Genomic DNA, 72089 nt, shown 5'->3' with positions numbered 1-72089 from the left:
AGAACTTTTGCCAGGACATGGATCTGTGTGTCCAATATCCAGATGGAAGAAATGCATGCATTTAATATGAGTACAAAACAGATGCACAGGATATGGGGAAATATTCATCTCCAACGATGAAAAAATAATTCAAAATACAATATTTGGCTTCAGTCAGTCAAGTATCACTTCAGTAATAGTGCATAACCCAGTAGAGAGTTATGGTATCATTTTTAAAATTTTTTTTTGCAATACCTTATCCAACAGAACTTAAAAAGAAAGAAATAAACAGACATTGGAATATCAATCAACTCACAACAATCTTTGGGTTTAATTTAGGAATAATTTAGGAATTGGTTTCAATTCCTTCCATGACCTTCCTCACTGTCTCTTTGGTGGGTTAGAAGGAAAGATTCCCTCCACCAACAGGATCAAAAAGAACTTGAAAAAGAGCAGATTGGGCCAAGAGCCAGATCAATCAAGATGAGAGATAGATAGCTAGGTATCAGCACATCTGAAACTTTTTAAAATAAAAACTTTCAACAGAAAACAAATGAAACATAAGCCAGCAATGTGTCACTGCAGCCCCAAAGGTAAATGTAATTTTAAGTTCATACAAAACCACATTGTACTAATTTATGTCATGAACTTCTCTGCCTGCTACTGTAGCCCAGTAGTGTGAAGTCCAGGGTTCTTCAACCTTGGGTTCCCCAATGTCATTGGATTACAACTCCCACCACCATCAGCCAATGGGGACCCAAGGCTGAAGAACTGTGGTCTAGTCTGAGTGGAAGTGGCTCTCCAAGGGCTTAAGTGGAGGCATCATTTCTTGAGATGCCAGAGATTGTGCCCTCACTCCAAACTATTGTTCCTCTTCATTGTATGAAAAGAGGGTTGTTAAGAGCCTATGTTGTGTACATTTATCCTAAGACACAGTAATCCCTCTCAAGTCACTTCTGTCGTTTACAGTAGCCATCAGTAGGACAGTAGTGCTTACCTAACTTTCTATCACCGGCCAGAGTGTTGGACCACACTGGGTCAATCTTGCTGTTATCTCACCCTTCACCTTCTAGGTAAGCCACAGAGATGCCAGGGACACGTCAGGTAAGTGCCACTGTCTTGCCCTGCTGGTGGTTTCTGATTTATCTACAAGACTGAAAAACTTAATTGAAGTTTGGACTAGGTTTCACAATGTCAACATTCTGAAAATGATTATTTTGTGTGGAGTGGGATACCTGGCAGTCTCACACTCACAGTCATAGGCCTCGATCTTGCTAAAGTTAGTTTAGAGAAAGGCTGCAATCCTATGTACACTTACTTAGGAGTAAGCCATGTCAAATTCAGCAGGACTCACTTCCGAGTAAGCATGCAGAAGATTGCTCTGCAAACTCTGTTGAAACTGGAGCTGATGTAAAATTCATCTGAAGTCACTTTTTTTTGCTGAGAAAAGTTGTGAGATTTTTCTTTTTCTCATTCCTCGCCACATACCCCCAAATAGCTATTAGCCAGGCTAGTGAAAATGATTATTGAAACTTTTAAGCTGCTTGTTACCTAAAAGGTCTCAAGCAACTTACATTTAAAAACATAAACACAAAGGCATTATAACATTGGGAAAAAGAGAAAATTAATATAAAACATACAACATACACAAAACAGGGGTCCCCCCATAACAGCCATAGGAAGATTGGTCAGCACATGAACCATAAAGTAGAATCGGCTCAGTCCATCAAAGGCATGGAGGGAAAGGGAGGAATTTGATGTTGCTCTAAGGTGATACCGTAGTTCTCGGTGCAAACATTTCAGCTTGACAGGTGGCATGATGCCCACCCCATACTGCTTCCCCACAGCCATTTTCAGTGGCAAAGGAGACACACAGATGGGGGAAAGGGTGGAAATCCCCACTGCACAAGTGGAAGTCCTTCCGCATGGCTTCCACTTACGAAACTTATTAGTTGAATTCCCACCCTAAGTCTTTATCTGGTGCTGAAAATATGTCAATAAAGGTGCCAGGGAGATTTGACTGGAGAGAGCATTCCATGGAGGGGGAGCTGCAGCTGAAAAGTCCCTCTCCCTTGTTGTCTCCCACTGAGCCTGCCTCAGAGGAGGGCTGCAGATGAAGATCTAAGCATCTAGGTAGGTTCAAATCAGGACAAAAATGCATTACAAGTGGAGCTAATAGAAGATTTGGGTGGGGGTGGTTAGATAATGGAAAAAAGGGGGCACTGGGAGAAAAGGTTAAAATCTCTCCTCCTCTAGTCAGTGGCTTGGCATGGGTTGCCAGTGCCCGGGGCTGCGCAGATTCAATTGCCTAACAAGTGACTGCAGCCACAGAGATAAGAAAAGAAGAATCATTCCTTTGTCTGGAGAGGTTACTTCCTGGTTCGCATGGAGAAGCCATTTTCAACAGAGCCCAGCGACGGAAGCGCACAGCAGTAGTGACGCAGCACCAGGTGTTGAAATTTTCTGCTCCCTAACAATTTTGCGCATGGGACAACTGCCCCTGTGCCCCCCCACGCTACACCACTACCTCTAGCATTGCTGCTCCCATCAGAACTGGAGCCTTCTGTAGCTGCTTTTAAATAAAAGTTGAAACATGGAGAGATCTGATCACAGATCTCATGCATAGTGTGTATTTTAGCCCATTGAGATAGGGTACAAGTTATGCTACCCTCATGGCATCCTGCCCAGCTCTGACTGTACAGAATGTTAAATGCTTCCACATGCTGTCTGTTCAGTCAAGGTTGACTGGAGAGGCATGAGGCACTGGGTTGCCCTTTGCTGTTCCTCCACAATACCCTCAGCAGATCAGCACGTTGCTAGAGGGAAGGACTTGTTGGCTGGCTTCTCCTTGCATTGTTACGTTGTGAAATTAATCTTTCCTGTTCCCTCCCCTCCCACAATCTGGGATTGTGTCTTTGGGATCAGTCTCCCTGGCATCCCAGTTCTTTCCAGCTTTCTGCTTCTAAATAAAGAGCGATTTGACCTGTCTATGAATCTGTACTTATTACTTCAAGGGTTTACTGAAGACAAAGCTACACATACCCACTTCCTCGGGGAACACCCTGCAGTCATATATCACCATAAGCTATCTATAGAAAGCTTGCAAGTCCTAGATAGGATTTGGGCTGATATACTTAACTGATGCTCTCCGAGACACTTAAAACTTCAGAAATGCATTTTATCCCAAATCCACATCTTTCCAATTTGACATAGCAAAGCCACAGAGTAGGGGGAGAGGGAGAGAGGGAGTAGAGGGGAGGATTAATTTGGCCAAGAAGGGTATATTTGGTACAATGCCTGGATCATTTAATTTTCTCTCTCCAAGCACCACTTCAATGAGGTTCATTTTACTCCCACAAGTTATTCAATCCCTGCGGTGGAGAAAGTCACCCTTCTCTGATGTGGAGTACAGGGGAAGCCAGCTGCCAACTTGGGTTTGTTTAAATGGAATATATGCTACAGCAGTGATCCCTCTGTAAACATCTGGGCCCATGAGTCTCCTGCAGCTTTTGGGTAATCCCAAAATGAGTCCAATCCCATAAAAGTAAGAAAACCCAAACCTCTATGACACATGGAGCCCTAAACCCATATGTGCTCCTAAGAAGGGGGAGTTGCTATTACCATTTGATTGGCAATGCAACCTAAAATGACGCATGTCGCTGAACAACATTGAGATCAGAACATCAGTAGCATAAGTGAAAAAGTGAGAGCAAAATTATATTTAAAGCTTCCTTGGATTATTGGACCATCGACTAGCCAGAACCTTGACAGATTTCATTTTTGTTCAAGATCCTTGAGAATCTTCCCCCAAATTACCCCAATTTACCTTGAAATTTGGGGTACAATGCACACCACTAGTAACCAGAATATTTGTACAGAGGTTTGCTATTTACTTCGTGACAGCTATTTAAATCTGTGGGAAGACATGAATGTCAAAATCTTCTCAGCACCGAATGAGAAATTTCTCCCTTGAACTTCAGGAAGAACAACTTCAGAGCTGAAAATGTTTCCATATTAAAAAAGCAAAGAATGTGTCAGGACATTAAAAGGTCAGTTGTGACAAGCGTAGAAAAGGAAAACATGGCTATTCTCTTCATCTACTCTTTCACTCGCATGGCCTTCCGGAATTCAACCCAAAAGTCATGTGAATTTTAATTCTATCCAGAATTTTTCCATTGGCAAACCCACCCCTCTCCCCCAGTTATGAACATTATATCCTAGAAACTTGGGAGAGGGGAGCCCAATCCATTTACAGGCTCAAATCCTGGTATTTGAAGTTGACATACAACAGCAGCTTTGTAAGTGCACGCGCACACACATCACTTTGTGAATCCCTCTGATATGGCCAATAGCTCAAAAATTCATAAAGGCAAATTCCAGAAGAGAAGCTGTGTGAATTAGTTTATAGCAAAACCAGGAACCTTGTGGTGTCTTAAGGACTATCATATTTATTGAGACATGGTTTTGTAGGCTAAATCCCAGTTTGATGCATGAAGTGGTCACTTACGTAGGCAGAAGTATTAAGTAGGGCTATGCACAAGATTCAGTTCAGACCCTAATTTGGTGCTTCCTGAAACAGCCAACCTCAGTCCTAGGTGCTTTGCAAGTCTGCCTGAGTCAACTTTGTTTTTCTACTTATTCACTATTAAGAGAGAAAAGAACAGCTATAACCATCTTTTGACAAAGGCGAGTGGAATTTGCTTACTAGGCAAGCCTACTAGTCCCTCTAGTGTGGATAAAGCCAACCAAATCACAGCAAAAAATAGATCCAGGGGCTATATTGCTGGACACCTTTGAAGTCTCATTAAAAAAAACAACACCAATAAACCCACATCTATAATTTTATTATTTTTGAGCCGAAGTGGATGAAATGTGCAGGCAAAGTCATCCCTTTTGAGGGCATGAATTCCACCAAATTTCAGGAGGATTGCTGCACCAGTTTTCCTGCAAGGGCAGCCATTACAATTCTGGGTTGTGTAACAAAGGGCTAACTCAATTACGAGTAAGGCTGTCAGTCACGAAGGAGCTGTTCCCTGCTTGTCTTGTCAGCCCAGGAAGCAGCACTGTTTGTTACCTTCCTCCACCTCTTTAGCTCAGTCTTGTCTTTGTAGAACTGAACAGAGAATTGAGCCCATCACTGGTTCTAGCTTCACCTACTGTTGGCCTTCCCATTTTCTCCTCATCAACGCCACTGCATCAAAAAGATATTGGTACATCAACCTCTTCTTCTGTCCCCAGTATCATAACTTTTAAAGTGATTTACCACTTAGATAATGGGATGCTGGTAGTGCTGTGGGTTAAACCACAGAGCCTAGGGTTTGCCGATCAGAAGGTCAGCAGTTCGAATCCCCACGATGGGGTAAGCTCCCGTTGCTCAGTCCCTGCTCCTGCTAACCTAGCAGTTCGAAAGCACGTCAAAGTGCAAGTAGATAAATAGGTACCGCTCCTGGCGGGAAGGTAAACAGCACTTCCGTGCGTTGCTCTGGTTCACCAGAAGCAGCTTAGTCATGCTGGCCCCATGACCTGGAAGCTGTACGCCGGCTCCCTTGGCCAGTAAAACGAGATGAGCGCAGAAACCCTAGAGTCGTCCGCGACTGGACCTAACAGTCAGGGGTCCCTTTACCTTTACCTTTTTACCACTTAGATAACTGCCATTATATCAAGAGTAAGTGGCTAGGGACAAAGAACAAGGCTGCAGAAATCCATTTTACAGCTGCTACTACTGGCAGGGCCAGTCCACCCACGAGACAAAATGTGGCGGTTGCCTCAGGCGGCAGGATCCACAGGGGCATCAGATCAAAGGAATGCACTGCCCACTGCTGCTGCTGCCACCACAATGACAGCAACAGTTGTGGAATGGTCCTTGGAGGCTGGATCTGACGTCTCCTTGGTTGTCCCCCACCAATGCTCCTTTATAGTGGACTCTTGGCAAATAGGAGGTGCCGCTGGTTTCTTCCCACCCTTGTCGTTCCCAGTGTATATCTTCATTCCTCGCTTATTCCTAATGTAGATCTTCACTTGCCTCTTCTTCCCTGAGCATTTTCTGGTTTGCCTCAGGTGCCAAAATGTCTTGGGCTGGCCCTGAGAGAGAGCTTGGTCACTGCCTTCAGCGGCAGGAGGCCACATGTCAGAATTAGCAGAGGAAAAACTGAAGGCCACGACTGTTTTGATCTCCTCCCGGTTCTTGCCTCAGTAAAAACATTCCCTCTAAGCAGAGCTGAGCAGCCTTGCAGCAGTGACTGTTATTCTAAATACTTTTGGTATTTATGAAAAATTGCCAAGATTCCATTGTAATTTATTTAAGTAAATCTTGGTAAGTGCTTTTCCCGCCCTGCCCTGAAAATGATTTACAAAGTGTTTGTAACCCCAAGGGTTCCCAAAAGCCTCTTGGATGTCAAAGCAGAACTATTAATCTTGTGATTAGCTTTCTCAAAAACCGTATTTGTGGCCTGATTAGCAAATATTTGTTAGCATTCCCTTTTTCTACAGAGAATTGTCATGCTGACACCCCACCCCCTCTCGTTTTAGGAGCATTATGCAGTTCTGGACTCAGAAAGATGATAAATTTGTCACATATCTGTAAAGTGGAGGGCTGGAAAAACAACAACAACAACAACAACAACAACAACAACAACAACAACAATGCACAACTTGCCACAGTGGGGTTCTGATCCAGATTGAGACCCTAGTGGGGGGGTAGGGGGATTTAACCCTTTGTACTTCACTATGGTCCCGATCCAAATAATTCCTGAAATTTCCCTAGGAAATAACCTTCCATGGAACTGCATAAGAATTCCCTCCCTCCACTATTGTAAGTAGTGATGCACTGATTTGGACCCCCCACTCTTAAGGGCACAACAATGCCATTTGTATAGCTAACCTATTATGTTGCTTGGCCCTGTGTTCCTCTTACATATCCAACCCAGAAGGGCCAGTCACATTGCACAAATACATTAGAAGTTAAGAAGAACCCTGCAGGAGCAGAATAGAGGCCTGTCTAGCCTAGCCTTCTGTTTCCTGTAGCGGCCAACCAGATGTATCTGGAAAGCCCACAAACAGGACATGAGGGAACTAGCCACAGCTCTGTGGCAGACCACCTGCATTCTGTGCTGGTTGCAGGTTCAATCCCTGGCATCTTAACCTGATGAGAAGCCTGCCTGAAATCCTGGAGAGCTGCTGCCAGCCTGTGTAGACAATACTGATGGACCAATGGTGTGGCTTGGTGTAAGGTAGCTCCCTATGCTCTCCTTATGCTCTCGCTATCACTGTTGTTTCCCTGGAGCCTTTTTCAATGTGCTGCTGAAGGGAACGACATGTTACACTATGAGAAAGGGCCTTCTCTGTGGTGGCACCCCAGTTATGGAATGCCATTCCCTCTGAGGTGCAGTTGGCGTCTACTGCATTTTACTGTATGGAGCTGCCTTGTACTGAGTCAGACCATTCGTTCATCTAGCTCTCCAGGGTTTTACATGGGGTCTTTCACCTGCCCTATCTGGAGATGCTGAGGATTGAACCTGTCATAGGCGCCTGTTCCCTGGGGCCCTGAGTGCTGAGCACCCACAAAATTCCCCAGGAAGGGGCCAGGCACCCACAAATTTAGGTGCACACTGCGTGGCACTCACGGCCTCAGACACCCATGACCATGGAGCCAAGTTGGCCCTCCTGGAACCTATGATGTTCTGCATGCAAAGCTTGTGCTCTGTTATTGAGCCTAAAATCCCTGGTAGAGGACAAGGATCCCGAGATCACGTTAAGGGTAGCCAAATTCTGTGTGATTGCCATAAAACTTAGGGAAGAAGCTGTGCTATCATAATGATTAAGCTTTTAAATGATAACTTTGGGTTATATGTGAGTGACTAAGTTTTAATTTATATATATATTTAACTGTTGCTATATGTATCAGTATTGTCCCCATTATACCTAATTGCAAATTCAAATGGATCCCTATTGTGTTTTATGACTTCCTTGATACCGTATGTAGGCTGGAACTGGTCTATGACCGAAATAATAAAATTCAATTCAATGCTCTGTTATTGAACCTTTGCCCTTCTCTCAAAGCGATCTTCTTGTGCAAGCCAAAGCATATGAATATTTGCAGATTCTACTTAATATCGCACACATGCAGCTGCATTTACTGAACAGCACTAAGGGGCTACTTCCATCTCCTCATAGTTCTTTGGATCCAACCAACTGGGGCGGAGGAAGGGGGGTGCGGTCTGCCCCAGGTGTCACCACTGAGGGGGGTGACAAAATGGTGGGCAGCATTCACCGCGGGGCCTGCAGTGCGCCCGAGCCACGCGTCTCTCTGGGAGTGACACAGTGGCTTGGGCGCCTGCAGGCTCCATGTGCCCCAAACGGTCTGCCTGCCACCTCACCCTTAGTTGTAGGGCAGCTGAGTGGGAGGAGGCAGGCAGGCTCCTCAGAGGGCCTGTGGAGTGTCCTGCCCTGGCTGGCCCCACCCCTGGGCTCAGGACAAGCGCAATCAGCTTGCTCCGCCACTGGATCCAACCCACTGGGGTTTTTTTAGCAGCTGCAATGTACTCCTCAGGATATCTGCCAATGCAACAACAACACTAAATTTTTATGCTGCCCATCTGACTTGGTTGCCCAATGATGACATGGCTTTAATGGCACTCACCCGAAGAGGCTTACGCAGCATGCTGGAGGGGATCGCAGCCTACTGCTCTCACAACTCACTAAAGATAAACTATGACAAAACAAAAATTGTGGTGTTTACTAGAGCTCGCCACACCTTTAGATGGTCTTTAGATGAACATGTGATTGAACAGTGCCCCTTTTTTAAATATCTGGGTGTTACATTTCAGGCTACATCTAGTTGGCTAGCCCACTTTAAGGCTGTAACCATCCTAACACGAAGAACAATTGGTGTCCTGCTTAGTTTCTTCCATACCCGGGGAGGACAATTGGTGATCCCGGCATTAAGAGCTTTTGTTGGGAAAGCTATTCCCCAGATGTTATATGGGATAGAACTCTGGGGGTGGAACCAGAGGCTGTTGGAACGGCTTGAAATTTTGCAAAATTATTACCTCAAGAGGATTCTAGGCCTTCCTCAAGGAACACCAGCAGCTTTCTTGAGGGTGGAAGTTGGATTACCCTCTGTGTCTGCCAGGGCCCACTTAAGATTCCTACGATTTTACATCAACCTTGCAAACACTTCAAACACCTTATTGGCCAAACAAGCCTTTGTATCTCTTCAAAAGAACACCACTTGGCGTCAAAACCTATCTGAGATCCTGGTTAGATACACCCTACCGGAGTTTAATATTCTCAAACTGTGGAGCCCGGACAAAGTTCGGGAATGGATCCTGGAGAGAGACGCTCTGTTAGATATCACAAAAATACAGAACCCAGGGTCCTCCCACTGGTTTCCCCGACTGAAATCAGTCAAAACCTGCGCCAATTATTTGGCGAATACCACCAACCCCACCCTTCGGAGAGCTTTCACCATGGCCCGTTTTCAAACCATTCCTACGGCCTATTTGTCAGGCAGATATGCAAAAATCCCAGTAGAGCAGCGTATATGTCCTTGTCATATGAGAACCAAAGAGGATCTCACACATTACGTGTTGTATTGTCCCATCTATTCGGCCTTCAGCGATGCGATGTTACAAACTATTCCCAAATCAATAGCCAACCCTGAGGACCAAGTAAAGTTTTTACTGGTGGACGCTGATCCACGGATTTCTCACGTGGTAGCGGTCTTTGTGGTGAAGGCTATGAAAACTAGGGTCTGGTTCCTGGAGGAAATGGTGAGGTTCCTCCCATTGCTCTCCTAACCTGTTGCTGTATCTTCTTTCCTGAATGGCGAGGTTTTTTGGGTAGTTTCCTTGCTGGGACAGCATGGCATGAATTTTAGCTTATTTTTATAATTTTATTGTTTATCTTTTAATAATGTTTTATGGTATTTTGTGTAAAGGCATGGACCTCACAAATCTAATAAACTTTGACTTTGACTTTGACTTGGTTGCCCCAGCCACCCTGGGTAGCTTCCAACAAATTATATAACCACAGTAAAACATCAAACATTAAAAACTTCCCCATACAGGGCCGCCTTCAGATGTCTTCTAGAAGTCAGATAGTTGCTTATTTCCTTTATAAAATAAATTTGTAACAGAGTAATAATATTTTTTAAAAATAATGAATTTATTATTTATACCTCTCCCATCTGGCTGGGTTTCCCCAGCCACTCTGGGTGGCTTACAGCACATATAGAAACATACTAAAACATCAAACATTAAAAACTTCCTGATAAAGGACTGCCTTCAGATGTTTCCCCTCCCCCCCCAAAAATAATTTTATTATTTCTGAAAAGGTAACAGTAACATGCTGATCAGTCAGGGGATTATTTTTTGAACTGAAATAACACCATGAAGATTTGTGATAGAATCTTTTGGTTGATCCCAATAAATATTTATACTTTGTTACAAACCTTTTCCAGGGAACACGGCCTTGCATGAAAAGTCAGAAGCACAAGCTGCAACATTTCTGTGGTCTGTTAGGAGTGAAGCAAAACTGAAGCCCATTCAGAATAAACAAACAGGTCTTATATGATGGGGGTTCAAGAGGTTACGCCATGAAAGGTCACAGAAATTAATCGAAACGTGAGACCGGGAGGTCAAAAATGGGCATATTCTTGGCAGAAACTATTCCTGCATTTTATTTTCCTACAAATTTTGAGCCTAGTGCTGATAGATGTTCAGATCCCTCAATTTGGAAGTGCCTGCTTTAGTTATTTCCATCATTTTTACTTGTAGTTTAAGAATGGGAGAATTTAAGGAGAGTCCTACTGGACCAGAAAAGAAAGTCATTCCTGAGAATGCTGTTGTGTTTCTTGAATGCTTCCCACAGGCGTGTGGTTGGTCACTGTAAGAAGAGGATTCTAGACAAGAAGAGCCATTGGCCTGGAGCAAAAGGTTCTTATGTTCTTAAGCATATATTAGAAATACCTGGAACTGCCATTGATGGACAGTGAAAACTAGGGCTGGTAATCCTTGGATCTCCTTTGGATAGACTGGTAAAATTTTAGCTTTACAGCCAAAATTCTCTAGAAATACAAACAGTGCAGAGAACATACGAACTGCTTCTATGTGGGTGACATGTAATATTCTAGCCATGGGTGGATGGAGCCCACAGAAGAATACGCTGAAAGGACCACTAGGGGGAGCAGGATGGCAACTTCTTCCCAAGTATTATTTGGCAGTCGGTTACAGTGGCCAATATTTCAACGGATGTGGTTGTGGGAGATGAGCCCACAGAGATTTGAGCCTCCCCATTCATGCCCCCAGGATCTGAGCGCTGGAATCATTCCTCTGTGTGCTGCCTTCTCAATCTGATAACTTTGGCCTGGATGCACGTACCTAAAACATGGCCTGTCTGATTCATTAAATGTCAAAGAGCCCTGCCTCACGTGTTTAGGGATTATCTTTCCCTCTGGAAAAGTTGTTTCAACTCATGCAAAGAGAACATTTTAGAAAGAGCTCGATTGTTTGTGAGGCTTTGTGGGAAGAGCCCAGCAACACTTCCCAGAAGTGATGTTTCCAGTATGCTACATCAACCCAGATACAGGTGTGCTGTTTGCCATCTTTCTGGTGCAATGCAAGTTTGTGAGTGTGATACTTGACCACTTTTAATTACCTGCTTTGCTGGAGGGTTTTCTGGAGGGGCCCATCACACCCTCCGATAGTCCCGAAGGGGCCTGTTGAGGCTGTGACAAGCTTCATTGGGCCCTCCCGCTTCAGCGGTGGGCTCTGACGGACCCCACAATGTTGGGCAGAACCCTGTGTGCTTGGGGAGTCACTCCACTCACTTGATCATTTTGGTTGTCCTTTTAGTTCATACCTAATCCCTATGAAAGAGCATTCATGTATGTTCTGGGGTCTGTAGTAGCTACAGTTGACAGCTCTTTGGAACAATGCCCTTATCATTTGTTAGAGTAAGGAAACCTCTGGTTTTGTATTTGATAATCAGGTGGTATATTCTACAGTTGTGCTGTCACCTCAATTCAGCTGCTAACGGAACTATTTTCTGAGGTTAATTTAATTTAATTTTTAATTGGTTGAAAATCTGTACTTAAGGTAGTTTAGGAACTGTCAGATGGGATCCCTTCCAACTTTTCAATTCTATGAAATGCTCCAAGACATTGAAAGAAAATACTAATTTTATTAAAACTGGAAGAAAAAAAATCAAATGGTTGAAGCTGAAAGCAATTGTTCTGGAAAAAAGGAAAAATGTATGTGGCATCCCTTTATCTCCCAGGACAAAGGGGATCCCTATATTCCTAGGGATGTGGGTGGCGCTGTGGTCTAAAGCGCTGAGCCTCTTGGGCTTGCTGATCGGAAGGTTGGCAGTTCGAATCTGCACGACAGGGTGAGCTCCCGTTGCTCTGTCCCAGCTCCTGCCAACCCAGCAGTTCAAAAGCACAGCAGTGCAAGTAGATAAATAGGTACTGCTATGGCGGGAAGGTAAACAGCATTTCTGTGCACTTTGGTTTCTGTCACTGTGTCCCATTGCACCAGAAGCTGTTTAGTCATGCTGGCCACATGACCCGGAAAGCTGTCTGTGGACAAACACCGGCTCCCTCAGCCTAACGTGAGATGAGTGCCGCACTCCATAGTTGCCTTTGGCTGGACTTAACTGTCCAGGGGTCATTTACCTTTTACCTTATATTCCTAGATGGCCACAGTCTGAGGAGCTTCTCTGAACAGGTGCTCTAGACCAATTACAAATTGTTTGGAGCAGTATATCAATGACCTTAAATTTAAAAAAGAAAAGATGAGGCTAGCATACCTGGCAGGGAGAAAGCTGGGGAGTCACAACTGAAGGAACAAATAGAACCACTCTAAAACCAGGAAGACTTTGCTGCAAGGTTCTATTCCAGACACGAAACCTTTTATAGCCCTTCCTGTCTAGGATGGCCCAATGGTCAGTGTAGATGGGCGGGCCCAGTTCAAAACCTCAGAAAACTTCACCACACAGGCAGATGCCTCAAATCTGAAGTTCTGTGGCATACCACACTGGAAGCTAAATACAGACTTGGATGTCCCCACAGCCTGCAGCCACAGATAAACAATCACACCCAGAGGTGGGCACTAGCTGGGCTCTGCCAGGGTTGCAGAGAAATGGCAAATATTGGCTCCAGACTACAAGGCTTTCTCTAGTAGCTTTACAGATCATTCTTCTCATTTAAAGATCTTTCATTCTGAACTGGTTAATAATGAGGAATGTGCCTCTTCCAGAATGGCTGTTATTTCCCCCCCCCTCCTCCCGCACCATAAACTATGTTTCCTGATCTGGAAAAAATGCTTGCTGGCTTCGATTTCGTTTCTTTTTCTCAATTGCGCTGCTCAGCCCAGGCCACACATTTTCTCCCTGTGAGTAAGGCTTCTCAGAAATGTTTGGTCAGTTCTCCAGAGCAAGTAGCATTGGAGCAGTGGACTGCTTTGTGAGATAATTATTCACAAATAATGGTATTTTAAGTGTAGCTGGCACCAGACCCCATGGCCTGCTTTTAATTCACTGAGGACAAAAGAGAGGCAGTACCAAGGGCCAAAAACTTGCCCCAGCTCTGTTAAACAGAGAGTAAATTAAAGTAAGGGTGGAGAACCTGTGGCTCTTCTCCAGATGCTGCTGGAGAAAACAAGGCATTTAAATAACTATTGTACAACTTTAAACAGTTATGGCTTCCCCCAAAGATTCCTGGGAGCTATAGTTTGTTAAGGGTGCTTTTGGGAGCCCCTATTCCCCTCATAGAGCTACAATTCTCAGAGTTCCCTGGGAAGAGAGAATAATTGTTAAACCACTCTGAGAATTAGATTCAGGTAGGTAGCCGTGTTGGTCTGATGCAGTTGAAATAAATTAAAAAAATAAAAAATTGTCCAGTAGCACCTTAGAGACCAGCTAAGTTTGTTCTTGGTATAAGCTTTCGTGTGCATGCATACTTCTTCAGATAACTCTGAGAACTGTAGCTCTGTAAGGGGGACAGGGGCCTCCTAACAATTGTCAGCACCCTCAACAAACTACAGCTCCCAGGAATCTTTGGGCAAACCATGATTGTTTGAAATACAGTGGTACCTCTGGTTAAGAACTTAATTTGTTCTGGAGGTCCATTCTTAACCTGAAACTGTTCTTAACCTGAAGCACCACTTTAGCTAATGGGGTCTCCCGCTGCGCTGCACTGCTGCTGCGTGATTTCTGTTCTCATCCTGAAGCAAAGTTCTTAACCTGAGGTACAGTGGTACCTCGGGTTACAGACACTTCAGGTTACAGACTCTGCTAACCCAGAAATAGTACCTCAAATTAAGAACTTTGCTTCAGGATGAGAACAGAAATCGTGCTCCGGCGGCGCAGCAGCAGCAGCAGCGGGAGGCCCCATTAGCTAAAGTGGTGCTTCAGGTTAAGAACAGTTTCAGGTTAAGAACGGACCTCCAGAACAAATTAAGTTCTTAACCAGAGGTACCACTGTACTATTTCTGGGTTAGTGTGCTCTATAACCTGAAGCGTCTGTAACCTGAAGAGTCTGTAACCCAAGGTACCACTGTAGTATAATAGTGCTATAAATGTATGGTGCCGGTAGTGCCTGGGTCAAAATTTGCTCCAGTGAGCTGGTGATGATAATCAAGAAAGGATCAGAATTGGAACAATAAATATAGAAAGAAAATAGTAAAGTTTATTTAAATTAAAGCAGAGAAATGATTATATATGTGTGTGTATACAAACTCAGCAGTAACTCAAATATAATAAAAAAAGGATGTATGAATCAGTTTATGAAAGGAAAAAAAACTATTATACTGGCAAATAAAAATAATCAACGCAACAGATATCAAATTGCACTCTCCTGAAACATCCTTACAACAATTTAAGCTAAATATTAAAGAGGTGACCATTGTAGCTACCAATCCAAGAAAGATTCCATGAATCTGGCTTCTGTGGCCTCAGGGGCAAAGTTGAAAAAGATGAACTCAAGATCCAGTGTTTGGATCCTGAATGGTCCAAGTGGGAAATAATTTCAGATAAAATGGAGGGGAAATCTTTGGACTATTGAACATTTAGACTCACAAGGGAACAAACTAGGGTTGCCATATTTCAAAAAGCTCTTTTAAAGGAAATTCACCAAAATCTACACTTCCAACATGGGTTGCCATACGTCCGAATTTCCCCAGACATTTAAGTGATTTCCGCCCGGGAGCTGTTACAGATGTCTGAATCCCAGCTATGTCTGGGAATATCCAAACGTATGGCAACCCTAGAATAAACGGAAGGTAAAACCAAAATAAAAAAGATGTCAGGGGTAAAAAAACAAAAAACCTGTGTCTATTCAAAGCAGTTCATGAGCCAAACATCCAGACCCAAAAAGGTTAGTTCAGAGAAAATGGCCACGAGCAAAATAAAAAAACTGAAAGACGGATATGCTCAAAGCAATGAACCCCTTCTCCTCTCAACCAGAAGGCAAGAGGGCAAACTGGGCTCCAAAGATCTCAGAATAAACATTACTTGGAGCCAAGCAAATACAAAACTAAGAATAGTAGAAGAAGACACCTCTAGCTATGAGTGTAATCTCTTTTAGATCCCTCTGCTCCTCCAAATCTCCCTGTTTTCTGAGTCAATCTTTTCTCTCACCCTGCCGTTTCTCACTAAAGTTCAGTTATGTATTAGTAAATGACATCAGGCTTAGACTCCTGTTAAGAAGGGGTTTATTATCTTTAATTAATGATTTGGGGAGGTTGACATATTCTTGAGCCTTATCAGGGCATATTGGGATTCTCAAGTCACTCAGAGCTGTCTTGTGCATGACTCTTGTTCATGATCTCAGTTCAATGAAAGCCTTGCCAAGCCTTCTGTTCTTGTGTTCCAGCACGGAACTGCCCTTAAAACAGGCATCGAGGCCTACCTCAGTTATAAGCCAGAGTTTCTTGACCGAAGTTAGCTTCCATTCCGTTCCACAGCTTTTGGGGTGATCACCCTCAATACGCAGATTCACTCTCTAAATGATCTGATTCAAACTTCTGACCTATGCTGTTGCACATGAGAAGTTTAGCATGGGCTTTAGTTTCACAATAGTAAGAGAAATTAACTCTCCACGGCCTCCAGGAATAAGTCTCTCTTTTTATTAGCTCACAGGAAAGATATTTGAGTCTACCCTGTTTCTCATACCTACAAGATGGGAAAGTATTTCAATAGTTTTGTGGAGAAGCTACATGACTCTTTCTCCTTCACAACAGAGAAACCCTGTGGTGGGAACCCATACGGTCTTATTGACTCAACGCATGCAGATTTGCACCCCCCAAAAATTGAGCTCAGTAACAGACTACAGTTCCCATGAATCCCAGACAACATAGCCATTGGTCAGGGCAGAGGTTGTATGAGTGAGTTGCCACATGGACAACCTAGTCAGCATGTGACCTGGGCCATGAAACCAACAGATCCTGAAGCAAATGATACAGCAGTTTATCTACTTAATCGGTTTGGATTAAGGTTGGAAACCTTCCCAGTCTAAAATAAAACTTGTGGTTTGTAGGCAAACTAACACAACATTGCAGAGTAGTCAGAGGTGACATTATCAGAGATAAATTTTATGGTAACTGGTCTCCCTTCATTTTTTCCATTAATTTCATTTCCATTAATTAATTTCATTAATTTCTCACCAGAAGGATCTAGACCACCTTTTTAAGAGATATGTTATCTTGAAATTTATCTCAATATCCTGCATTTTCTTTATTTAACTATCGTGTCACTGACTCTCTTAAAGAAGGCCTCTGTTAACTCTGCAAGTCTGTTGTTGCAACCAGTCCTATATATGTTTGGCATTTATAGATATATTCTTTCCAAAGTGTGTAATGAGGCTGCATGGTTCACTTATGCACCCCCCCAAAATGATCTTCGAAATGTTTTGATTGCTTTATATAAGTTTGCTTGTTTTAATGTTTGTCTCTATAATATATATATATAGAGAGAGAGAGAGTTTGTTCAAACTTTAAACTCTGTTGTTAGCTGTTCCTGCAGCTATAAACACTTGAGATATATATATTCCTATACACATAAAAATGCAAGACTCTCGTTGTTCAGCCCCGTTTGACTTCATGCAAATCCAGGATTGTGGTTTGGAGCAAGAGAGGGAGCCGATTTTGAAATGGTGGTTTTAAGCAACAGCAGAGGTTTCAATAAAGCAGGGATGGAGAAACACAGGAGCTGTGAGAATATTGGGGGGGGGGGAGGCTGAGCAATGCTAGAAGGGGGCAGCAGCCGTGTGTGTGTGTGTGTGTGTGTGTGTGTGTGTGTGTGTGTGTTTGTCTACACACACACACGTATATCCTCTGCAGGTGGATAGTTTTTTTTAAGGCTAGTTTTATTACCAGTGAGTGTTGCTGAATGGCAATTTATGTGAATGGTAGAATTTAGACTTTCCTGGCTATTGTGAGTTCCTTTTCTTTAACAATAATATAACGGTATGTAGGTGAGTGTTGAGTCGCCTCCCCCCCCCTTGCTTGAAATAGCAAATGTAGAAGCCCTATTATTTAATCCCCCGTCTAAAACGCCAGCGGTCTCTCTTAGATCACAGGTTTCAATTAGAAAATTAACTTGCATGTCGCTTTGCCATATTAAAAAAAGCTGATTTCCTCCCAGTGCCATACAGATGATACATTGTTACAAGGGGCTGAAATTACACTTAATATCCTCTACATAAAAAAGAGGGAAAGGCACACAAGGCTTTTCCGCTTCGTTTGGGTTAAAGCTTTAAAAAATAATACGTTTTTTACAAGCCTAGCTGCAGTTTTTATTCCTCTGAGTCACGTGCGCCCCTTGAAAACCATGCACTCTCCATGGTTCTCAAAGCATAAAATAGGCAATAAAATGTTTTTGAAGGAATTCTTACTATATTTGGCTTTGCAAAATAAAAGGCCCCAGTACGTTAAGCCTAATATCATTAACTTTTTTTTGCGGTTTTCATGCAATTTGTAATCCAGAAATCTTTGGTATTAGAAGCTGAAGTGGAGGGTGGGGTGGGGGGGGGAGGGGAAAGGAAGCTAAAACAACAACTATATATGAATATGAATACATGCAGCCAGCATTCCATTTTTTTCCGGGAAGGAAAACGATCTGGTATTACAATTTTATGAAAGGATGGCTTCCCAGGCAGAAATTTGTTAAGAAGGAGGAGGAGGACGAGGAGGACGAGCAGGAGGCTTGGAAATTCAGTAAAATCATAGAATCTTAGAGCTGGAAGGGACCCAAGGGTCATCTAGTCCAACCCCCTGCAATGCAGGAATCTTGGCTAAAGCATCCATGACAGATAGCCCTCCAATGGACTTGCAGCTTGCCGTCTGCATTGGTCCCCCATTATGAAAGGCTGGTATGCATGACCACTGGAATGGATTTCCTGTTGGGGAGCGGGGAACTCAGGAAAGCCCAATAGTGTTGGAAGCTTCAGGAATATACTGCAGCAGAGGTGGGGAATGTCAGGCCTTGGGGTCAAATTCAGTCTTCCAGCCTTCTCTGTCTGGCCCTTGGAATTTCCCCCTGGCCATAGATCCTCTTTCCAGGTCCTGCTCACTGGCCCTGCTTCAAGCCGTAAATACTTTTGCCTGGCTGGGATGTGATCTCAAACTCAATGCATCTGGTCTGCCTGACTGGGGGACAGGGAGGCATGTATGCATGTAGAAACCTGCCAGCTGTACAAAGGCCACAAAGAAGTGGCGTGCTGAAAGAGGGCGCTGAACCTTTTCACTTATCACTTCTTTTAAACAGCCGCACCATCTTGCCCAGCCTGTTTTATCCCAACTAAGCATCTCACATTCCAAACCAATCCCAGATGTCTTGCAGCATTGCCTGCTGGTGGAAATGCCAACTTGGTCGTGAATGAAGTTTTTCTTTTTTTCTTTTGCTTGCTCATCAGGTTGCAGTTCCAAATCCAGATTAAGAAAGTGGAACGCTCGTGTCATTCAGACTCACTGCCATGCCACGTGAAAACCTCCTCTGTGATGAGCTGGCAGAAGGATGACAAAAGGTTCTAGAAGAATGCCTGCTTTCAGGTTTAATCCATCTTGCCAGCTACCGATGTGTGCAATGAACAGACACAGATTTATCTATTCTAGGCTGCACCAACAGAAGTATAGTGTCCGGATCAAGGGAAGTAATAGTACCACTCTATTCTGCCTTGGTAATACGGTGTCCAGTTCTGGGCACCACAATTTAAGAAGGATATTGAAAAGCTGGAACATGTGCAGATGAGAGCAACCAATTTCTGGAAACCAAGCCTTATGAGGAGTGCTTGAAGGAGCTGGGTATGTTTAGCCTGGAAAAGACAAGACGGAGAAGAGATATGATAGGCATCTTCAAATATCTAAGGATATCTTATGGATGATGGAGCAAGTTTGTTCTCTTCTGCTCAGGAGGATAGGACTCGAACCAATGGAATCAAGTTACAAGAAAGTTGACTAAACATAAGGAAGAACTTTCTGACAGCAAGACAGTGGAACAGTCTCCCTCGGGAGGTTGTGGACTCTCCTTCCTTAGAAGTTTTTAAGCAGAGGTTGGGTGGATATCTGTCCTAGATGCTTTAATTGAGAGTCCTGCATTTGGACTAGATGGCATTCAGGGTCTCTTCCAACTCCACAATTATACGATTATCTATATGAACACAGTTGAACTATGGAACTGAGTCCTGCAGGAGGCAGTTAGGGCCACCAACTTAGATGGCTTTAAAAGAGAATTAGGCAAATTCATGGAGGAAAAGGTTATCAGTGGTTACTAGCCATGATGGCCATGTTCTGCCTCCACATCTGGAGGCCACAATGCTTCTGAATATCAGTTACTGGAAACCGCAGGAGAGGGGAGGACTCTTGTGCTTGAATCCTGCTCTTTGGCTTCGCACAGGCAGCTGTTCAACCACTGGGAGAACAGGATGCTGGACTAGATGGGACACTGGCTTCATCCAGCAGGTCTGTTGTTATGTTCTTGACTGGCCCTGGGCAAAGGCTTCCACTAGTGCAGCAGAGCTACCCCCACTCTCCTCCTTCCATAAGAGCTGACTCCCAGGGGCTGGGATCCCTTCAGCCCCCCAATAAAATATTTGAGGGAGGTGCCCCCCAAGTTGATAGGCATTGTCATTCAAATGGTGCATGTGTGCCGTGTTATGTGTTCAGTTATGTTGGGCAAGGCTTTATTGCCCCAAATATATTTTTTCAGGTTGGCACCCATGCCTCCTTCTGTGCATCACCTAAAAAGGTAAAGGTACCTGAAGTTGAGGCTCCAATACTTTGGCCACCTCATGAGAAGAGAAGACTCCCTGGAAAAGACCCTGATGTTGGGAAAGATTGAGGGCACAAGGAGAAGGGGACGACAGAGGACGAGATGGTTGGACAGTGTTCTCGAAGCTACCAGCATGAGTTTGACCAAGCTGCGGGAGGCAGTGGAAGACAGGAGTGCCTGGCGTGCTCTGGTCCATGGGGTCACGAAGAGTCGGGCACGACTAAACGACTAAACAACAACAACTCCTGACCATTAGGTCCAGTCACAGACGACTCTGGGGTTGCACGCTCATCTCGCTCTATAGGCCGAGGGAGCCAGCGTTTGTCCGCAGACAGCTTCCGGGTCATGTGGCCAGCATGACTAAGCCACTTCTGGTGAACCAGAGCAGCGCACGGAAGTGCTGTTTACCTTCCCGCCCGAGTGGTAACTATTTCTCTACTTGCACTTTGATGTGCTTTCGAACTGCTAGGTGGGCAGGAGCAGGGACCGAGCAACGGGAGCTCACCCCGTCGCGGGGATTTGAACCACTGACCTTCTGATTGGCAAGCCCTAGGCTCTGTGGTTTAGACCACAGCACTACCTGCATCCCTTGTGCATCGCCTATGCCCCCCAAAAAATTGGTTCTGGGGGAGTGCTTGGAGAACCCCCAGAACAGACCATGGTGGAGGAGGAGGGAATCATTTCACTTGATAGCCCCATGTTGAATTCCACCCATTGATTCTGAGGAAGGATTTGAAGGGAAAGCGAGTCAGTAGTGGCATCACATAGGTGGTTTGGGTGTGATGAGGGGGTACTTCAAACATATGAGAGATCTGCACCACAGTCCAAGACAGATATGGGTGCATTAGCCTCATTGATTTTTATGGGCTTAATCAGATCAGAATAAAACAAAGCAAAATGCCTGACTCTGAGCTGGTTTGTGGACTATCTTGGTCCCCTATGTGAATGCAATGCAAACAGAAATTGGATAGGAACCAGTAATCAAATGCAAAAACTAATGAACAGAAGTTCATATTTGAAATTCCCTTTGCTGGGTCTGTCACAGCCACGGTATTTGTCTGCAAATGCTGTTTCGGCTGGGAAGTTCAGATTACTAACTTTCCAGTCCTTTTTACCAGTTCATTCCAAGAACAATTCCAGTTTTTATAAGTTAATAAAAAAAGAAAATAACTTGAGCGCTTTTAATAAGGGAGCGAGGGAAGCCAGAAAATAAGAAGTTGGGACAGCAGATCAGGAAAAGTATCAGTCTGAGCGTGCAGGGTTGCCAAATCCAATGAAGGAAATAAATCTTGAAGCTCTGAGCCTAGTACAATCCAAGGGAACCCTCAGTGATCCCTGAGCAAGAATTATTCAAATTCAGTTTCGTACTTTCTGCTTTTCATACGTGCTACCAGAAGCAGACAGTTTTAAATAACAGGGCATAGAGTGTGCATGCAGACAAGACTGTGCTGTAGTGGACATGTGTGCACACCAACACACACTGGTGCATCAAAACAAAGAAAAAACATATCTGTTACCATGGGGGGCAGGGGGAAGCTGAAATATGTTTGCGTGCATTGCAATGTTGAAATTATGTAATTGAAATGGGAAGTGAGCTTACATTCCTACATTTATTTATTTCTTTTAAAAAATCAGTTTGAAATGAGATTTGGTAGTTTTTTTAAAAATGGCAATATTACTAACTCCAGTTTAGAGATCTTCTAGTGTTAGGTTGTGCTCCATGAATGGGTCATGCTGTGACGCCAGTACCACTCTGCTCATAGCAGAATGACATCAAGACACTTTCCTTATTGCCACTTACTTAGGTGACAGATGGAGAAATGCACCTAAGGCAGGATGGGGAACCTGTGAGCCTCTGGATATTGCTATACTACAACTCTCATCATCCTTGGCCAGTGGCCATGCTAGCTGAGGCTGATGGGAGCTGGAGTCTAAAAACATTTGGAGGACAGTACTACAAGGAGGTCCACCTGAAGAAAAGCCTAAGTTGTGCAATATTTCTCCCCCTTTTTTGAGAATTTCATGCTTTGTGTGTCCATGTTTATTTTTGCGCAGAGTTCCTGCATCATGCATTTTGTTCTGTGCATGACAAAAGGGTGAGATGGGCCCTTGTTCCTTCACTACATTGGCTGGGTAAATATCTGAAAGAACAGTGGTTTGCCTTTGCTATGAATGGTACAGTGGAGAAGTAAATAATGTCCTGTTGGTTGCAAGGGAATTGGTATAAAAGTAGAATTCCTGGATGTCAAGATTCAAGTTTGGGGCAATTACTCTTTGGTGAGAGAACCCCAGCAGAGATTTAAAATCGCAACGTATGCAGCAAGGAAAAACATGGAAATATAGGCAGGACAGCTTACTTTATGGTTTTAACCCCTTCATGCATTAACTAGACTTTAGTATATTGGCTATATGAGGCTGATTATCCCACATGTTCTACAATGCACATTTTGCATCTTATCAGTTGATGACTGGCATCTTGGCTGTAAGTCCTAGAACACCTGTTCCCTCCTTTGCTGAGTCCAGCTGACTGACTCCAGCTACAAAAGCTGAGGCTGATGAATAGACATTTGGGTTTAGGGTTTCTTTGTTGCTGTTGTTATTATCATCATCATCATCATCATCATCATCATCATCATCTTTATTTTTAGATCTTACTATGATTGAGTTTGCCCACTTTTTCATGTGTTTTATTAATTTAAGGCTGCTTTCATTATGTTTGTGATTATGTGTAAATCTTGCCATGTTGAGAGCCACCTTGAGCATGTTTTTAACTATGGAGAGGATTTTGGGCAGGGTTCTCTCCCAACCCTGTCTTGAAAAGCTGAGGATTGAACATGCAAAGCAGATACCGTACCACGGTGCTACACCTCCTCCCTGTTTGCCCGAAGAGTGCTATACTCACAGCAGGATAGGATCTGGCAACCGTATGCCTTTTTCTGAATGCGAAAACTATCTCCCAATGGAGGAGATATAACATGTCACATTATTTGAATGAGATGGCCTTAAGTGTTATCTGTGCTGATTCCTTCAGTTTAAGTGATAATCTGAGGTACTTGCGGTAGACATAAAAGAGATTAGAACCACTCTCTTGTTTCATATTCCCATTCACAGGACTAGGAAGTATAAATTGGAAACACATGAGGGAGATATTTAAGAAAATAGCAGTTTCCCATAGACTTTAAAGCACTTCCTAATAGGAACTGCATTAATAATTCTCTCTTTTTGGCAGGGTGGGGGAAGAGAGGATATAGGGACTATTAGTAAGTGAGAGATTTATCTAGTAAACACTAAGCTACCGAACCTTAAATTTGTTTCCTTTCCTTTGTTAAGGCTGACAAGTGAAAGGAATATTTCTTCAAACATGCTTCCTAATATTCAGTGAGGTAAATGTTGAACAGCTGTAACTTAAAGTATGGAAAAATTAAATGAAAGGCACATTTAGGATTTATGGAGCTGAAAACCAAGAATCCAATGGAAAATGGAACTTTGATGAGCAGAAACTATGCTGTTAATGCCGATTTTTTACTGGTACTTAAAATAATATTAACTCCCAGGCCCCCCCAGACTATAATCTAGAACTATATAGACTTTAGGTTTTTTTTTTTAATGATGCAATGTTAGTTCTAAAAAAGTAATATGGCTGTAAAATATATTTTAATGTTCAGTTAAAATTAACAGTGACCAGTTAACTAGAAAATGTCTTGATTCCCAGAATAACGAAACTCTACAGAAGTCTGGAAGCTTATAAAGTGTGGATGGTTTTCCAGTCAAAACTCTCGTGATCAAGGAATTTTACAGATGTGATGGTGAGACCCACATAGTTGTCCGTTCTCTGAGAAACACATGTCAAAAAACCTGAGAGTAAAAGTAATTGCATTCTACTAAAATTCATTTATATGATAATTTGGGTGTGCAATATATGTTCACATTTTCACAACTACCTTGTGAGTCAAGTTGTTGCCATCATAAAAAATGCCAAACATTGTAAAAACTCTGCACAGAGATCAAAAGGCAATGCCTGCCCCATTTGCGTGCAGTCTTCAAGAGATGATGTAAAAGGACAAAGTAATGGAGACGGAAGAGGACAGCGAGCAAATTCAGGCAGCCATTCTTTTTTTAAAAAATTTTTTTTTTATCGTTAAAATAATTCAACATTAATACACATACAAACATACAAACATACATTTCATACAACATACCTACATACATACAACATACCTACAACATACCTACACTCAATCCCACAGATAATTCCCATCACCATCCACCACCCCTCACCCGTTGTGTTAGACTTCCAATCTAAAGGTAAAGGTAAAGGTACCCCTGCCCGTACGGGCCAGTCTTGACAGACTATAGGGTTGTGCGCTCATCTCACTCTATAGGCCGGGAGCCAACGCTGTCCGCAGACACTTCCGGGTCACGTGGCCAGCGTGACAAGCTGCATCTGGCGAGCCAGCGCAGCACACGGAACGCCGTTTACCTTCCCGCTATAAGGCGGTACCTATTTATCTACTTGCACCCGGGGGTGCTTTCGAACTGCTAGGTTGGCAGGCGCTGGGACTGAACGACGAGAGCGCACCCCGCCACGGGGATTCGAACCGCTGACCATGCGATCGGCAAGTCCTAGGCGCTGAGGTTTTACCCACAGCGCCACCCGCGTCCCAGATAGACTTCCAATCTACTCGATTGCAATTTCTTTCCACTTCTATTACTTTCTTTCACACACCTTTAACCTAATTTCATACTTCTTTTTCTATTACACATTGTTATCCATCTTATTTAGTATTCCAATATTTGAAACGAAACTTGTTTATTCTAATAGGAGTTCTGATTTTTCGATATAGTTTTGCAAGTATCTTTTAAACACCTTCCAGTCCCTGTCTGCCTTCTCTTTTGAGATCCTTCCAATTTCTCCCATTGTTTTGGATTTATTGTAGTACTCCAATAATTTGGCAAGCCACTCTATCTTTGTTGGTACAGTACCACTTTTCCAATTTTTCGCAATCAACAGCCTTGCGGCTCAGGCAGCCATTCTTGAAATAACATAACTTTAGTGTCAGTGTGTAGTATCAGAGACAGGACTCAGCTACATTGACAAAGAAAAAGCGCTTTATATGTGTTATAACACTGTTACACCAGATGGTGCTGTGGATTCCCTTTTTTCGCCAATGTGATTTCCCTTTATGAAGTTTAGAATGCATTTTCCTGAAATGCTTTTTGATGTGACTAGATCCAGGGACAGTGTGGTGTAGTGGTTAGAGTGTCAGACTAGGACCTCGGAGACCAGGGTTCTATTTTTTTTTTTATAATAATATTTTATTAGGTTTAACAATAAAAAGATACAAGCAGACATAATACAATAAAAACACAAAAATACAAAACACAACAATACAATCTTTCACAAAAAAAGAAAAAGACAATCAACACACCACAAATAACATAAGGCAAACACAAATCACTCTTCTCTAATTATTCATCTTTGATTAACTTGTTTTCCTGACTTCCTCACACCTCCCTTTTTTGTATCCCTCTTTAACAATTAGCTCAGCAAATTCATCTCGGAGACCAGGGTTCTAGTCCCACTTGGCCATGAAGCTCACTGGGTGATTTTGGGCCAGTCACCATCTCTCAGCCTAACCTACCTCACAGGGTGGCTGAAAGGATAAAATGGAGGGGCTGTGGGGGAAACTATGAGATGTTTGCAGCAAAGGTGGGTTATAAAAGTAATCAATCAGTCAATTATCTGATCTGGTTGGATGGACGGCCCTGCCTTTAAATAAACACACCCAGCAGCTCTTAGCCCCCAGATTCCCCTCACGAGTGCAATCCTTTTCCAGAAGGTAGGGGGTGCGATCTCCCAGTGGCCCTTGCTCCCCTACCTGGTGGCAGAAGCCAAAGGATGCTTTTCTTTGGCGTTGCAGACCGAGCACACCTGTCAGTTGGGACCAAATATTCTTTCTGGAAGTGAGGGCCTTCTGGTGGTTCCCTCACTGCGAGAAGTGAAGCTACAGGGAACCAGGCAGAGGGCCTTCTCGGTAGTGGCACCCATCCTGTGGAACACCCTCCCATCAGATGTCAAGGAAATAAGCAACTACAGTCATACCTCGGGTTACAGACGCTTCAGGTTGTGTTTTTTTGGGTTGCAGACCACCGAAACCCGGAAGTACAGGAACGGGTTACTTCCAGGTTTCGGTGGTTGCGCATGCGCAGAAGCGCTAAATTGCACTTTGCGCATGCACAAAAGTGCCGAATCGCAACCCGCGTGTCCAAATCGCAACCCGAATTGCAACTTGAGCGTCCACTGTATCTGACTTTTAGAAGACATCTGAAGGCAGCCCTGTTTAGGGAAGTTTTTAACGTTTGATGTTTTATCACTTATTACTACTACTACTACTACTACCTGTAAGAGTGCAGCCTCCCAATGCCCCCTTTCCCCTTGGCCAGTAGCAAAGGCCCAAATCACCTTGGAAAACTTGACATATCATTGGGACGGTCTGATTATGTGTCTGAAAGTGGTGGGAAGGGTATGGCTCAGTCTTCATGGAGAAATGGAGACTAGCTTGGGGAGGTAGTGTGTCTTCTGAAAGAGACATACCTTGGGATGGCAGATCTATGTAATGGAGTCATGACAAAAGAGACAAGGGATGCCCTCTGCCACCCCTGCTGGTTCACACATCCATGCACACCATGTGATTTGTTGGCATTTGACGAGGATACAATTAATTTCATGCTTCACTCATAAATATTCTTCACTCGATGGTCACACAGCATCCAGGGATGATTACATGTGTTCAAAGGCCAACACAGATACAGAACTTTCATAACACCTACGTCCAACCAGCTCATTCCACCAGCACAAGGATTTTTGCTTGCACAGGGGAACTTCCTCCCTTTCCCCCCTTCTCCCCTCTGAATCTGTTGTGGGTTTCCCATCAACCGTCTGTAGAAGAATTGGGAAGGGCGCAGGGCGTGTGCAGGGAGTGGAGTAGGTTGTTTCTGTTGAAATCCATGCACTGACTGAACAAGTTAGTTGGATGTCACCCATTGCTTTTATATGATGCCAGTACAGGCATTTTGGCTGCAGGCGCTGAAAGGTTGGTTCACACATGCATGCCAACCCTCCCTTGGGCCAGAGTATCCAGCAATGACTGCTTGTATGAAGTAGGTCATCACAGATGCAAGACCACAAATAGAACTTCCATATCACTTCACATCTCATCAAGTGCTGTACTTTCCAAAGTTGTCCATGCTTTCAGCTGCTGCTGAGGTGGTCATTCACACATGCACTAGTACCTGAATCTGAGGAAAACACTGCATGTAAAGTGGCATGATTGTTTCCTCTGCACTTATATCTCGGAAGGCTGTTGCAATCATCTAGGACCAATTTTTAAGTTATCTTAGCTACTTAGTTGCGCTTCTAAGTTCAGGTTTTAAATAACACACATACAAATGGCCAGCACCTGCTTCCCCAATACAGATTGGGACCCTATCATTGTGTGTGTGTTGTTGGGGGAGGGGGCTTTAATATTTTAGCTCCCACTATATATCTGACTTGGTTAGTCTCTCCACACCTGTAAATTCTTGTGCAAATTCAAGGTGTGCCCCCCTCAAGTCTGGACCATAGCAAGGGGCAAAGTGCTAAAGTATTCCCCACCACGATAGGGTCTCAGTCCAGAGTAGGCCTGCCCCACTTGCCCCCTGCACCAAGAGAAATGGCTGAGCAGCTAAAGGAACAACAGTGCATGGGAACCAGGCCTTAGCCATGAAAAATCAAGCGAGACACACCCAGCCTTCTGAGCACCCAAACAATAGGATTTTGTAATGCAGCAAATACATGACTCAATCAAGCTCCGCTGGCAAAAGATGAAAACTTCAGCAAACTTCAATAACTCTCACATTAACTTTTGAAAGAAAATGACTTTTGCTTGATATCTTTATTACAAGCAGACATCATTAGCGAAGGCAAAGAGTGCATTACTGAACCATCTGTATGTGCTTTGCTAAGCATATTCCTTATCCAGCAAGCACCTCTAGAGAGTTGCGCCCTGCGTTTCTCCTTCCTTTTGCATTCTGTGTAACATGGGCTGATGTGCTAGACATGGGCTGATCGGCTAGAAATACTAGGGTGTGCCATAAGAGAGTATACTTATTAGGGCCACAGTGACGCTTATTTCAAACTCTGCATCCACTTTTCGAAAACTGTCCTTGCCCCATATTTATTGCTGTGCAGCAGAATTTTCTTCCTTTTTTAAAAAGCCAAGTAATGCAAAATAGAACATTTAAGCAAAGTTCAAGATTTACTCTCAGTCCAAATTTAGTCATTAGGGTGGCTTGGTACTCTAATTCAATCATTCCATTGGCATACAGGGTATCCTACTTGTCAGAGGACAGTACTTCATTTCCAAGATGAGAAGCTTTTCTTGGACCAAGGGACACATTCCGTTCTAGGCAGCCCCCAATAGACTCTTTTGGCCATTCAGTTTACTTGTATTGGACCAGGAGGAGAAGCAGGGGTGCCCTGACTTCCCTGCTACCTTGTCCCTCCCACTTCCAGTCACCAGCAGCAACCCTGGCGTTGGGAAGCCAGGTAGGCACTGCCCTCCCCTGTCAATCACTGCAGCTCTAAACAGTGTAGCTGATGTTTTGGATTGGGCAACACTTGGCAGCGTGTGCCTAATTCTTCTAGCATGTGCATCTACATCTGAGGAGACTGGATGCGCCAAGATAGCTTAGATATCTGCTTTGGAATGATGGTTTTATTTCTACAGTTGTCAACTATCCACATGCTAGTTGTGGGGGTACAAGGGCAAAAGTGGGTAGGCAATAAATGAAAATTTTACTTCCATACAGTAGACTGCTTTCACACATCCCTCTCCAGCCTCCATCCATCCATCCAAGCAAGAGGCAATATCAGAGTTCAAGGACACATTCCGACCAAGCATATATTCCTGAGGTACAAAGCACAGCCACTGAGGGGTGTGAGTTGGGGGTGGGGGAGAGTTTAGAGGGCCAGATAGACCTGGAAGGCTCCATTTGGCTCACTGGCCTGAGACTCCCAGTTCCTGCTCTATTTATAGGGCCATCCTCTTTTCACAGTTCTCTTTTGAATGGCTGTCCAGTCCAAGACTTGCTGAAAGATAAAGAACTGTAAGAAGGAAGAACAGGGACCTTGAAATTGTCCATTCAGTTAGGACCTAGAGTAGTCTGAGCAGGCACACTGGTCATCTACTCAACCATGTCTTTTCACTATTATAATATTTATTGCATTTTTATTTACACTTAATTGTTTCTAAAGTTGCCTCTTTTTACATCAGTTGGCATGTGCCTCTTTTTATTTTGGTGATGCAGTTCCTGTTTTTTGATGATGTATAAATGACCACCCTTTGAAATCTGGCAGGCTTCACCCACTCCCAAAAGGGTAACCATAACCAGAATTTGCATCCAATTCTGGCAGAACAGAAACAAGCAAGATACTCTCTTTCTTTCTTTCTTTCTTTCTTTCTTTCTTTCTTTCTTTCTTTCTTTCTTAAATTAAAGGTTCCTTGCATGAAACCCCCTGGATGGAACTCCCTACAATTTGGGAGGCTTAATCAATTTGGGAGTGTTTACTTTGCATGCAAATTTCATCCACTTATGTCAACAGGAAAAAAGTTATGGTCATTTTTAGATTTCCCATTATAGGCACCGGAGGTGAAACAGATCTTTGGATTTAACTGTTCAGATTTGGACAATGGAATCAGAACAACACAGAGCAGGTCCAAAACACACCGGGCTGCTTCCAAATGCTACAGATACAAGGCAAGTATATTGGTCTCTGCACGCCACTACTTTAAATTATATTCCCCAAATGCCATCTGGAAAAAGGGGCAGGGAGAAGAGGTGCTACCCTTGAAAGATCTTGTGCTGAGGGAGTGGAAGCCCCCCACTGATCTTTGGGGTGATAGAGTCCTTGCTGGAGGGTGAATATTTTACCCACTCCAGTCCTTCCTAGAGATGCATGCACTCCCCGCCCACCTATGATTCCTATTGTATTCAGTGGTAAAGTCTTCCATTATGGGACTGCAGCTGTAATTCTGCAGCCCTTATTCTGATACTTATCTGGTTTCATCCCTTCAGAAGGGGTGACCATGCCTGCAATTTGCATCTGATTTTGGCAAGCAAGAAAATAGATGTCAGTCTAATGACATTAGAGGTCCATCTTGCAACTGAAGAGAGATGCTTTTATATCTTCTAGGTTATTTGACTATTCCCCTTTCGCCCGTCCAACAGCTCACTCGATTTTTCTTTTCACTGCATGCTTCCTAATATTTCATGTGCCAAATGTTAAACAGATGTAACTCTAGTCAGAATAAATCAAATAAGAGGCATATTTAAGACACAAAGCTGAAAATCTAGAGAGTAATGGACAGCAGAGCTTTGACAAGCCAACTTCCTTTAAAAAAAAAAAGCAAAGATCTTTTTCATAGCTCTGTGTTCCAATGTAGCAAAGGTGTACTCAAAACAACGGAGAGAAATTGCTGTAATTTTAGAATCCACATTCAACCAGTGTCTTGACAAAATGATCCTCCCAAACAAGTAGGTCATCTGTTTATCCTGGCCAAAAGGTTGCAGTACTCTCAGAAAACTTTTTAAAAAGTACTTTTGGTTCCAAAAAAAAAACAAAACAAAAAAGAGGATCTTGCATAAGCACATTCAACAGCTAGACTCAGCCACTGTCTGAAAGTGGAACCATTTTTGCAGTTATCTCAGTGCCTCTATAGAAAATGTTGGACTATCAGTCAGTGGCTGCCATAGGGCTGGTTCACTCAGGAATGGTCCATGGCTTGATAATGATAGCATCTTGAGAGGACCTGCATCTCTAAGTGAGCTGTCCTAGAGATAGCCACCATAAACAGTATACCTGAAGGAGCATCTCCACCCCCATCATTCTGCCCGGATACTGAGGTCCAGCACCGAGGGCCTTCTGGTGCTTCCCTTGCTGTGAGAAGCCAAGTTACAGGGAACCAGGCAGAGGGCCTTCTTGGTGGTGGCACCCGCCCTGTGGAACGCCCTCCCACCAGATGTCAAAGAGAAAAACAACTACCAGACTTTTAGAAGACATCTGAAGGCAGCCCTGTTTAGGGAAGCTTTTAATGTTTAATAGATTATTGTATTTTAATATTCTGTTGAAACTTGCCCAGAGTGGCTGGGGAAACCCAGCCAGATGGGTGGGGTATAAATAATAATAATAATAATAATAATAATAATAATAATAATAATAATAAACAGAACTTCCATGTCACCTTGCACCATCTCAGACACAGTATTTTTCAATGAAGGCAGGATATATATGTTGGGGTTTGGTAAATACATTGCTGTGGTATGCAGAAAGAAATAATCTGAGGAGCCTGATGGTTGACAGAATAAAGAAGCCATCATGGTAAACAAAGCCATTGTAAATAAAGGTTTTACATTTGGGCAAAATGGAGTCAAGGAGTCAACACAACTCACATGCTTCCTCACATTTGGCCCAATCGGCTTGCTTCGGAGAAGCACAGTAGTTTTGGGATATAGCATCTACTTTGCACGCAGAAGGGTAGATCCCTGGCATTTGGGAAAATGCCTTGTAGGGATGAGCAAATCTTATCAATCTGGATTTCTCTCTATTTCTCATCCCTTGTGCATGTTAATTTTCACAAATATATGCATCTTTGTGCACAGCTCACTTTTGTGTATTCATTTTTGTACTTGACTGGAGAACTGCGCTGCGAAATTCTGCAAAGCGAATTTCAAAGAATGGCTATGTTTTGGTCCACATGTTGTTTCGCGAAGGGCAAATCTAGTAGGTTAGCCTTTAAATGTGAACAGAATCCAGTTTCTTTGCCATCCCTAGCCCCTTTCTGAAACCATGTGGAGCCTCTGCCAGTAATACAGTGGTATCTCGGGTTAAGTACTTAATACGTTCCGGAGGTCCGTTCTTAACCTGAAACTGTTCTTAACCTGAAGCACCACTTTAGCTAATGGGGCCTCCTGCTGCTGCCGTGCCGCTGGAGCACGATTTCTGTTCTCATCCTGAAGCAAAGTTCTTAACCCGAGGTATTATTTCTGGATTAGCGGAGTCTGTAACCTGAAGCGTATGTAACCTGAAGCGTATGTAACCCGAGGTACCACTGTACTGAGACAGACAATACTGAGCTAGATTGACAAATGGTTTGACTTAGTAGGGCAGCTCCCCTGTTCCTATAGATGGACAATAATATTTTATAGGATCTGTTGGATGCTCCTTCTCTTCATTCTAAAGAGAAAGAGTGAACATCCAGCTCTGACATGCCTGTTTCCTATTTTCCTTTAGTTTCTGGGACACAAACTTTATTAAATTAATAAGAGGCATGACTGTTGTGAACACAGAAACACTGCTAAAGAGACCTTAGGAGTGGGGGAAAACACAATTATTTGCTTGTTATTCTGACAGAGACGCCCCTCTCAGAGAAATCCAGACACTGCCATTTAACACATGTGTCTTAAAGGTTTAAACAAGAGCAGATAGGGTTTAATTAATAAAAGCAGTCCCAGAAGTCACTCACGTTTAAAGCTTCATAATTTAACATTGTTGAATGTGCTTGATGCTAGAATACAGCCAGCCAAGAGACATACCTGGTGAAATATTTAGACACCCTTCATCATGCTAATTAACAGCCTATGAATTTTAACTTGTGTCATGATCATGGCAGCTGGATTCTGTTGCTAAGGAGGTCTGCATTTGTCATTTGAAGACATTGCCAAAGGACTTAAAGGGAGAGAGTGAGAGAAAAGGATTTCCTCTAAAGTGAATTTCACATCCTGAAAAACTGGTTCTCTGGGAGGTGACTAATTAGGCAGGTAACTGACCAAACTGGGTTCATAGAAGGAAAAACAGATGAACCATGTAATATCCGCAAAACAGTTGCAAGTAGTGGTGGTCAGTTAGACACCTTTAATTCATCCTCTTGTAATGTTTTCCAGGAAGGAGAGTGGAAGGTTTGCATTCTTCAATTACAGTTTGTCCCTTGGTTTTTGCTAGGGGGTTGGATCTCATAAGGGGGGAAAGAAGATAAAGGAGGACAGAGGCATATACATTTTAAAATACGTGGAGAACATGAAGATCGGGTTGGAGTGGAGAGAATTGCTCATTCTTAAAACCCTACAACTTGGAAATCATCCAATGAACTATATTAGAATACATTATTCTGATTTTTTACTTATTATTATCATGAGTATCCAGCTTTCACTCTTAAGGCCCCAGGGCAGGTTACAATTAAAACAAAATAATAGAAGCAGCTTAAAGCAGCTTAAAATCACATAAATAAGGCATGCCCTAAAAATATACACCTCAAGTGTCAGAAGCCAAGAGGGTGAATAGTGACTTCAGGTCATCAGATTAGAAATATTTATTTATTTATTTATTTACTTAATAGATTTTTCCAAATAAAATCGGGGGGGGGGGGAGAGAGAGAGAGAGAGAGAGAGAGAGAGAGAATGAAGTTTCATTTGCGGACATGAACAATAAAAATATCCACAAACCCTGACTTAAAGGTATAAAATAATAATACATAGGCAGCCCACGTATTCAAAAAGGTATTGAAATGAGAGTGACAATTACAGTGGTACCTCTGGATGCGAAAGGGCTCCGTTCTGGAGCCCCATTCACATCCTGAAGCGAACACAACCCGTGTCTGTGCGTGCGCGGGTCACGATTCGCTGCTTCTGCGCATGCGCGTGACATCATTTTGAGCGTCTGCGCATGCGTGAGTGGCGAATACAGCATTAAATATTAAAGCCGCCGAGTGCAACCCGAAAATGCTTAACCTGAAGTTACTTCAACCTGAGGTATGACTGTATAAGCTATTTGTTCAAACACAGTGGAAGAAATATTTCCTGGGAAATACTTTAAGAACCTTCAGCCTTCCATCTGGTGCCACTGTTTCACCATGTGGAGATATTTTGGGATCCATTCCCCCACCCTCGGTTAGCACTACCCAGCATAGGAGACCCCTATCCAGTCCCGAGAAACCATCAGGAGTGTGTTAGGCCCTGCTTGGCCAGGAGCCGCTAGAAAATGCTGCATGCTGGCACCAGACCTGCTTGGCAGAATGATCCAGATACCCTACCCTGCATAGTTTGGTCACCTGTGTGGGTTCTTATATGCAAAGCTTCAGGGGAAATAGCCCTCTGCCAAGACCTAACTGGGAAAACTAATGCATTTCCCTGAAGGGCCTTTCAGGTTTTCAAGAGATGAAAAATTCTACAGAATCCCCTTTCCTTCCTACCACCCTACAGTACAAATTTAGCATAGAGAAGTTCAGACCCTCCAAGTGTCCCTATTTCCCAGGGACTTCCCAGATTTACAGAAGCTGCCCTGGTTTCTGATTTGACCCCAGAATGTCCTGCTTTTCCTTAGGACGTTCCTATTTTCATCGGAGAAATGTGGAAGGGTATGGAGTTACCTGACCCCTGAGCCATCTGAGCAGCCCTGTATAGGGAAGGGTTTTTTTAAAAAAAAAAAGTTTAATGTTTTATTTTGTTTTTATATATGTTGGAAGCTGCCCAGAGTGGCAACCCAGTCAGATGGGTGGGATATATTATTATTATTATTATTATTATTATTATTATTATTATTATTAAAAAATTGGATGTTCCTATTTTCATCAGAGAAACGTTGGAGGGTATGGAAGTTGCCATGAACTGAGGAAGCAAGCAAAAGAGAAAGGCAATAGAATATCATGTAATCCTAGTTTGGGAATGGGAAATAATAATAATTTAATAATAATTTATTATTTATACCCAGCCAATCTGGCTGAGTTTCCCCAGCCACTCTGGGCGGCTCCTAATTGAGTGTTGAAAACAATACAGCATTAAATATTAAAAACTTCCCTAAACAGGGCTGCCTTCAGATGTCTTTTAAAAATAGGAGATAATAATTGGCCAGGGTCTATATACTTAATGAAAACTAAACAGGAATATCCTGGTCCACGGTGCCATTTATTTCATCCTTTATTAACTTTTAAAAAAAGGATTATTGTAGAAGGCAGACTTGGAAAATGTAGCATATATACTATTAGTCAAGAGTAGCAAATACATTACATCTACACAGCTATATTTGAGACTGTAGGGAGGAGATATAAATGTGATGGTATGTTCTTATTAACTATGGTGTGTAAGACTATGGCATCTGCAAGGCGTAGTGATAGCCACCGACTTGGATGGCTTCACAAAGGAGATTATTTACTCATTTATTACATTTCTATCCCAGCTTACCACCAGGGTGGTGAACATGGCTCTCTGTCTCCCCATTTTATGTTCACGACAGCTTTGTGTGGTATGTTAGGCTGGGAGAAAGTGACTGGGTCAAGGCCACATGGTGAGCTTCACAGCTGAGTGGGAATTAAATTTATACGCCCCCTTCATCCAAAGATCACAGGGCAGTTTATAGCATAAAAATACAAAATGAAAGCACAAAATACCTAATCACAACCACCGACATTGTTTGCAAACTCCGTGTTTCATTCCTACTTTCTTTTAATGGGGTTGGATAGTTGGGAGGGAGGGACACACACCTCTTTTTCATTTTGGTCCCAGCGTTACTTCACTCTATCCTTTGTTGTGTGCATTCATAGACGTCCGAATATCCCAGCATCATATTCTTTTAATTTGTTTTCTGTAATTTGATATTCTCGGTATTGTTCTGTTTTATGTGCTTCAAGTGTTGGTATTAGAGATACTTATTTGGAAATGGCATGCTTTCTTCTTTGTAGCTGTGATCATTTTGTGTCAATGTAATGCACGGTTTGCAAGTTCAGTGTCTCCTTCACACTTTCTTGTGGTGGTAATGGGACCAATATTTCATTTTTCGTCCCAGCGTTACGTCACTCTGTCAACTTTGGATGTACTTCTTCTTTGGCGATCACTCGTAGCCAAGTAAGATTGTCTACCATAAACACGGTTTTAACAATGAGTCCATAAGTGACTGTGGAAGCCGATTCTGGATCCACACGTCCTTCCACAGTGGGAACATTGGTTTCTGGGCAGGAGTTGATCACGGTGTGGATTTGCCAAGTATGCCTTCCTCTTAGCACGTTTCTCCCTTGCATCCTGAGTTCAAGTGTCTTCAAAGCCCACGACACCTTTGGTAAAGACTGTTCTCCAACTGGAGCGCTCGCAGGCCAGTGTTTCCCAGTTGTCAGTGTTTAAACTACTTTTTTTTAAAGATTTGCCTTGAGACAGTCTTTAAACCTCTTTTGTTGACCACCAGCACTACACTTTCCATTTTTAAGAATAGAATAGTTGCTTTGGAAGACGATCATCAGGCATCCGCACAACATGACCAGTCCAATGAAGTTGATGTTGCAGAATCGTTGCTTCAACACTGGTGATCTTTGCTTCTTCCAGTACACTGATATTAGTTCGCCTGTCTTCCCAAGTGATGTGTAAATTATTTTGGAGACACCATTGATCTACATGACAATAACCTCTGCACTGTGAGAGTGTATTCCTATTCATTTGTTTATGCATGTGGGAATGTGTAATCTCCTATCATAACTGGACCCCTGTGCTTGGGCTTTTACTTCAATGCTATTAGACACATGAGTTAGCACGTTCTATAACTAATTCTCTGTCGCCAAGATGGGAAAACACACACACACACACTATAATCAGACTTTGGGGACCCCAAGGGTCTCAGAAGGACAAAAACACTTGGAGAAAAAAGCTGTAGGGGAGAGAACTCCCCCAAACAGCCCAGTGGGGACTGAGCATGCTCAGTGGCTCATGGGATGCTGATTGGCTGGGAGTGGGGAAATGGAATGGAGTATTCTGGAAGAGGGCATGGCTGGCTGGAACACTGAACAGGAGCACACTATGCTGCAACATTCTGTCACTGAACGCACTTGTATAACTGTAAGGTCTAAGGTACAAAGAGAGGAAGAACAGCTATTGTAGTTGAGCAAATTGCTTCTCAGGCTGCAAGATGGCTTCTGTGAACAAAGACCTTTGCTCTGGGTTAGATTAGGGTTGGCCTGTGTCTTGAACTTTCTGGACATAGCCAGAAAACGGCGGTCGGAAGCAAAGTCTGGTTGGAAATCGCTGTAATGTCTGTGTATGGCAACCCATGTTGGAAGTCTATATTTTGGCAGATTTCCTAAATAAATTGCTCAAAAATTTCATTTAAAAAATATTTTTCAAAAACTTTTGTATCAACGTCTTCTGTTGATACTTTTGAAAGACTATTGTGAGACTGTCCTTAGACATCTGTTTTGAACACACAGCTTGACGGTTCTCGCTACCACTCTGTTATATTGTATATATGAACTTTGATTGGCTTATTCCTATAATTTGAATGATATCATTATTCTATTATATATTTTCTACTAACTATTATCCTATCTGTTGTGTTTGTATTGTTGTGATTAGTTCTTATTGCAACACAGGAAGTCTGTATTTTGGCAGATTTCCTAAATAAATAGCTCAAAAACTTCATTTAAAAAAAGATTTTTCAAAAGCTTTTGTGTCCAGATTTTCACTTTTTGAAATATGGCAACCCTAGGTTAGATGTACTCACAAAGGCAGGGTTAGGCAATGTGATGCCCACCAGATGTTGATGGACTCCCAGCTCCCATCAATAAGAGCCAGCATGCCCAAAAGTTAGGGATGAGGGGAATTGTAGTCCAGCAACGTATAGAAGGCATTGCATTGACCAACTCTGTTCAAAGGAGTTGCGCACTGTGCAGGCATGCAGCAAAAGCTTTCTGCGCCCCTCCCCAGAGTCCTGAGAGCTTCAGCATGGGATCTTGGCATCCCTAACAAAGACTTCTCAGCACCCTTGCAAAGCTAATTGGGACCTTGAAGAAGAAGAAAAAATAAAAGCTATTTGCACATTTGTGCAGAAATCTGTTTCAAATCTTCAGTAGCTAAACCCAAGAACGGTGTTTTTGTTTCTAAAGTCTATCTGTAGCTTTCAGCTCCTTTTGAAAGCACATGCAGAAAATAATGCTTGCTTTGGTGCCCTCTAGTGCCAATATTTCCCTGTGGTTTTAAATCCTTCCCATTCCCCCTCCCCTCCAGTTTTCACAGGAAAAAATATATATATTGTTGTTGTTATTTTTAAAAATGCAGTACAGTGGTACCTCGGGTTACATACGCTTTAGGTTACATACACTTCAGGTTACAGACTCCGCTAACCCAGAAATAGTGCTTCAGGTTAAGAACTTTGCTTCAGGATGAGAACAGAAATCGTGCTCCGGCGGTGCAGCGGCAGTGGGAGGCCCCATTAGCTAAAGTGGTGCTTCAGGTTAAGAACAGTTTTAGGTTAAGAACGGACCTCCAGAATGAATTAAGTACTTAACCCGAGTACCACTGTAATTGTGTTATTATTTCTCACTTTGTTGTATGCGCTGCAATGAACCTGCATTTTCCAATTCACCGTTTTGCTTGCCAACATGCAAATGTAATTGATCTCCTACCAAGGGCATCCTTCAACACAGTTTCGTCACCAGCGAAACTTTACCTCCTGCTGTCCTTCAAAGGTGTCTTGCTTCATCGCTGTCTTTGCTCATCTTCCTCAGCTGCCTCACTATGTCATCACTGGAAAACATAAATGGCTGCTTGACAGTCACATATCTACACTGCAACTATTGTAACTGGCAGCGGGAAGATGTTATTGCTACAGTACCATCAGTTATAGTTACAGGGGGCTTTACAAAGGTTGAGTGGGGTGGAATGTCAGGTCCCTACCCAAAAAACAGCTCCCAATATGAAACATTTTTTTTTATTGCAAACAAAATTCAGATTTTGTTCAGTGATGGAAGTCAAGGCAGCTGATTCCTAAAAATTCTTCTCTCCAGCCACTGACCAGCTCAAATCCTGGTCACTATTATATAATGGCCATTTTTAATTTTTGCAAGCTGATTTCAGTGGGCTCTGCCAGGGTCAATGAGGATGACAACAGAGATTGTCAAACATAGGAAGAGATGAATGTCAGAAAGTTCTTCCTGATGTTTAGTCATACTTTATGACCTACTAGGCTGAACAACTTTAGCCAGCATTGTATGGCAGCCCACCAGGAACTCAACAAATCTATTTTTGCTCCCTGCTTAGGGTAGAAAAAATAGGGGTTGCAAAGCTTTTTTTTGGAGATAACATTGCAGATTTTTTTTTTTGTCAACATGTTAACCAAAAGCAGCTCACTCGGCAAGTATTGTGGCTTGCTTCACAGGCTGTATTTGGTTTAGGACAGCCATCTTCATTGCCCCAAAATGAGGGCAAAAGAGGACACAGATTTGCATAGCATTGGCAAATGATAACTTATATGTGCTGGGTGGAATTCAACATTGCACTCTTCCAGTTGTTCCATCTGTGCAAGCATGGCAGTTTTCTGGATAGAATGATCCTCCTTCTCTGTCCCCTGCATGCTATTTGGAGGTTTTCTCAACCCCGCAGAGCCAATTTCAGGAGGAGGGGCGGGGAGGAGAAGCCATGATACACAAGCAGAAGTCCATGAACAGGGCTTCTGCTGATGGGGCTGGTTAGCTGAATCCCGCTCATACTGGATTCAAGTTTAGAAAACGCTGATATATTTTAACTAGAAAGAGAAATGCAATACATCTCACAATAGTGGGAGGTCCATGATCAGGTGATCTGTGTGCCTTTTGCCCAGATGCTAATCTTCCACAGAGCCACATGGTGAATGATGGAAACACATCTTCTCCTTTAGCGTATGAAATTGCCTTTATATGAACCCGTTCCTTGTTTGTGCTCTTCATCCCTTATTTTAACAGATGAACTGGTAACATTTCTATAAAAGCTGCAGATGCGGTTAGGAATAATTACAGGCAAACTGGGGTTTTTGTCCCATCAGAACACTACATTTATGAAACAAGGGAGATTTCTCTGCTTTCTTTCCCCAGGAAACGCCAGACACAAGGAGGAAAGAAAGAGGACGCTTAGGTGCACTCCTGTATTGCTTTCCTTTCTTTAACAAGCCCATGTTATGCTCTGGGGCTGTTATAGGTTTGCAGGAATGCCTCAGAGAGCATTTTTGAATTTTACATACATGTTCAGGAAGCCCAATAAACATATCGGTGATATCTAGGTTAGGGCAGGGAGCAAACAGTCAAGATAGACATGATTAGGTAGATTTGTTAAGTTATTGCCTTCTGATAGACAGCCTTCTTACACAAGGCAAAGGAAATGGAAAGGGGCTATTTTGTTAGAGTAAAAACATCAAAGAAAGTTGTATTATGACTAGGGATGGATGGATCTGTAAGTTTCAGTTCTGTTTCTCATTTTTCCCTAATCTTAAATTCAGTCCCCTACGTTCGCATTTTTAAAAATTAAATAATCTAACATTTAAGAGCAATTTTCTCCTAACAAACACATTTTAGTTTGCAGATATGCCTTATATACACATTTTTGCATTTCCCCTTGACATAATGCATTTTGTATGTTTTCTTCATGAGCGCATGCATTTCTATGCATCCTTTACCTTAGCACACACATTTTTGAACGCATTATTCGAATGGAAAACTGCACCGCAAAACTGCGATAAATGTGGAAATTTCAAAGGAGGACTGTGCTTAGTTCACATATCGCTTTGGAAAGTGTGAATTTGACAGGTTTGTCTTTAAAGGCAAACTGAATTCCTCCCCCAACCCTCATTGTGGCACAGGTTTTCTCAACGCAAGCTTTTGTGGGCATTGTGACAATGTGTGCTATGGCTCCCAAGAGCTTCTAGCACCTTCAATTTGCTTAATTCCTTAAGCACCACAAGATCCACCCTTTCGGCATCGATATTGCTTGTTTGTGATTCACCCATCAAGAATGACTGATGCCATAGCAGCTTATCTCAAGGGTGAAAACCATAATGGGATTTCTGCCTGGAAAGCAATGGTTAGCAAGTGCAGATGCTGGAACATTCTTAGAATGTGCTCCTGTGAACTCAGCTCCATTAGGTGGCACCCAGAAATTATCCATGGATGTCAACAGCTCCTTGCTAGGTGGGGTGGAATTGTGATAGCAGCTTTTCCCAGCAGGTGGGTTGCTGTTGCCTTACTGGGAGGGGGAGGGGCAACGTGGTGGGGAGGTCTGGCAAAGCCGCCCCACTATGTCATTATAAGCTGTTGCTTCTGGTGCAACTACCAGTTGAAGCAGTTTGCAGGAGGGTTGAGGGAGTAGGAGAACCCTCATCTTATCAGAAGCTACAGGATGCATCAGTTGTGAAATACCTCAGCAACATTTAGCAAGTGATTCCTGACTAGCCGGCCCCTATTGCTGATGCCAGAAACCTGCATCTACAGATCATGGTGATGACTGCATTGTTAAAGATGGAACACCCGCCTCTTTTCAATCACCCCATAGTGAAAGTCGGTGTTTCTTACCAGAAAATTCCTTTACCTCCCTTCAGCAGTCATCTGTCAAGAGCCAGAATTGCCGACGGCTGCCTCTTGGTTTAATAGCACCAGGGACAAATGTCCCATCAATTCCATCGATTGAACAGGCACGAACATTGCATCTTGCACACATTCTGCAATAATTAGGCCAACCCCTTAGAAAAAACCCTGTTTGCTTGTATATTTTTAAGCTTAGCACATGTTCAACCTATAAGGCAACCGAAACAAACATGACAAATGCCATTTTGTAGCGGTGAATGGTATTTTAAAAAACAGAAACAGGAAGGCCTCATTCATATTGGAAACCTGTAAGTATGTTTGGGTTCCTAATTTTGTTCTTTATTTCACAAAGAAAACAATATTGGAGTCCCCACCCTCCACCCCCGGAATATTACTTGTGGCAGCGCAATGAAAACACACACCAAAAAACAGGAAATTTGGCTCTTTAGAGTTAATAATGCTTTCTTTATTGAGCAGAGTCTTGCCTGTCGGTTCCCTCCCGCTGCCCCTTAAGCAGATTTTCTTATGAAAGGGTTAGAAGTGCCTATGGCCAGTCCAAGCTCATCTGATTTCTTTTGATTTATGCTGACCTTAAGGAGTGGAAAGGTGAGCCAGTTGGCAGTCAATAAGATCTAATCTGCTACTAAGTGAATAATTAAAAGTGAGGCCTATATATTTTGGTAATGAATTGACAGCTTTTTCCATCCCTGCGTCATACTCTAGCTCTCATCAATCCAGTCAAGACTTTTAATGCTCAACGACAAGTTTAGAAAAAAGTCAAAAGGCAATTCCCTTCTCTTTCTCCTCCACCCCCAAATATGCTGGACAGATGAATAGGCTGTTTATACGGTACAGGGGGAGGGGGAAATGCCAAGAAATAACGAGGGTCAGGCAATTTTTATGTATTTCTTTTATTTGTGTTAGTTTCTGATTCGCCTCTTCCAAAGGTATTGGGCTTGGTAACAGCAATTCAAGAAAATGAAGAATAATAATAAGATGAATAACAACAATAATTTTACTATTTATACCCCACTCAAACGACGGGGTTGTCTCAGCCACTCTGGGCAGCATCCAACTTTTATAAAAAAACATGCTAAAATATGGAACATTAAAAGACTTCCCTATACAGGGTTGCCTTCAGATGTTTCCTAAAGGTTGTATAGTTACTTGGCTCCTCGGCTCTGGGGGGGGGGTCACATAACTCCATACCCTCCAACATTTCTCTGATGAAAACAGGGACATCCTAAGGAAAAGCGGGACATTCTGGGATCAGATCAAATTCTGTCAATCCAGGACTGTTCCTAGAAATCAGGGATACTTGGAGGGTCTATATTTTTGCCTCTGGCCCTTCCAGCCACTGCTGGGCGACCTCTGGACAACAGAATACAGCCCCTGGACTGAAAAGGACAGCCTGCCTCTGTTGCAGGAGGATCACATCTGTGAGGCATGAATCCAAGCCAGAAAGCCAAAGAAATTGCACCAGAACCTCTCTCCTTGCTCCCCACCCCCAACCCTGCTGTTCAGAGGATATTTGGAACCCTGCTGGGGATACATTGCCAAGCGATTCAAGATTCTGCTTTGTTATTGAGAGAAGGACTTTATAGTGTGAGGGTGGGGAGCAGAAGAGGTGTTGTATTAGGGAAATGTCTGCCTCCTCCCTGTTGGTATTTTGCAGTGAGGCCCTTGGCATGGGTCCAGCTCCCTGGAAAGCCAGCCTTTGACAGGCTGAGGCATGTCTTATGCAACCGAACCCTGCTTTCTATGTTCTCTTATTTGCATCGCGTCTCTCTGCTAGATGAAGCACTTAATGATCAAATTACAGAAAATATAGGGGTTGGTTTGGTGTTTCGTTTTGTTTTTTTGTCGGAGAGATTTTATTTGTTGTTCCATTTCCTGTTTTATTTCCAGCTAACCCTTGCCCCCGCCCCTCCTCCACCCAAAAACAAAACAAAACAAAATCTTATCAAAGCGAATTGGGAAATGAACATTGTAAAGATGAGAACGAATTGCACAGTACATGTGCTGCAGTGAGTATCTTTGTTTCAAACACCCCCCACATCAATATTTATTTATTTTTATTTAAATAATAATAATAATAAATAGGAGGGCTTTCTGTTTAAAGGGGCCAAATGAATATTAAAATAACAATAGTAAACAAAAACAGCTTTGACGGGAGAACAAAAGGCCTGCCACCCAAATAGTTTCTGGTTAGTTCAAGATGTATTTGTGAAATTCAGCAAGCTGCCCCCTGCTCCTCCATTGCCTCTTTACCATTACTGCTTGCTTAAGAAGGTCAGGTCACAGGGAACAGTCATACAGCAGGATCAAGATGTCTTCGGGGAGAATCACGATGCTTCCAGGAACTGATCACAGGAACTCAACCTGAAAAGTTTGCAGGTAGATGAGACAATGCCAGATATTTATTGAGCATTCTTTCTGTTTCTTTGTATTTTTTGCTGGGAGGTTAAGGCTACATCCACACCACACATTTAAAGAATTATGATACATCTTTAAACAGTCCTGGTTTTCCCCAAAGCATTCCAGGAGCTGTGGTCTGTTAAGGGTGCTGAGAGTTCTTGTTTTGTTGTTGTTTAGTCGTTTAGTCTTCGTGACCCCATGGACCAGTGCATGCCAGGCACTCCTGTCTTCCACTGCCTCCCGCAGTTTGGTCAGACTCATGAGAGTTCTTAGGCAACCCCATTCCCCTCACAGAACTAAAACTCCCAGAGTTCCCTGGGAAGAAAGGTTGATTGTTAAGCCACTCTGGGAATGATAGCTCCGGGAGGAGAATAGGGGACTCAACTTCTCTCAGCACACTTAACCAACTACAGTTCCTAGATTTCTTTGGGAGAAGCCATGGGATTGTGGTGCTTTAAATGCAAGGTGTGATTGTGGTCCTAATGAAGTTGTTTCAAAGCTAGTGTTGCCCCACACATTTCATTGCATTTTCCTGTCATTTTGTTTTTAATCACAAAAGGTTTGATCTTTTGGGAAAGTGGGTTTGTTGCACAAGATCTTCCAATCAACAATATTTGCACAATCTGAACTTGATGGTATGTGATTGAATGCCACCCAAAAATAGTGACAGTCCAGAAACCCCCTTAGACTGGCTGACATTGCAAAACATTCTCTCTTACTTGTTTGTTTAACCGTGGAAAATCCTTGCCAAAATTCCTCTTTCCTTTCTTTTTTTCTTTTCTAAAAATGGTCCAGTGTTGGCAAGATCTGGGCCAGGAAGCTAGAGCAATAGGGCTACTTCCTGAAAGAGTGTGACTGAATCCAGGCCAAATGATAAACATAAGCTTGGGAGTTCTAATTCTGACACTCCCCAAGTGATTCATGGATGAGCAGCCCGAGGCCAGATTACATCACTTCGTTGTCTGTCTTCATCTCCTAGGTGGGTCTGCAATCTTAGCAGTGGCAACTGAAGTGTTGTAATGATTAATTATTGTTTATAGTGGATGCTTGGAGCATACGAAGAGATGCCTGCTTAATAAACACATGCACAGCAGCTGCAACAGTACAGCCCTCATGGCAAGCTGAAAATTTATGTGATCAGAAGGGTTCCCCCCTCCCTGACAGATTCTACAGGGGAGTTGATGTCTAGTAGGCTGCCAACACAACACGATGTACCATATATTATTATTATCATCATCATCATCATCATCATTATCATTATTATTATATAGGCAGACACTAGGAATCCAGAAATGCTTGCTTGAACCTCCCCCATGTTGCTTTGTTCATTTTTGAAAGTTTTTTTTCTAACAAACCGGCTATTTGGTGAACATTTCCACCTCAGAGTGGGGAACAATGAAATAAAATAAGCTCTGTGGCTTTGAATCCGAGGCCCAAACTGGGCTTCATGTTTCTTGTTCCATTTGCCTTTCTTCTTCTGCTTCTTCTTCTTCTTCAATATAACTTTTTTTGAATTTCCAAATTTTTACCAATTGACTTACAAATTAAATAGTTACATTGTTTCATGTATGGACTTCTCACCCATATCTCCATAGGGTTTTTGTTCAAACCCTTTTCAACTGCATTAGAGATCAAACTCTTGTCTATCACAGAAATCCCTCTAATACAATTAATTTCTCATTTTTCTTCCACCGCTTCTGTCTCGAACCGTGCCTGTGATTGCACTTCACTATAGTGCTCTTTCAAATAGTAAATTATAAAAAGGCTTCCACATTCCTCTATAAAAACCCACTTGCCTTTCCATATCTGATGTTTTTTTAACAAATGTCTAAGAAAATCTGTGTGGTGTAGCGGTTAGCCTGCCAGAATTAGGACATGTGAGACCAGGATTCAAATAAGTTAGGCTGCATGAACTCGGGCCACTTTCTCTCAGCCTAACTGTATCCCACAGGGTTGCTGTGGGGATTAAATGAGGAGGGTGAGAATGACACACACCACCTTGAGTTCCTTGGAGAAAAAACAGGATATAAATGCAGCAAGCAAATGAAAGAATGAATGAATGACATTTGTGGGGTGGGAGAAGCAGATTGAGACCAATCCAAATCAAAATCACCCCTCCTAAAGGTAAAGGGACCCCTGACCATTAGGTCCAGTCACAGACAACTCTGGGGTTGCGGCACTCATCTCGCTTTACTGGCCGAGGGAGCCGGCGTACAGCTTCCGGGTCCTGTGGCCAGCATGACTAAGCCGCTTCTGGTGAACCAGAGCAGCACACGAAAATGCTGTTTACCTTCCCACTGAAGCAGTACCTATTTATTTACTTGCACTTTGACGTGTTTTCAAACTGCTAGGTGGGCATGAGCTGGGACCGAGCAACGGGAGCTCACCCCGTCGCAGGGATTCGAACCGCCGACCTTCTGATCGGCAAGCCCTAGGCTCTGTGGTTTAACCCACAGAGCCACTCGCTATTTGGAATGGGAGGAAAACTTAGAGGTTAGTGGGTTCGCCTTATTTTATTAATTGGTGTGTACATTTTCTAAAATAAACAAATATTCCATTGGCTGCAATGGGAACTTTACTCCAAGTGAGAATAGCAGGAAGAGATTCATATCAAGACCACCGTGGTGGTGGTGGTGGTGGTGGTGGTGGTGGTGGGGCAAAGAATTGAAGCCTCCCAGCCACCTCAACCCGCCCCCCCTTCCATCAACTACAGAAGGACAAAAGTCATACCTAGTTTAGCCCGAGATGTTAAATAGCTCAAATCAGCCTGGTTTGAGACTTATTTGTTTATTCATATTTATTTTACAACCGTATAAGCCATTTCAGCACTTGGAGCCATCAAAGTGTTGTACAGTGGTACCTCGGGTTAAGTACTTAATTCATTCCGGAGGTCCGTTCTTAACCTGAAACTGTTCTTAACCTGAAGCACCACTTTAGCTAATGGGGCCTCCAGCTGCCACTGCGCCGCAGGAGCACAATTTCTGTTCTCATTCTGAAGCAAAGTTCTTAACCTGAGGTACTGTTTCTGGGTTAGCGGAGTCTGTAACCTGAAGCGTCTTTAACCTGAAGTGTATGTAACCCAAGGTACCACTGTACAAGGCAAAAATAAGGTAAAGTACAAACAAAAATCTCCCCACAAACTTAAAAAAACCCAGTAAAGCCATTCCTGCTGATATTTTGCATTGCCCCTTCCTAAACAATAAGCATCTTCATTAGGGACTTAAGCATCCAAGTATCTAGAGGTAGGCTAATATTGGAAAATTCCAGCTTCTTGTGTCAGCATGGATCCCCAACGAATGAGTGTTATCAATCAGAGAAGAGCAGGCCACTGAGCTTCAAGATGCAAAAGTTATATATATATTCTGAATATGCACACACACACACACACACACACACACACACACACACAGTATAAAGGCCTTGTAGTTCCCAGCAGGAATGAGGCAGTGGACTTATGGAAGCCATGCACAGAATATTCTATGAAGAAAATCAACGCCGTTAGCCGTACTCTTTGAATGACTTATTTGTACTGAGGAAAGGCTATTAAGATTGATGACAATGTGATGTGAACCCAAAGCAAATGTTTCCCCTGAGTACCAGCAGAAGCTAGGTGGAGGAATTGCTGATATTCATTGCATTAGGCAAAACATCGTGAAGGAGAGTAAGAAACAGAATACCCTGCTGGCTTTTTAAATTTGTTTTGCACGGGAGAGCTCCGTCTGTTGCTAGACTGACTCATTTGGAAAGCTGTAGTTACATCAGATTGATAGCCTCTGTTCAATTTGCGCTACACAGATTGTTCTATAGCTATGTAAATTCTTTGTGATTCATATATACAATTCCTTTCCATGCCTCCGTTCCAGCGAAGGCAATTTCTCAGTTGCGATAGCATTAGATCGACGGCTTCCAAACTTTCTGCTTTGATGGAGACCTTTCCAATCTCCAAACAATTTCCTCCACCATTAGGTATAGTTAGGCAGAGATCACTATTAGCTGTCTTTGTTTTATTATTATTCTGTTTTAAGTCCAAAGGTGTGCCACTTGTGGAATTATCTGCCTCAGGTGTCAAGATAACCTTACTAGCCTTCTGTGCACCGTGACTAAGGCCATATCTGCACCTCTCTGCACTATAATTCCCAGAGTGGTTTAACAGTCCATCCCTCTTCCCAGGGAACTCTTGGACTTGTCGTTCTGTGCAGAGAATACATGTCTCCTAACAACTCTCTGCAGCTTCAATGAACTACAGTTCCCAGGATTCTTTGGGATGAATGTAGCTCTATGGGAGTTACCACACATGTGTCTATTTCACTATACATATTCCCAGCAAGCGGCCATGTTACACCACAGATTGTCAGTATGAACGGTGGAAATAAAAAATTAAAAAGTAGTCCAGTAGCACCTTAGAGACCAACTAAATTTGTTCTAGGTATAAGCTTTTGTGTGCATGTACTGGACTATTTTTTAATTTTTTATTTCGACTGTGTCAGACCAACATGGCTACCTACCTGAAGTATGAAAGGTGAAATAGATAACCTGTGCCACATATAGCTATCATGCTATTTCCTACGCAGAACCACTTGGCATGTAGAAAAGCCTTCAGTCTGCTAGTTACTTGGATACTGCTTAAGTAGCTACATGCATGTAGGAAGATCTTTGCACTAGCAGCTTTGCACAGAATGACACCAGGATAAAAATGGGAGAGTGTCCGTGTGGACAGGCACGTACCAATTTTGCTCTTTGAACTGGAAGTTGGTGGTAAAACTGGGGCTTGAAGGCATCCTCAATGAGCTTGGAATTCTGTTTTTGTGTGTGTGTTTTTTAAAAGTTTCCTTAACCACCAGTATATGTTTGCTTCTTTTACTAAGCGTCCTTTGCACAATACTTTGGAAGAAGACCTATGTTTAAAGTGTTACCAATTGCCGCTTCTCAAGCCACATCACTTACTCTGCTGAAGATGAGTTTGGTGCTTGTAGGCATGTGGCAAACAAATTATAATATTCTGGGCAAAGACATCTTGTTAGATTTGCTTTTGATGTGCCATATCTTTCCAACAGACCAGCCCCAAACACTTTGATAGCTTTGATCGGTCCCCATTCTGTGGGATTTGTGCTATGTTTAATACTCTTATTTAGCACACCAATAATTTTGTTCTGGGTTTCTTTATTACTGTTTGTGTGTGTAGATCTTAGCATTATCAAAATCCTCATCAGGAACACAAAGTCGCGACCTTCCGGTATTATCTGAAAGCAGCAATTTGAGCCAAAGATTTGCTAATTGCACATTAACACACACGTTCAGCCTGTTTGATTCTCTTCCCACGCTCGCATCACCATTACAGTAGCTACTCATTTTGCAGCTAGCTTACATTTTTAGTCCCCTTAACGCTGCAAAAACAGACAGAATAGTTGCCACTCATTTCTCTCCCTCTCTCCCTCCCATTTTGGCAGCTGAAGCAGCGATTTAAAAAGCCACATCACAGAGTCTTGTTTTTCCCCCTCCCTCCTGGCTAGTGACTTGTGGCTCCTTGCAACTTCTGCCGATTTGCCTATTTCAGTATTTACCGCTAATCCAGTAATGCGGGGACTTTATTTTTAGCTTATGTTTCGCTTGCCAAGGTACATCGATGCGTCAGAAGTAGCAAAATAGAGGCTCTTTCAGAGAAAATGTTTTCTATTTGCCTGTTGGCCCAAGCCCACTTTTTGTCATGCCTATGCTAGTGGCAGAACATTATCGCCGCGTCTTAACTAAGGACAGATTTCATTGCCATTTGTAAACATGTTGACTTGCCTCCCTCCCGTTCCCCAGTTGATTTTGCACATTTTGACAGCTGCGGTGGGTGAAGCGGCTCGTAAGTTGGAACCACCAGCTGTCGAAGGGGGGGGGAGCCCCCTTAGTTACTGAAACCGATGGGACACAACTGTGGAAGTATCTTAGCTTGCATCAGGCAGGTCTGTGGCTGCTGGTTGGATTGCTCCTCTCCTCTTCTTCAAGCAGGCAAGCAGGCAGATGCTGATAACATCAGAGAGGGCAGCTAGCCAGTAGCAACCAACCAGACTGATGCCTCCACTGCCACCTCCTGCTAGATGCTGGTTCTGCAGCAGCTTCTACTATTGAAATACTTCACTGGCCATCACTTAGAGCTCATCAATACTTCCTTTTGCGCTACATTTCTAGGCAAAGGCCCACGCTTTAAAGCAGTGTGTCCAAGCGCTCCCCCCCGGCACTTTTCCTTCAGAAGCCTGCTTTTTACTACTGAATTGGAGCAAGAGTAATCCGCAAAAAACCCAAATTGCAATTTGTTTTGATTTAGTGTTAAAGAGAGAGTATTTGCAGGGGAAATGCCAAGACAAAAAAATTTAAAAATCACGCTTCCACTCTACTTGTGATTAGTGCAACTGAAATATACTCAGAGTCAAGTGTGGATTTCATGCTCTTTATTCAGCTCATAGTAGTGAGGAATGAATGTTCCCCCAAAATATCTGCTTTATATACATTATTTACACAATGGGTTGCACGTGATTGGCTAATTCCGGGATTCACCTGTAGGCCAATCAGGTTGCAGATTCACTTCCACCTGGAGCTGGATTGTGTGGCTCCTGCGGATCAGTCATACTGCTGCATTGTTCTAGGACCAATCAGACTGCTGCATTCTGAATCCTATTGTTCTAGGACCAATCAGACTGCTGCATTCTGAATCCTATTGTTCTAGGACCAATCAGACTGCTGCATTTTGGATCCTATTCAACTCAGTACATAACAGCAACCATACCCTCTGGTTGCACTTCTTCAACTCATGCAGCATTTTCTCATTAGTATTTGGGTGTTCAGTCTCACATGCAATTGTCATCACATAAAGGGAGAGGGAGGGTCACAATAGCTGGTCCCACTCATGGGCATGGCTAGGATTTATGGGCGGGGGGGGGGGGGGGTGCAGTACACCCATCTGTCCCCATCCTCTGTCTGGCTCCGTCTAGCAGATTCAGAATGAAATGTCTCAACAACAGTTGTTTTAAGTTTTGACCCCACGCGCTCAGAAAAATCTCCAGTCCTTTTAAAACTATGACGTTAGGGTGGATGGGTGGGAATTAACACCAGGGCATAACTTTCATGCAGTTAACAAGCATATTTTGCAAAATTGCAAAGAACACACCTTTTCCCATCTTATTTTTTAAAAAAGCTAAACTAAAACAAGTTTTCTTGGATTTGCTGAAAACCTTTCCAGCACTTCTTTCTCAAATTCCCCCTTTTTTCTGCAATGCAGTTTTTCTGTGCACGCTCAGTAGGAATAGCCCATTGAGACGCACCCCTGTCATTGTTGACCTTAGCCAGGTCTTTATTCTCTGCCTGAAAGAACGCTGTATGGTACTAGTGGTGCATGGCTGAGCAAGAGAGACGAGCAGAGCCTTTTTTGTGTGGCAGTGTAAAAGATTTCCTCTTTTACTAGGTCTGCTATGTCCAGCTCTTTTGACTTTGCTGAGTTTCAAACATCCTGATTGTTTCTACCTTTAGTTAAGTATGCTTTATTTACATACTTTTAGTTAGGGGAGGGTAGCTGCCCCCTTTCTGCCCCTCTAACTATGCCTATGGTCCCACCCTCCCTGTTTCATCCTTGGTGGAATCTAGACACATATAAAAAGCACTGTGAAAATGTGTTTTAATTTTTAAAAATATATATATATTGAATTTGTCATAAGCTCGCCATCACCATCTAGTGTCACATTTGTATAATGCACTTAAAACGTTATATTCCCTTGTCCCATGTCTCTGTTGCTCTTGCTGAACTGGAAGAGAAGATCTGAGGCAGAGTCTGTTCTATGCTTATAGCTCCATTGGATGATTTAGAACAGGGGTCAGCAAGGTTTATCTCTCCTGGGCCGGTTCACTCCAGCAGAGATCCCTCTGTGGGCTGGATCGCGTGCGCGCCTGTGATTTCCGGCGTCTGTGCAGAGGCAATTTCCGGCGTCTGCACAGACACGATTTTGGGCGCCACAGAAGTGAGTCCCTGCACTGTGCTGCGCTGGTTTAGTGCAGCCTGCGGGGACTCACCAAGTGGGCAGCTCGGTTCCGGGGCAGCTCGTGGGCCAGTTAAACGACCTCCATGGGCCACTTGGTTGGCTCGTGGGGCAGTTAAACGACCCCATGGGCCTAAGGTTGCCGATCCCTGATTTAGAACCCTGATCTTGCAGAGTTCTGAATCATGCAGGGAGCCTATATCATGGAGCAGGCTCCTGACTTGGGTGAGCGTGAAGCCACTTTCCTTGAGCAGAGTTGGGTCTAGGTGACCCTCAGTACCTTCTTCTGTGCCTTTTCAGCCAGAGGAGATAACCCCCACCAATCAGGCTGGCAAAGCAACAGTGCATGAAATTAAACTAAAAGCAAAATAGAGCCCCACCCAGGTCACTGGCCACAATTCCCATTGCCTTGGGTAGCAATGCTAAATCCTTCGTTCCCCACATCTGTAATTCTGAATGCACAACTCTCTTTCATTTTCCTTCTCACATTCCAATAGTTGAAACATGACTTCTTGTTGGTATCTCTTGCGGAAAAGTTTAGGTAGTGCATGCAGAGTTGAGGAGGAGACTCCCCCCCGCAAGTTCTCACAAGGCAAGAGGTGGGCCTTGCAAACCTCAAATTGCTTCATTGACTTCAGGAAAGCCAAAGGCATGAAAGAAGTTTGTGAGTAATGGGGGCGGGCTAAATACTTATTACATCTCGTTTTGGCAGTCAGCCTTGATTTCCAGCCAGACAAGTGAAGAGCAGCAATTAGGTAGGAAAACACTCTTGAAGGACGTCTAATTAGCTGGCATAGAGAGAGAGAGAGAGGTGCTTTTATGCAAAGCTGGTGAATTTACATAATGCTCCCTTGAATTCAAAACTCTAGCAAGCTTGTTGCTTGTGCTGTGCTGACTGGCAGCCATCTCAGCCTCTGGCTACAAGCTGCTCCAACATCTTGCCATCACTGATTTAAAACTGATAAGACCACATGGTGCTCCTGTCTAGACGGGTTCTCTCTAAGGAAAATCCACAGCTATTCTCCCCTGTGCACTTTCTTTGGCCAGCTTTGAGCAGCCTGCTCCATGGGGTGCATTCTGGGAGCTGGACTGCAGTGCTTTGCCAACAGGAACAATCCACTTCCTGATGCAGACAACTGTCTTTTGTCACTGACCTCTTGGCAAGAGCCCTTAGAGGTGCTCATATGACTTCTCCTCCGGGCATTGAGAGAATATCATAGAATCTTAGAGTTGGAAAGGACTCCAAGGGTCAGCTCCCTGCAATGCAAGAATCTCACCAAAGCATCCATGACAGATGGCTATCCAAAACCTCCAAGGAAGGAGAGCCCACCACCTCTTGTGGGAGTCTGTTCCACTGCCCAACAGCTCTCACTGTCAGAAAGTTTTTTTCTGAATGTTTAGTTGGAATCTCCTTTCTTGTAACTTGAAGCTATTGGTTCGAGTCCTACCCTCCAGAGCAAGAGAAAGCCAGCATGCTCCCTCTTCCATGTGACAGCCCTTAAGATATTTGAAGACAGCTATCGTATCTTCTCTCACTCTCCTCCTTTCCAGGCTAAACATACCCAGCTCCTTCGAGCGCTCCTCATAAGGCTTAGTTTCCAGACCCTTGATCATCTTGGTTGCCCTCCTCTGCACACGTTCCAGCTTATCAACATCCTTCTTCAGTTGTGGTTCCCAGAATTGGACATAGTATTCCAGATGTGGTCTGACTAAGGCAGAATAAAGTGGTACTCTTACTTCCCTTGATCTGGACACTATACAGTTGTACCTTGGTTTTTGAACAGAACGCATTCCGGAAGTCTGTTTGACTTCTGAAACGTTTGGAAACCAAGGCGCGGCTTCCGATTTGCTCCTGATTGTGCAGGTGTGCCAGAAACAATAGCGGAAGCTGCATTGGACGTTCGGCTTCTGAAAGAATGTTTGAAAAGCAGAACCCTCACTTCCGGGTTTCAATCATTTGGGAGCTGAAACATATGAGTACCAAGGCATTTGACAACCAAGGTACGACTGTATTTCTGTTGATGCACCCTAGAATAGCATTAGCCTTTTTTGCTGCTACATCACACTGTTGACTCATGTTAAGCTAGGACCCCTAGATCCTTTTCACATGTACTGCTAGTCAGCCAGGTGTCCCCCATCTTATATTTGTGCATCTGTTTCTTCCTGCCTAAGTGCAGAACCTTACATTTGTCCCTACTGAAATTCATTTTGTTAGCTTGCACCCAGTTTTCCAATATGTTAAGGTCATTTTGAATTCTGATTCTGTCTTCTGCGGCATTAGCTACCCCTCCCAGTTTGGTGTCATCTGCAAATTTGATGAGTATCCCCTCAATTCCTTCATCCAAGTCATTTATAAAGACGTTGAACAACAATGGGCCCAGGACAGAACCCTGCAGCACCTCACTTGTCACTTTTTCTCAGGATGATGAGGAACCATTAATGAGTGCTCTTTGGGTTCGGTCAGTCAACCAGCTACAATTCCACCTAACAGTTACCTTGTTCAACCCACATATTACCAGCTTCCTCATGAGAATATCATGGGGGACCAGAACAAAACCAAGCCAGGGATTCTAAATGGGTGCGATCGCTTTGCCTGCATCTGCATGGAGGTAGGGCCAGCCCACCTCTGAGGTGAACTGAAGCAGCTGCCTTAGGCGGTGGAAACCCATGGGGCAGTGCCCCCATGGTTGCTCCACCTGCCCCTGCTGCGCAACCCGAGGATGCGAGGCTTCGGTGGGGGGTGGGGGTCAGTAGGGGTGGGGGTCTGCATCTTCACGTTTTGCCTCAGGCAGCAAAACAGGGTGGGTCGCCCCTGCCTGGAAGTCTTAGCAATGCCTCCTTCCCTTACACACTATTCTTGTTTCCAGAATCCCTCTATGTCTTGCAAAAACCCTAGCCCTTCATCCTTCACCAGAGTACCCATGTTGAGAGGCACACACACAGTTTTCAATGGGCTGTGGCCTCAGCAAACATTTTAAAGCAATGATTTTCTGGTGTGAGAGAAAGACCAGTCTGGTATCAGATGAAATAACAGTTTCGATATTATTTGAGGAGCTGTCCTTTCAAAAGCAAAGTGTGTAGTTCCTTATGGTGCAGCCCAAATTTGATGTGATCTTCCTAGTTTGGGAGTTTGGGGGTGGGCGGGCAAGGAGAAACTGTAATAAAATTAAGCTTAAAAGGTTGCCACAAAACCCATTTTGCTTGTTGTTGTTTAGTCGTTTAGTTGTGTCCGACTCTTTGTGACCCCATGGACCAGAGCACACCAGGCATTCCTGTCTTCCACTGCCTCCTGCAGTTTGGTCAGACTCATGCTGGTAGCTTCGAGAACACTGTCCAACCATCTCGTCCTCTGTCGTCCCCTTCTCCTTGTGCCCTCCATCTTTCCCAACATCAGGGTCTTTTCCAGGGAGTCTTCTCTTCTCATGAGGTGGCCAAAGTATTGGAGCCTCAGCTCAGGATCTCAGGGCTCAGGGCTGATTTCCTTCAGAATGGAGAGGTTTGATCTTCTTGCAGTCCATGGGACTCTCAAGAGTCTCCTCCAGCACCACAATTCATTCAAAAGCATCAATTCTTCGGCGATCAGCCTTCTTTATGGTCCAGCTCTCACTTCCATACATCACTACTGGGAAAACCATAGCTTTAACTATACGGACCTTTGTTGGCAAGGTGATGTCTCTGCTTTTTAAGATGCTGTCTTAAATTTTGCTTAGCTGCCTTAATCAAGCAATGTGGTCAGAATTTAAATTAGCAGCATCAGAGAGCTAAATGCCATTCAGGTGTCTGTGCCTGGCATTGAACCCCAGGGACATACTTTCAGGCTGCTGTCTGATATGGCTCTGAACATGATTACTATTCCTCAGCTCATGGAAGTAAAAGGAAAATATCTAAATCCACAGGTTTCTGTCCCCTATGGTATATTCTGTGCTGTGCCAGCAGATGGCAGTATTTCCACATATCACCACAGAGTTCACAGTTCAAAATGTGCCGAATTCTTTTCATTGGTTTTCAAAAATTATATCTTTTTTTTACTTCAACAAAATTAATTCAGTTATGCATAACAGAACAACACATTCCTTATGTGCTGCATTATTATACAATAAATACCATCATCACTGTAAATTTAAAAGAACCCACTAGTTTTAACCAAAGACTCATTTAGAACAGGCATAGGCAAACTCGGCCCTCCAGATGTTTTGGGACTACAATTCCCATCATCCCTGACCACTGGACCTGTTAGCTAGGGATCATGGGAGTTGTAGTCCCAAAACATATGGATGGCCAAGTTTGCCTATGCCTGATCTAGAATCATAGAATCATAGAGTTGGAAGGGACCTCCAATGGCAATCTAGTCCAACCCCTTGCAATGCAGAAAACTCAACTAAAGCATCTATGACCAATGGCCATCCAACATCTGCTGAAAAACCTCCAATGAAGGAGAGTCCACAACCTCCCGAGGGAGTCTGTTCCACTGTCGAACACTGTCAGAAAGTTCTTCCTGGTGTTGAGTCAGAATCTTTCTTGTAACTTGAAGCCACTGGTTTGAGTCCTACCCTCTGGCCCAGAATTCTGTTCCCACAGAGCCCAATCAGATGCCAGTGGGAAATTCAGAAGCAGAACATGAGGGCAACAGCTCAATGCTGCTCATGATCCCCAACAACTGGTGATGATTATTATTATTTATTAAATTTATATACGGCCCTATACCCACAGGTCTCAGGGTGGTTCACAAGATAAAAAACACATGATAAAAACACGAAAATGCACAATCGAAATAAAAACGAAAGCGACCCAATAACCCCTTCCCGACACATTTTAAAAGGTCATGCGTACACACTAAATCTTTAAAGTACACTTGAAGCACATTTTCCTCCTCAAAGACTTCTGGGTACTGTAGTTGGTGAGGGGTGGTTGGGCGTCAGGGCCAGCCTGAGGCAAGGTGAGGCGACCGCCTCAGGTGGCAGAATCCGCAGGGGCTGCAGGTGCGGCCCACGGCTGCAGGTGCGGCCCACTGCTGCTGTGATACACACATTGGAGGCCAGATTTGCCTCCTCCTCTATCCTGCCCCCCCCATGCTGCCTCTACAGTGGCCTCTCAGCAGACAGGAGGCTCTGCTGGTCTCCTCCTACCCCAGGGGGAAAATGATGGGGGCTGCCCTCTGGGGTCACCTGGGCTCTGCACTTGCTTGGCATGGTTCAGAGCAGGCCCCTTTCTGCCCCACAGCAGCCTTGGATTCCCGCTTCAACCATTGGGTAGAAGAAGAAGAAGTTTGGATTTGATATCCCGCTTTGTCACTAGCCTAAGGAGTCTCAAAGCGGCTAACATTGTCCTTTCCCTTCCTCCCCCACAACAAACACTCTGTGAGGTGAGTGGGGCTAAGAGACTTCAAAGAAGTGTGACTAGCCCAAGGTCACCCAGCAGCTGCATGTGGAGGAGCGGGGAATTGAACCCGGTTCACCAGATCCACCGCTCTTAACCACTACACCACACTGGCTCTCTGCTGGGTAAGGTTGATATCCCCTCGCCTTGATCCCAAGGTGGAGCTTTACTCCTGCCTTGTTCCCTGGTGGGCAGGTGGAGAACGCCATTTTGTAGTTCACCTCAGGGTCCAAAATGTCTTGCGCCAGCCCTGCTGGGAATAGTGACTGTGAGGGGGCAAACTACAGTGTCTGGAATTCTTAAAAGTATAGTGTGTACTCCGCTTGGACATTCGGTTGTGGATTCTGGAGGTGACAATCTGGAGTCAGATTCTGGAGGTGACAATCCAATTAAAAATTCTAATCCTTCTAACCTCTTTTGGGTAGGTTTGCGCATATGGCAGAAGGAGATAGGATCTGCCCGTGTGATGCCCACCTGGTGGAAACTCTAGCTCACATGGTCCTTAAATGTAAAATGTATGATGATCTCTGCCAACAATTTCTAGACCATCTATGTATTCCAACATGGAAACCAGAGACAGAGGTTATATGCTTCTTATTACAGGGGAAAGACCAGGAGCTCACCAAGACATTAGCTAAGTTATTATTTGATTTTTTGTCACCAAAGTACGCTATAGGATCCTGCCCTTGCTGGAGACCCACAGAGATGAAATAGATTGCTTGCTTCTTCTTCCCTTTGGCAAATGACTGTACTGTTGAAATGACGACGAGATCGCAATGGCCTAATTATTCTGAATGTTTGTATGTGATGCCAATAAAGGTTTGATGATGATGATGATGATGAATTAAAAAATATTGAGTTTAATTCAACAAAGAGATTAGGGCCCTGCGGGACTTGACATCTTTCCGCAGGGCCTGCAAGACAGAGCTGTTCCACCAGGCCTTTGGCCAGGGCACAGCCTGACCCCCTCCTTTGGCAATCCTCACAGAACTCTAGCCCAATGGTTGCCATTAATCTGATTTGAATTAATTTTATAATGAAATGATTTTAGAATGTTGTATTTATTTTACTGGCGGGCGGGATATAAATAAAATTGTATTCTTATTTTTATTATTCTTATTATTATAAAATTGATGGACCTGATCCAGTGACACCAGCTTTTCTAAGTCTGATAGTCATTTACATCTTCAGCACCTGCCTCCCACCCCCTTGCACCCCTCCTAGGTGATCCCACTGCCCCCCTAGCGAGGCCTCCACCCACTTTGGGAACCACCCAAGCCATAATTCAGTTTCGCTCTGCACTTGTTTGCAGCTGTGAAGGTTTGTTTATTGCTCTCCCTCGCCTCCCCCACCATCCTGACAAACAACACCAATTATTTGAGTGATGCGCTGGCTTATCTTACAAAACAGTCATTAAAGAACTCGCTCCTGCAAAGCACTTTCCAACTTAGATTATTGTTTTCTTGCCTTCCACGCCCAACGATTTCAGCCGAGAGCACCTGTCTCCCCAGGCAATCAACCCTCGTCCCAGTCAGCATTGGGCAAAATGTTACAAAATATTATTTCAAGCCATGTTTGGTCGTCGTCGTCATCATCATCCCCCCACCGCCCCGTTCGTGACATTAAACAGTGAGCAATATTATATCTTTCTCGAATGGCTCCACGCTCTCAATCAGAGGAGATACAGTCGAAATGACTCATTCTTTTATTAGAGAAAGTGAAAGGAAATTTGCTGCAAAAATCAGAACCATATTGCAGTTCGCCCTTTACTCAGACATTGCAGGTTTCATGGACTGCATTAGAGGACATTTGCATAGTTTACATCCCAACCAAATCTTTGCAACATCCTCATTCCTGTCACTCCACCCTGCCAATTAGCCAAGTGATTAGCACCTCCTTACACAGAGTTGCAACCACTCCCACTGCTGTGTTTTCCCTGTATAAAAAAAGGGGGGGGGGAGCTGTGTTGTCAGCTGTCAGCATAAGAATAGCCTGCTGGATCACGCCATTGGCCCACCCAGTCCAGCATCCTGTTCTCACAGTGGCAACCGTGGGAAATCCTCAGCAACTGATGTTCAGAAATATTACTGTCTCTGTCCATGAATGAAGAGTACAGTGGTACCTCGGGTTAAGTACTTAATTCGTTCCAGAGGTCCGTTCTTAACCTGAAACTGTTCTTAACCTGAAGCACCACTTTAGCTAATGGGGCCTCCCACTGCTGCTGCGCTCCCAAAGCACAATTTCTGTTCTCATCCTGAAGCAAAGTTCTTAACCCGAGGTACTATTTATGGGTTAGCGGAGTCTGTAACCTGAAGCCCTTGTAACCTGAAGCGCCTGTAACCCGAGGTACCACTGTACTGTATAGCCATCATGGCTACCAGCCCCTGATAACCTTCTCCTCCATGAATTTGTCCAATCCTGTTTAAAAGCCATCCAAATTGATGGTCCCATTGCTGCCTCCTTTGGGAGTGAGTTCCATGGTTTAGCCGTGTGCTGCAGGGAACCCCTCTGCAAGTCAGCTGAAGATGGAAGGGTACCTCTTCAGGACTTCCTGGGAAAGGTAATCCATTAAACATCCACCAAGAAAATCATCTGGGGTTTCATGACAACGATCTAAAGTCAATATAACCAGATAAGAATAAATTTAACCAGATCAACATTTATCAGGCATTTTAACAGAGAATTCAGCAACTGTATCATTTGATTACCTGAAAGAGTGTCTCGACCCCCATCGTTCTGCCCGGACACTGAGGTCCAGCGCTGAGGACCTTCTGGCAGTTCCCTCACTGCGAGAAGCGAGGTTACAGGGAGCCAGACAGAGGGCCTTCTTGGTAGTGGCGTCCGCCCTCTGGAACACCTTCCCATCAGATGTCAAGGAGATAAACAACTAGTTTTTAATGTCTGATGTTTTATTGTATTTTTAATATTTTGCTGCAAGCTGCCCAGAGTGGCTGGGGAAACCCAGCCAGATGGGTGGGGTATAAATAAATCATCATCATCATCATCATCATCATTATGTGAAATAATTCTCTTGTCTAATAAGCCTAAAAATCTCAACTACTAAATCCCCAGTTATATCATCCAATTTATTCTCAAGCAGATCATCCAGCACTGTGGTTCCAAATGAGCTAAATACTATTTTCCAAAAGCCAAGCCATGGACCCCCTACTTTTGAGAATGTTGATGTCTCTGTGGTAGCTTTTGTTATGTGAATGGTGCCACTATACCTTCTGTAATGGCTTTAGGGGTTGCTTGTGCGTAAGTTACCGCCGCTCTGGGCTAGGTTGCCTGGTTAAACTGTTTCTGTCTGGACAGCCATCCACTCCGTGGCTGTTCAGTCGCTAGCAGAATCCGTCAGTGGGCGTTTCTTGAACCTCTTCCAGCAAAGAAGTTCTTTGACGCCAAGTCGCCGCCTACTTTCCCTGCGCGGAAGTCTTCTGCGCAGGGTGGGTGTGGGCAGCGGAGGACCTGTGCTCTCCCCGCTGGTCTCCTGCGAAGAGTCCTGGAGCCTCCTCTCTGCTTCCCCCATCGGCCCCCCTCTATCCCTGGTGTTGCGCTGATTTTCTTCCCCAGCCGGAGACCTGCCTCTCTTCCTGCTTGGCCCCTCTCCAGCATCGCTGTGGAGCCTTGCCTCCTCCTCTAGTTCCGATGGCAGTTCCCTGACACCTTCCTACATGTCCCAGTGCAAAACCAGACCATACGTATTCCAGGTTGCACTTCCATGTGAAACACATGACCTGCATGAGAGCATAGCGCCTAAAACTGTGCGGACCCCGTGGGTGGTTTACATGGACTCCCTGCGGTCTGTGGACCACCAATGGGCTACCATTGCTCTATCAAATTCTCAAGTAAATAAATCAAAGCTAAATGAAAGTTAAATCAGAAATTACTTCATTACTTGTGATGCAATCCCAACCCCCACTTACCTGGGCATAAACACCACTGAATTCAGGAGGACTTACTTCTGAGTAGACATGTTTAGGCTAGCACTGTAAGGTTTTTGTCTAGAAAAATTACCCTTGGGAAGAGCATAGCTGCATTGTTACTTTCAAACTTATCTTGGGATAGGCTGTGTACATTTGAAAACTCAGGGCACAAATTTAAATTTACATGACCTGTTTTTTCAACATTCATCCTGATTTCCTTACAGAATGTTTGCACGTTTTCTTGTTAATCATTCAGTTATCCCTCAAATTTCAGTGCATTTCCCCACCAACCTTCTAACTGCAAACGAGCTGTTGTTGTTTTGAAGTAGATTTGTTTCCTTAGGCCCGCAGAGCTCTTTAATCCCCTTTAACTGGGAAAACAGAAAGTTCCAGTATTCCTACGAATCCCACCTGCGAAATACTGGCAGCCTGGAGAAAAGGAAATCTGCAAAGTCAGAAGCACCAATTGATATTGTTTCTGAAGTTAATATGGTATCTTAATAAAGGTGTACTTTAATTTCATTGTAGAGGAAAACAGCTGATATTTAAAATAGCAAATATAAATAAAATAGCAAATATTTAAAATGGCAAAAATAATTAAATGACAGTAGAGAGGGTGTACTTCTGGAACAGTATAATTCACATCATCTTGACCTTCTGTTGGCAAGTCCTAGGCTCTGTGGTTAAACCTGCATCCCTATAGCTTGATTAGTTTTACGTAAATCTGGCACTGCAGCCATAACTGGATTTGTGATGGGTCATTAGCCACTTCAGGAAAAGGAACATTCAGAGGAAGTTATTGTTTTGCAGATAACTATCCATGTCTGAGATGTGGTATCTACCATGTTACACCCCCACAACCCCACACCCCCGCTCCAGCCTATGAGAACACTAAACACACACTTGTCCAAAATACAGCAATTGCTGCAGAATGGAAAATACCAGTTGAAAGAGCAAATGAATATCAGACTGGATTGAGGCATGTTCGTACATCTCTGTCTCAAAGTGTCAGCTGTCAAGACTAGGAAGCTCCTGCCATTCCAAGAATGGTCGTTCCCAGCTGGGTGGACCAAGTATCACGACTGCACCCTGCCCATGAATGCGTATTGTACAGCTAATCCCCTAAATTAGAACCATGCCTGAAGCTAGAGGAATAAAAGCACTCCTGATTTTATGCACTCCCAGAGACAGAAGGATTTGCATTTGCTTGGCAAGTGTGGCAAGAAGAAACTCTTCCCTTGACTTTCCTTCGTCTCATATTTCCTCCGACTCCTTTTTCTCACACCCTTCACACCACAGCGACTTCTGGCACCCCATACTGCTGCCAGTCACATATTCCAGCTTCCAGGCTTCCATTGTTTGGGACTCCCTAACACAGCTGTTTGCATTCCATTCAAATCTCTTTTTCCAAAACAGGACTCTCCCAACAATTGTCGTCACCCTAAATGCTGCCACACACCCATTGAAAGGAAAGGAAAACAATTGTTCCATTTTGATAACTATCTCAGGCTATTCTCCCCCCTTCTCTTTATGTCCTTCATGCCATGAGTTTCTCTGTAAATAGGTTATTGGTATGATCTTTCGTGTGCATGCACATTTATTCAGATACCCATGCATGCACACGAAAGCTCATGCCAATAACAAACTTAGTTGGTCTCTAAGGTGCTACTGGAAGGAATCTCCGCCCCCCCCCGCGACTATGGCAGACCAACACGGCTACCTACCTGTATCTGTAAATAGGAACAGTCAACGAACAAAAGGGCATCCACTGTGGGTTAAACCACAGAGCCTAGGATTTGCTGATCAGAAGGTTGGCGGTTCGAATCCCCACAATGGGGTGAGCTCCCGTTGCTCGGTCCCTGCTCCTGCCAACCTAGCAGTTCGAAAGCACGTCAAAGTGCAAGTAGATAAATAGGTACCACTCCAGCGGAAAGGTAAATAGCGTTTCCGTGCGCTGCTCTGGTTCGCCAGAAGGGGCTTAGTCATGCTGGCCACATGACCTGGAAGCTCTACGCTGGCTCCCTCGGCCAATAAAGCAAGATGAGCGCCGCAACCTCAGAGTCGTCCGCAAATGGACCTAATGGTCAGGGGTTCCTTTACCCTTTATCTTTACAAGGAATAAACATTGCACTCAAAATGTCCACACTCTGGTTTTAAGCAAATTGTGCCACCTCTGCAGCCTGTAGGGCACCACAAAAAGCAAAAATCTGGCCTACCCCACACCCCTGTAATTTAGGCACTTGGTAGGCCTCCTTGCCCTTTCCTGACTTTTACTTTGGAGAGGGGAAGGTCCCAGGAGAGGGTGTTCTCCAAATCCCAAAGCTATGGGAATTCCACCCTGTGTGTCTTGCATCTTTCTTTCATAGTTTGCATCAGATGCTGAAGATGCACCACCTTACCCCAGCCTTTGACACTTGAGATATATGCTTGACGGCCCACCCTATTTTCTTGGTTTTATTTATTTTCTAAAAATTAAACCCTGCCCTTCTTCCTATAAAAGTCACCTGGGGAAGATTACTGTGGGACTGGATGGAACACAGGTCTGATCATGCAGGCTCTACTTATGTTCTTATGAATGTCATTGGAAAACCATGAACATATTATTATTATTATTATTATTATTATTATTATTATTATTATTATTAATAATAATAATTTATTTATACCCCGCCCATCTGGCTGGGATTCCCCAGTCACTTAATACCAGTTGCTAGAAAGCATGGGAGGGGAGAGAGCCCTAGTGCTTGAATCCTGCTTGCTGGTTTCCCACAGGCATCTAATCAACTACAGTGAGAACCAGGGATCTTCTTATGTATCATCTGAGATGAGATGCATTTTGCCAGGGGTGGCCCACCCATGGAGTAAGGTGAGATGACTGCCTCAGGCGGCACGATTCACAGGGGCAGCAGATCCTGATGTAGATCTTTGCAGAGATGTCCCACCCATGAGGCCAGGGGAGGTGGCCACCTCAGTTGCCAGGATCCACTTGAGGCAGCAGATCCCAATGTCAATCTTCCCCCCTTATTCCTGATGTACATCTTCCCTCACCCCTTCATCCCTGGCAGGGAGGGCCTTGCATTTTGGGCTCCCCCTCCACTGCCCTGAGTCAGCTCTGCATTTTGATATGCTTTTTTAAAGCCAAAAAATGCATCAGAACATTTGGGAAGCAGAAAAACTAGTGGGTAACTACGTTCCAATCTGCACGTTAGTCTCAAAGGTCAGCTCAAAACAGAACTTGGAAAGATCCAATTCTCCATGCATTCCTATTTAAAACAAATCACCCAAGAATATAGTAGTGTTGTGCTAAAAACATATCCCATATCCCCCCCCCCACAACAATTTCCCACCAATTAATGTGAAAAGGAATTGCATTCGAAGATGATCAGATAGAAAATTTCAGTGTAATTCTTGCAGGTGAGAATGGCCCTTAATTTACTTTTGAGGTGGCTAAAGTTGCTTGTGTCCTTTATTTCATTCTACAAAGCACATTCCCAGTGGTCTGCAGGCTTCAGCCCTCCCCAGTGCCCATGCTTCAATAAAATCCTAGCGGAAGACATCGTAATAGAACTCCTCCCATGGGGCTTTTTCAGATCAGGAAGTGCAGCTAATCGGAGAGACTGATGAATCCACTCTTAAGCAGAGCCGTCTCTGCCATTGGGCAAACAGAGGCAGCTGCCTCAGGTGGCAGAAGCTCCAAAGGTGGCAGTCCCACAGGGCCCCCCCCCCGGCTGCTCCTCTGGCAACACAGAAGTGCTGCAAGTGTCTTGTGAGTGCACAAGATCTCACTTGATTTTGGCGAGATTTCACGCAAATCGGCATGCACCACCCCTGCCTCCGAGGGATCTTAATGGTTAACTTGCAATCTTATGTGCATCTACTCAAAAAAACATTGAGTTCAATAGGACTTACTTCTGCAGAATCAGGCTAAGTGCAGATTTGAACTTGGTCTTCATCTAACCCTTGACATATTGAATAATTTATTCAACAATACTCCTGTGACGGAAATGCTCAGTGTAAAAATAAGTATTATTTGCCACTGTGGGTCACATCTATTATACTGCCATGCAGACATGTTGTGGTTTCGTTGATGTTTATCAGCACATTAGACTTGTAGATGGATTTTTGCATAAAGCCAGCCAGAGAGTTTCATGAACTTAACTTGAACTTGAATCTGCACTCCTTTTACAGCAGCAATAGGCCTCCTAATTAGCTATTACGAAGCTACAATGAAGTTAAATCCTCAAATGCGCCCCATGAAACTTTCAGTAAATTGGTGAATTCCTTTTTCAAGAAACAAGGTGGATCTATTTATTTCTTGAATTCCGTGAAAACAACTGATTTTGTTTTAAGAGGAATATTAAGGGAGCAATCCTAAGCACGGAGAAAGCAGCATGGTATATGCTGTCTTAAATTAAGTTGACATAAAGCATGCCAGATCCTGACTGCATTTGGGGGCGGGACTACAGTTGAGTCCGCCTAAGCCTGGCAGAAGGGAAACAAGCTTTGACAATGGAGTTTGACTTATATCACCCTTTTTGACAGTGGACGCTCCTCCAGGTTGACAGGTCATGTGACTGAGCTGAAGGGAGTTAGGGTCCAGCATATGCCCTGCCCTGCCGCTCCTCCTCACTCCCCCAGAATGCCCACATTTCAAGGCTTATGCCAGTGAATGCCCCGCCAGTCGCTGTCTGAGCTGGGTTTGGAGACTTACGTTGGCATAACCCAGCTCCGCTGGGAATCTGCTGGATGAGTGAGCGAGCCACCTTATCCTAATTTGCTTGTTCAGAAGACCAAAAATAAATTATATGTTATGTAGCAAAACTAATATGGTTAAATAAATAAATGACAATTCAACACTGCCAGGTGACCAGCGGACAATAATTAAAAGGTCTTAATCACGAAAGATTCCTCATCCGTTTTCTACACTCTCATCTATTGTGCTCACATACAACTTGGGCTTCACAGGTACCCCCCCCCCCAATTTCTCTTGGGCTTCAACGCCAATCCTCTTTCTCTGCAGCTTATTCTAATACTATAGAATAACCAGTTTGCTATCCATTACTTTGAACATGGGTTGTTCTTGTATGATCTGGGAGATCTTCATTTGTCTGCAATTTGCTCTGGGCTCCTCTGATGGAAGGCCGTGCAGACACATCTGTCTTTATAGGTCATGACTCACGCAAGGACAATTGCATTGTGTGATTTCTGTTGCAGCTGAATTATGGATTGAATGTACAGATTCATTAATAGAAATGAGAGAGGAAAGTAGGCCAGAGCTGCAACCAACAGATTTGACTAACAAAAGTTGTAAGCCACCCTGAACTTATTGGATAGGGTGGAGTCCAAATTCAGTAAGGCATGTCTGACAAAGCTTTGTGTGTAGCTTGCGTCAGGGAGTGAACCTGGATTGATTTGAGTGGCTGTGTCTTGCAACTAGTTCTTAAATTCTATAGAAACTTAAATTGTATAGGAACTTCCCTCTCCTGCCTCTGTACTGCTAAGATTATTTATTATTTACTATTATCATTATATTTATTTTAATCCCATGCTGGACTAGATGGGCTACTGGCAGCAAGGCTTTCCCTCTGTTCTTGTGTGCTTTGCTCAGTGCTGCTCTTGGCTTGTTTACAAAGCTATTGTACTACCAAACTTACTGTATGCTTGTGAAACATGGACCACTTACAAACGCCATCTCCAACTCCTCCAAAGATTCCATCAATGGTGTCTCCGAAAAAATTTACACATCACTTGGGAAGACAGGCGAACTAATGCCAGTGTACTGGAAGAAGCAAAGATCACCAGTGTTGAAGCAATGGTTCTTCAGCATCAACTTCGTTGGACTGGTCATGTTGTGCGGATGCCTGATGATCGTCTTCCAAAGCAACTACCCTATTGTGGTTCGAGGACCCGACCCCCGCGAAGTGAAATGAAGACACAAGGACAAGTGATATAAGGTTGATGGGCTAGAAAAGGCCACAACTTTATTGGTTACAGCAATGAAAAGGTATTGGCTTAGGCATTGGATCGAAACAAGTGGGTTTATTCACCAGTAGGTGGAGCCTGTTGATGCTAATCCAACTATAGGCTCACCCCTGCTGTCACCGAGGGTCGTGCCATGGCCTCCCGCCAAGCAGGCATCGGACAGAATACACGACCGCCAGATTCCTTTAACGGAATACCCCTAAAAATTGAAGGCATAGGCGATGGCCACACCTAGCACTTCGACACACAACACATTATTCCAATGCCTAACCGCCACCCGAGCCAAAGGCTCGCCACCAATACCCTCAAAGCTGCAACCAATCCCAGATGCTTCTGATGACACTAGCTAACCAAATGTCGTTCCCCAAATCCGATAGGTGGACACCGTCATTCCAGTATAAAGCTTGGTCGCCGATCCGGATACGGTCATGATAAATGACTTGGCCATACATAAAGCGCACCCCAACGGGCTACCGCCCGGTTTACGAGTTTCCTGGTTCTTTCAATGGCCATACAGCTTTGCGCACCGCGCCAAACAGTTCTTTTCAGGAAGGAGGACCAGAACACCGTCGTTCTGGGACATAAGGCTGCAAATGCATTCAAGTCTCTTTTTATGCTCCACAACAAGTCCACTCTCCTTCTGTTAACGAGGTCATTCTCCCCCAAATGAATCACAAGGATGTCGGGAGGGCCGAACTTGGCTACTTTCTCCCAACGCATGCCTCTTCTCGATAACCAGGAAACTCGAACACCATGTGGAAGGCCAAGATTGGATGCAAGGCCACAGCTCACCGCTCGTACGCGGGCCCAATGAACTATACTGTGGCCTCAAATCCACGCGCTTCTTCTGAGCATAACTAGGGGTAAAAGACAGGAAAGAAAAGGCGGGTAAGTAGGGTAAAGCGGCAGGTCGCATACTAGCGAATATAAGACTTATAAGCATTGGATTTCCACCGGCCCATCTCTTTGATCCTGTCCGCCGGTAACCCCAGGTGCGCAGCCGTGGTTGCGGCGCCAATTCTAAAGGAGTGCGCAGCGTACTCCTGGGAGGATAGACCACAAGCCTCAATAGCCTTGCGAAGCACTCTGGTGAATTGGTGCCTCAACAAGGGTGACCCATCTTTGTGGACCAGAAACGGACCCGGGCCAGGCGGTCTGAGGTAGAAGTACCGCCTAGTGTCCTTTACCGGGCATGGGCCCTGCTGTGCCGACGCCGTGAGCTTAACTAGGACACCCTTAACCGCCTGGTCAGTCTTAGACTGACGTATACGCACTGTCACGGTAGTTTCGGACAACTGCACGTCCTTGCACAGGAGGCCGCGTGTTGAACCTCGTGCACCAACTTCAAACACCACCTCACCAACTCTGAGCGCGCCAAAAAAGGCGATAGCGTATGCTGCGGAAAAGAGACGTGCCTCGAACCTGGACCAGCAAATTGACCTGAGTTTTATGCGTATCTGAGATAACAACCCGTAAGAAATCGGCTTACAGCTCTCGGCCCTGGGAGGTTGTAACCTGCCCCAACCCTCAATGGCTCTACGGATCAAGAGGAATGAGGCCAGGGAGAGGCTGGCACTGCAGCAAAAAGGCTGCTGAACACGCCCCCTCCATGGCACCTGGTTGGGTGGCCATCGGGGGGGCGTGAGCGCCAGCCAGGTGAGCTGGAGGCAGGGGGCAACGCCCCCTGCTGGGCGGTGCTCGGGCTCCCGCCCACAACCACTCCCCTCTCTTTCAGGGAGGAGAGTCCTTCCGAACTTAAAAATGGAAAGTGTAATACTGGTGGTCAACAAAAGAGGTTTAAAGACTGTCTCAAGGCAAATCTTTAAAAATATAATATAAACACCGACAACTGGGAAACACTGGCCTGTGAGTGCTCCAACTGAAGAACAGCTTTTACCAAAGGCATCATGGGCTTTGAAGAGACTCAAACTCAGGACGAAAGGGAGAAACGTGCTAAGAGGAAAGCACACTTGGCAAACCCTCACCATGATCATCTCCTGCTCGGAAACCTATGTCCCCATTGTGGAAGGATGTGTAGATCCAGAACTGGCCTCCACAGTCACTTACGGACTCACTCTTAAAACTGTGTTTATGGATGACAATCTTACTCAGCTACGAGTGATTGCCAAAGAAGAAGAAAGCTGTTCTTGGCGGAAGCACGGAATTAAAAGGAAGCAAACCATGAAAGGGACGAAGGGGGAAAGGAACCAGCACCCGTCGGTGACCACACATTTGATCACAAAGAAGCCTCCTTATGGCGGCTGCTGCCACAGCCACCCCAAGGCTAATAAAAGAGAAGTTTGCTCTGCTGCAGGGCTGGATACCGAGAACCGAAAAAGCACAGGGAAAAGGGCCAGATTCCTTGGCGTTCCCTCCAGGAGAAGCCTGCGCAGCTGGTGGGGAAGGGGCCACCGAGTTCCTTTGAAGGCAGCCTGCTTGTCATTCCTCTGTCGCTCTCGCCCAGACGCCAGCTGCTCTGGATCAGAGCTGCAGGGCTTGTGGGATGGCACCCGCCCACCCAAAATCAATAGCAGAAGCCGGTGGCTGACTCCTCTTCCAGAAATCAATAGGAAGTTCAGGAGAAATGCCAAAGTCATTTGAAAGCTCAAAGCCAGGAGACGAGCCAAGGGCAAAGCCATCTGCGGCCATTCCAGTGTGTAGCTCCTGCTGCTTCTCTTCACCTGTGTCTTCTCATGGCGATGCTTTCGGCAAGCACCTGTGAAGCCTCTTCTTTAGCTCAATGTTTTATTAAACCTTAAAATATTTGCATATAAATTCCAGATTTCAGGTTTGTTACACATGCCTCTTTAAACTTTGACCTTCCACCTTTCCCCCCATGCTGTTCTTAATCCCAGCCCATTTACATGCTGCATTCTAATAAACATTTCACCTAGGGACAAAGAATAATAATAATTATTTGCATCAGCTATTAGCCATAGCAATAAAATAAAATAAAATGTACTGAAGATAGAGGTGAAAATTTAACTATACAAAATACATTCTGGAGGGTCACATCAATAATCAAATAATCTAATTCTAGGTCTTATTCTAATTGCCCCTGCTAAAAATTATTCTATTTCAAATATTATCATTTTTCTTCCGAAGCTAATAGTTCAAATCCTGCTCCCAATTTCATCTGATTTTAATATTTTTTCAGATATTCCAAAAGGGCTTCCATTCTTTCATGAATAGTCCGTCATGTTGGTTTCTGATTTTTGCGGTTAGTTTCACCAGTTCCACATAGTTCATTTGCTTTAAAGTCCTTTCTTCCTTTGTTGGTGTTTTATCTTCTTTCCATCTTGACAAACAGCCCAGAGGTAGCACAAAGTATAGCTGTATATATGGTCATGATGCAGGTCCCCCCCTTCAGCCTGAGGGCCACATTCATTTTGAGGCAGCTACATGGGGGCCGCATGCCAGTAGTGGTCAGGGGCAATGAATGTAAATCTTACCTTTTTATACTAGGGTGGTCTCCACACCCACTCACAGATCCCTGTTTGGAGCAGTGGCATTTCAGAGCGTCCCATTTCACTGCATGAGGCAAAGAAAGTGCCATGCACGTATCTGAAGAAGTGTGCATGCACATGAACGCTCGTACCAATAACAAACTTAGTTGGTCTCTAAGGTGCTACTGGAAGGAATTTTTAAATTTTGTTTCTTGAGTCAAAATAAGAGTACCTCTAAAAAAATTTTTTTAGGAAAAAAACACTGGCCATTGCAATTGGCCTGATCCAGCAGGCTTTTGTTATGCCAACTTTGCATCCTTATAATTCATATATATATATATATATATATATATACACCCTTCTTCTCTTTCCATGGTTAATTTTGCATATCATAAATCCCTGCATCTTTTGCATAAACTAAACCATTCCATTATTACGTCCATAGAAAACTTATTTACACTGTTGAATTTATCTTAATGCTGCCAACATTTTCAAGTGTACACAATTCCCCCAATAATTGGTCTGTTGTGGACCTTTGTTATAGCTCCTGCACAAGACAAACAAACACAGAAACAACAACAGAGAGTCTTGCAGCATTTCAACTGTTTTCATTGCAGTGTGGAGCCATCAATTGCAAGTAGCGTTAAATTAGGTAGGCAGCTCTGAGTATGCAAAGCTTTTCGTCTAGACTGATGTTTCAACTGTCTTCTTGACAAAAGAATTGGAGCCTCTGACACCAGAAAATTCATGGCATGCGATGAGAAATTAATGCGATGAGTATATGTTATGCACCTACCAATGGACAGTCAGTGTTATGACTGGTAGGCATACAGGACTCCTTCATTCTCTTCGGCCACCATTTGTGATGACGGTGGCCAGAACTTTCAGTGTACTGCAGGTCTCCATGGGTGATGATAAACAGACAACGGAAGTCCCAAACTCAATTCTATAAATAATTCTGTACATTCTATTAATAAAATTTCTTCTGCATTGGCTTGTGACACCCTAGACCAGTGTTTCCCAAACTTGGGTCTCCAGATGTTTTGGACTAGTGGTGAGGGATCATGGGAATTGTAGTCCAAAACAACTGGAGGCCCAAGTTTGGAAAACACTGCCGTAGACTATGGATGGAGAACCCATTGCCCTCCATGTGCTGTTCAACCAACCCCAGCTCCCATCAGCCATAGCTAGCATGGCCAATGGTCAGGTATGATAGGAGCTGTAGTCCAACCACATCTGGAAGACCATCCTTGTCCTAGAAATATGATGCTGCCTCATACTCAGACC

The sequence above is a fragment of the Podarcis filfolensis genome (assembly GCF_964270895.1).
Source record: "Podarcis filfolensis genome assembly, chromosome: 1".
In the NCBI taxonomy this organism is placed as follows: Eukaryota; Metazoa; Chordata; class Lepidosauria; order Squamata; family Lacertidae; genus Podarcis; species Podarcis filfolensis.
Note: the sequence above shows the minus strand (reverse complement) of the source record.